The sequence below is a fragment of the Manis pentadactyla genome, chromosome 17 (assembly GCF_030020395.1).
Source record: "Manis pentadactyla isolate mManPen7 chromosome 17, mManPen7.hap1, whole genome shotgun sequence".
Lineage (NCBI taxonomy): Eukaryota > Metazoa > Chordata > Mammalia > Pholidota > Manidae > Manis > Manis pentadactyla.
Genome location: NC_080035.1, coordinates 42,262,003 through 42,334,091, shown reverse-complemented (window position 1 = coordinate 42,334,091; position 72,089 = coordinate 42,262,003).

Sequence of the window (72,089 nt, the reverse complement as noted above, 5' to 3'; positions counted from 1 at the left end):
TATTCTAAGAGAACCTAGTCCATAAACCTGAGACTTTAAATGATTTTGAAAAAAAGTCTTCAATATGCACCTAATTAAGAAAATAAGTTTACTATGTAGAGGAAAATCTCTACCTGTAAATACTGTTTTCCTAAAGAGTGACCTTTTTAATAAAATTATAATTTGTTTTTGTTTTTTCATATTCAGCAGACTTAGTACCTTTTAATTGAGATTTACCTTCAGTGAGTTGTCTCTGGTATTGAAGTTCTGACTTTTCACTCTCTCTCAGACATCCGGTCCACAGTCTCTTACGAGCAGGCCTCCAATATTTGGCCGCAATGGCTTCTTCCACTGCCTTTTTTGCTGTGAAATATTTTAGATGTAATAAATTTATCTCTTAAGGAAGCTTTAGCTTTCCTCCCAGTTTCATTATTCACTTATTTATTTAACAGAATAATCATCTTCAGGACATTTCTGAGCTGAGGCTTGCGCTAATATTTCTGCATCTTAGATTTCTAGATGTTAGAGAGCACTAAATTTCTGACATTGTTTCTTGCAGTGTTTGTTTTATACTCAAACACCAAATGTCCCAAACATGGATTAACAGTTATTTTGACTTCATTTATTCCTTTGTAGTAACATATGCCTTTTCACTTGCTGTTACTTACTCCTTTGGAGAACCTTAATTTATGATAGTTCAACCTACAGCTTAAACAGCTCTTTTTCATTTTGCATATCATAAGAGTCTACTACTATTTGCTAGACTTGAGTATATATATATTCCTTCCCTTCTCATTTGCTTGCTGGCCCATATATATGTTTATTCAATAATTCTCCTTTCTTTTTTGTTAAGTTTCTCTATTCCTCAGTCACTGTTTTAGGTAAAATATTTATTTCTAATATATTCTATAAGATGTTAAAAATCATTTTAAGATTTATATTTGTTTATTCTGGCCTTCATGAACCCACTTATCTTTTCATATCACTCTATTATATGATGATTAGTAGTCTCTTCCCTTTCTCTAAAGAAATCTCCCCTTTTGGGCAGTATGCCACACCTTCTATTTTGACAGAGAGACTACAGCATGATATTTCAAGCATCAATATTGGTGTTACTTTTCATTTTTTGTGTTGTTGTTTTGTTGTTGTTTTTGCTGTTGTTTGCTTAATGAATTTCCAGGATTAATTATTTTTTATTGAAGACTTTTCTTTTTAAGAGCAGTTTTAGGTTTACAATAAAACGAGAGGATGGTACAGAGGTTTCCTATAAACACCCTGCCACGCAACATGTATAGCCTTCCCCATGAGCCGCATTACATTACTCATTTTATCATTGTTACCAGGATGAACTTATATTGACACATAATCACACAATGTTTATGATTTATCTAGGGTTCACTCCAATTGGTATTGTGCATTCTATGGATTTGGACAAATATATATGACATATATTAATCATTGTAATATTATACAGATTAGTTTCACTTTCCTAAAAATCCTCTGTGCTCTGTCTATTCATCTTGTTACCAGTGGAACATGCTCTGTTTCCCCAATTCCTATCTTCTCGAAGGAAAGAATTCAATCAAGAGAGACACTCAGGACAGTTTTGAACAGCCGGAGTTTATTAAGCAAGGGATAAGTACACCCTCAAGAAGAGTGGAAAGCAGCCTGTCTGGAAACCAGAAGCAGCAATGCTATTAAGATTAGGTTTACTTTTATTTTTTCTTAAGATAGCAGGGAGTCCTGCCCTGCATCTTTTGTCATTTAATTGACAGTTTGATAGACAGCTCTAAGTTATATAAGCTTTCTTCAGTGCACAGCCACCTTACCCATAAATACCTAAGTAAAGCCCATAGGGGGCCAAACCACAGTGCTAATTAAATTTAAATGTTATTTTAATGAGGTGGGGTTACTTTCAGGCAACGTCTTTGCACCTTGAGCCTGCCCTGAAATCAGGGAAGCCCCTGTGGTCTTGGCCATCTTGACAACCTAGGCATCCTTGACTATCTGGGCCTCCTGATAAGCTTGGCATCCCTCGACTATGGAATTAGGAACTAAGGAGGGCTTAGGGGTTGGCCAGGGAGGAGTCTTCCTTGGTGATGGGCTGACTCTTTTCTCCTGCTTATGTCTAACTAACTGCCTGGTCTAACGATCTCTTGCCACCTCCCACCTCTGCCAACCATTCATCTTTTTTATTTATTGTTTCCATGTTTTTGCCTTTCAGGACTAATTCTTTAAAGTCAGTATTCATTGTCATGTATGGCCACTAGTGAGTCTGCTCAGTTAGCTTAGAGTTGCTAGTGATTAGTTTTTTCTTTTTTCTCTAATGTCTCGAACCATTAGCATTCTGCCCAGCACCAGAGGACCTGTGTCTATGTTTGGACTTGCCTTCAATGCTCACACAGTTTACAGCTCTGCCTTAGCCTGCTCATGCTCATGCAAGATCTCAAGGTCAGCCAGACGTGAGAGTTGGAGGCTATTTCCCATCATTTGGAGTTTGAATGCATCTTTGCACTTGCACAGTCTTTAGGTCTCCTATAATACTTCACAACTTTTAAAAGCCTCCTATAGACATGTCATTCCCTACACCTTATTTTAAAATTTTTGGCCAACCTCTTCTTTGCCCCAACATGTATCACAGCTTTAGGCAGTTGTGATGTTAATTTTTTTATAGTCATTATTTTCAACAAAGACTGTGGAGATACGGCTATTCCCTTGGTGTATCAAGTCAAATAATGATGTCAGTTTGCAACTGAGACTTACCTAAGGAACTGCCAGACAAGTCAAATAGTGAAACTTGTCCAGATATGGGACTTTTTTGAGTAACTACAAATCTGGTTTGCCCTTGTCTGTGGGGATACACAGCTGCTTATTTTCTTAGTTATTGTGGTTGTGGACCTGCTAGTTTTCAAGGCATCTACAGAGCTGGTGGTTTGGGAATCTACTATCACCACAAATCCTGAGGTTCTTACTGAATGAAGTTCAGTAGGTTTTCTCAAAGAAACATTACCCTGTTTGTTTTAATACTTTTCTTAATTTTCAGAGTTCTGAAAAGCTTGACTTTGACAATTTGTTGCCAAAGCTTTTGTTTGGAAGCTTTGCCATTTTGGAAGTTCCACCCTTCCTTTTCTTTCTTTTACTCTAGTGAGATTCTACATACATTTTTTTGACAAAGTAGAAAATTTTGTTTCCCTAATTGAGTCATTTCATTGCATCTTTCTGTGTGTAACTCATTCTCTAATTAGAACCCTGTATTAGATCTATCAAGAATTATAACAAATAAAAGGTAGGAAATAATTACAAGCCCAAGAATTTTATGTGTATTTTATACACATTATAAAACTAATCTTCATGAATATTCTTTTTGACAGGAATTTTCAACTCCATCTTCCAGAACATAAAATTTAAGACTCCAAGATGTAAAAATCTTCCAGAGTCAAAAACAGTAAGGTATCTGCTAATATTCAAACATTCTGGCAGATTCAAAAATAGATTTTGTAAACTCTGGATCATATACGCTCTTTTCATTATGTATTGACTTCAATATCCAAGTCCCCCAATAAAATGAACTCATCAGTAGTAGTGACACTATTGATTCATACTTATATCTCCAGTGTCTGACATATTGACTGATACCCAGTGCACACAAGGTTGAAAGAGGGAATACATGAAAGTCACAATTGTCTCCAATTCTTAAATCTCTAAAATAAAAGGTTTTAATTCAAGGAATCCAAGTGACCTGCATAGCAAAAAGAAGCTTAATTCCATCATTCTGCGATAGATGAGCTGTTATCTTGGGAAAATTATTTGTTGTCAATGGATTAAGGTGGAGATAGACTGAAGCTTAGAGGAGTGGCGAGAATTTGTGAGTTACAGGTGAGGATGCTTATGTATCAATATTCCTCTCCTAAAAGAAGAATTTGGCCCTTCTGAAACAGTGCTCCTTGTTTACCAAGTCAAAGAGTAAACTTCACAAACGCTCAAGGTAGGCAAGCAAGAAAGAGGTTTTTTATTGATAGAAGCAAAGATACAGAACTCTCAGGCATATACTGGGAGGGGCAAAGCTGCAGTTTATGGGCTCAGGTCTAGGGGTTTTATGCCTGTTGCATTGATGAGGGAGAGAAGCTGTTTGTTTTCTACAGGTTCCCATCAGAATACCAGTTATATTTTAGCCAATCATTCTAAAGGTCATTTCTATTTTTAACTGGTACGCCTTGGTCAAGCTGCATGAGTTGACTTATGGTCAGGAAAATGGTCCCTTATCATGGACGCTCACTGAGAACCTTCTTAAACATTGTTGCGTTGTTTCAGCTGAAAGTCTCCTGTTTTTCACATTCCCAAGGTCCTTAGTAAGCATCCCGTTTGTCCTTCCCAGGGCCCTCATCTTGCTCTAACTGGAAAGGGGGTGCCCTGTTCCTTCCCTGTCTCACTTCCTCAAAAATGAGATGGGAGCTAATATTTGTGGAATACTATTTGTCATTTCTGTGTGTCTATGTTTTAGCATTATTTTTAAAATCATTTTTTTAAAAACTAAGATTAGGAGGGGCGGAAGATGGCGGCGTGAGTAGAGCAGCGGAAATCTCCTCCCAAAACAACATATATCTATGAAAATATAACAAAGACAACCCTTCCTAGAATAAAGACCAGAGGACACAGGACAATATCCAGACCACATCCGCACCTGAGAGAACCCAGCGCCTCGCGAAGTGGGTGAGATACAAGCCCCGGCCCCGCGGGAGCCGAGCGCCCCTCCCCCCAGCTCCCGGCGGGAGAAGAGCAGGCAGAGCGGGAGGGAGACGGAGCCCAGGGCTGCCGAACACCCAGCCCCAGCCATCCGGGCCAGAGTGCAGGGCCCTCGATACTGGGAAAACAGGGCAGCAAGAACAGTGAGCAGGCACTGGAGGCTGGGCGACAGAGGACATAAGAAAAGCGCGCGACCATTTTTTTTTTTTTTGCTTTTTTGCTGCTTTGTTTTGGCGAGCGCTTATTGGAAGTCTTAAAGGGACAGGGACACCAATATTAGGGAAACAGGGCAGAAAGACCGGTGAGCAGAGGCCTGAGGCTGGCACCGGAGAATAAAGAAAAACGAACGAACACCTTTTTTTTTAATTAAAAAAATTTTTTTTCTTGTTTTTTTTTGTGGTCGTTGTTTTGTTTTGGCGGGTGCTTTTTGGAAGTCTTAAAGGGGCAGGGCGGGCCACTTAATCCAGAGGTAGGGAATCCGGGATCTCTGGGCACCCTAACCCCTGGGCTGCAGGGAGCAGGGAGGCCCCTTACGGAGATAAATAGCCTCCCAGCAGCTCCTGCTCCAACGCGACTCCACCATTTTGGAGTAGCTGCCCGAGCCAGGCCACGCCCACAGCAACAGCGGAGATTAACTCCATAGCAGCCGGGCAGGAAGCAGAAACCCTGTCTGCGCGCAGCTGCGCAGCACAAGCCACTAGAGGCCGCTGTTCTCCCAGGAGAGGAGGGCCACAAACCAACAAGAAAGGAAGTCCTTCCAGCCGTCACTCGTCCCAGTTCTGCAGACTATTCCTATCACCATGAAAAGGCAAAGCTACAGGCAGACAAAGATCACAGAGACAACACCAGAGAAGGAGACAGACCTAACCAGTCTTCCTGAAAAAGAATTCAAAATAAGAATCATAAACATGCTGACAGAGATGCAGAGAAACACGCAAGAAAAATGGGATGAAGTCCGGAAAGAGATCACAGATGCCAGAAAGGAGATCGCAGAAATGAAACAAACTCTGGAAGGGTTTATAAGCAGAATGGATAGAATGCAAGAGGCCATTGATGGAATTGAAATCAGAGAACAGGAACGCATAGAAGCTGACATAGAGAGAGACAAAAGGATCTCCAGGAATGAAACAATATTAAGAGAACTGTGTGACCAATCTAAAAGGAGCAATATCCGTATTATAGGGGTCCCAGAAGAAGAAGAGAGAGGCAAAGAGATGGAAAGTACCTTAGAAGAAATAATTGCTGAAAACTTCCCCACACTGGGGGAGGAAGTAATCAAACAGACCACGGAAATACACAGAACCCCCAACAGAAAGGATCCAAGAAGGGCAACACCAAGACACATAATAATTAAAATGGCAAAGATCAAGGACAAGGAAAGAGTGTTAAAGGCAGCTAGAGAGAAAAAGGTCACCTATAAAGGGAAACCCATCAGGCTAACGTCAGATTTCTCAACAGAAACCCTACAGGCCAGAAGAGAATGGCATGATATATTTAATACAATGAAACAGAAGGGCCTTGAACCAAGGATACTGTATCCAGCACGACTATCATTCAAATATGACGGTGGGATTAAACAATTCCCAGACAAACAAAAGCTGAGGGAATTTGCTTTCCACAAACCACCTCTACAGGACATCTTACAGGGACTGCTCTAGATGGGAGCACTCCTAGAAAGACCACAGCACAAAACACCCAACATAAGAAGAATCGAGGAGGAAGAACAAGAAGGGAGAGAAGAAAAGAATCTCCAGACAGTGTATATAACAGCTCAATAAGCGAGCTAAGTTAGGCAGTAAGATACTAAAGAGGCTAACCTTGAACCTTTGGTAACCACGAATTTAAAGCCTGCAATGGCAATAAGTACATATCTTTCAATAGTCACCCTAAATGTTAATGGGTTGAAGGCACCAATCAAAAGACACAGAGTAACAGAATGGATAAAAAAGCAAGACCCATCTATATGCTGCTTACAAGAAACTCACCTCAAACCCAAAGATATGTACAGACTAAAAGTCAAGGGATGGAAAAACATATTTCAAGCAAACAACAGTGAGAAGAAAGCAGGGGTTGCAGTACTAATATCAGACAAAATAGACCTCAAAAGAAAGAAGGTAACAAGAGATAAAGAAGGACACTACATAATGATAAAGGGCTCAGTCAAACAAGAGGATATAACCATTCTAAATATATATGCACCCAACACAGGAGCACCAGCATATGTGAAACAAATACTAACAGAACTAAAGGGGGATATAGACTGCAATGCATTCATTCTAGGAGACTTCAACACACCACTCACCCCAAAGGATAGATCCACTGGGCAGAAAATAAGTAAGGACACGGAAGCACTGAACAACACAGTAGAGCAGATGGACCTAATAGACATCTATAGAACTCTACATCCAAAAGCAGTGGGATATACATTCTTCTCAAGTGCACATGGAACATTCTCCAGAATAGACCACATACTAGGCCACAAAAAGAGCCTCAGAAAATTCCAAAATATTGAAATCCTACCAACCAACTTTTCAGACCACAAAGGCATAAAACTAGAAATAAACTGTACAAAGAAAGCAAAGAGGCTCACGAACACATGGAGGCTTAACAATACGCTCCTAAATAATCAATGGATCAATGACCAAATCAAAATGGAGATCCAGCAATATATGGAAACAAATGACAACAACAACACTAAGCCCCAACTTCTGTGGGACACAGCAAAAGCAGTCTTAAGAGGAAAGTATATAGCAATCCAAGCATATTTAAAAAAGGAAGAGCAATCCCAAATGAATGGTCTAATGTCACAATTATCGAAATTGGAAAAAGAAGAACAGATGAGGCCTAAGGTCAGCAGAAGGAGGGACATAATAAAGATCAGAGAAGAAATAAATAAAATTGAGAAGAATAAAACAATAGCAAAAATCAATGAAACCAAGAGCTGGTTCTTCGAGAAAATAAACAAAATAGATAAGCCTCTAGCCAGACTTATTAAGAAGAAAAGAGAGTCAACACAAATCAACAGTATCAGAAACGAGAAAGGAAAAATCACGACGGACCCCACGGAAATGCAAAGAATTATTGGAGAATACTATGAAAACCTATATGCTAACAAGCTGGGAAACCTAGGAGAAATGGACAACTTCCTAGAAAAATATAACCTTCCAAGATTGACCCAGGAAGAAACAGAAAATCTAAACAGACCAATTACCAGCAACGAAATTGAAGAGGTAATCAAAAAACTACCAAAGAACAAAACCCCCGGGCCAGATGGATTTACCTCGGAATTTTATCAGACATACAGGGAAGACATAATACCCATTCTCCTTAAAGTTTTCCAAAAAATAGAGGAGGAGGGGATACTCCCAAACTCATTCTATGAAGCTAACATCAACCTAATACCAAAACCAGGCAAAGACCCCACCAAAAAAGAAAACTACAGACCAATATCCCTGATGAACGTAGATGCAAAAATACTCAACAAAATATTAGCAAACCGAATTCAAAAATACATCAAAAGGATCATACACCATGACCAAGTGGGATTCATTCCAGGGATGCAAGGATGGTACAACATTCGAAAGTCCATCAACATCATCCACCACATCAACAAAAAGAAAGACAAAAACCACATGATCATCTCCATAGATGCTGAAAAAGCATTTGACAAAGTTCAACATTCATTCATGTTAAAAACTCTCAGCAAAATGGGAATAGAGGGCAAGTACCTCAACATAATAAAGGCCATCTATGATAAACCCACAGCCAACATTATATTGAACAGCGAGAAGCTGAAAGCATTTCCTCTGAGATCGGGAACTAGACAGGGATGCCCACTCTCTCCACTGTTATTTAACATAGTACTGGAGGTCCTAGCCACGGCAATCAGACAAAATAAAGAAATACAAGGAATCCAGATTGGTAAAGAAGAAGTTAAACTGTCACTATTTGCAGATGACATGATACTGTACATAAAAAACCCTAAAGACTCCACCCCAAAACTACTAGAACTGATATCGGAATACAGCAAAGTTGCAGGATACAAAATCAACACACAGAAATCTGTGGCTTTCCTATATACTAACAATGAACCAACAGAGAGAGAAATCAGGAAAACAACTCCATTCACAATTGCATCAAAAAAAATAAAATACCTAGGAGTAAACCTAACCAAAGAAGTGAAAGACTTATACTCTGAAAACTACAAGTCACTCTTAAGAGAAATTAAAGGGGACACTAACAAATGGAAACTCATCCCATGCTCGTGGCTAGGAAGAATTAATATCGTTAAAATGGCCATCCTGCCCAAAGCAATATACAGATTTGATGCAATCCCTATGAAACTACCAGCAACATTCTTCAATGAACTGGAACAAATAATTCAAAAATTCATATGGAAACACCAAAGACCCCGAATAGCCAAAGCAATCCTGAGAAAGAAGAATAAAGTAGGGGGGATCTCACTCCCCAACTTCAAGCTCTACTATAAAGCCATAATAATCAAGACAATTTGGTACTGGCACAAGAGCAGAGCCACAGACCAATGGAACAGACTAGAGAATCCAGACATTAACCCAGACATATATGGTCAATTAATATTTGATAAAGGAGCCATGGACATACAATGGCCAAATGACAGTCTCTTCAACAGGTGGTGCTGGCAAAACTGGACAGCTACATGTAGGAGAATGAAACTGGACCATTGTCTAACCCCATATACAAAAGTAAACTCAAAATGGATCAAAGACCTGAATGTAAGCCATGAAACCATTAAACTCTTGGAAGAAAACATAGGCGAAAACCTCTTAGACATAAACATGAGTGACCTCTTCTTGAACATATCTCCCCGGGCAAGGAAAACAACAGCAAAAATGAGTAAGTGGGACTATATTAAGCTGAAAAGCTTCTGTACAGCAAAAGACACCATCAATAGAACAAGAAGGATCCCTACAGTATGGAAGAATATATTTGAAAATGACACATCCGATAAAGGCTTGACGTCCAGAATATATAAGGAGCTCTCACGCCTCAACAAACAAAAAACAAATAACCCAATTAAAAAATGGGCAGAGGAACTGAACAGACAGTTCTCCAAAAAAGAAATACAGATGGCCAACAGACACATGAAAAGATGCTCCACATCGCTAATTATCAGAGAAATGCAAATTAAAACTACAATGAGGTATCACCTCACACCAGTAAGGATGGCTGCCATCCAAAAGACAAACAACAACAAATGTTGGCGAGGCTGTGGAGAAAGGGGAACCCTCCTACACTGCTGGTGGGAATGTAAGTTAGTTCAACCATTGTGGAAAGCAGTATGGAGGTACATCAAAATGCTCAAAACAGACTTACCATTTGACCCAGGAATTCCACTCCTAGGAATTTACCCTAAGAATGCAGCAATCAAGTTTGAGAAAGACAGATGCACCCCTATGTTTATTGCAGCACTATTTACAATAGCCAAGAATTGGAAGCAACCTAAATGTCCATCAATAGATGAATGGATAAAGAAGATGTGGTACATATACACAATGGAATACTACTCAGCTATAAGAAAAGGGCAAATCCAATCATTTGCAGCAACATGGATGGAGCTGGAGGGTATTATGCTCAGTGAAACAAGCCAAGCGGAGAAAGAGAAATACCAAATGATATCACTTATCTGTGGAATATAAGAACAAAGGAAAAACTGAAGGAACAAAACAGCACCAGAATCACAGAACCCAAGAATGGACTAACAGGTACCAAAGGGAAAGGGACTGGGGAGGATGGGTGGGTAGGGAGGGATAAGGGGGGGAGAAGTAGGGGGGTATTAAGATTAACATGCATGGGGGGGTAGGAGAAAAGGGAGGGCTGTACAACACAGAGAAGGCAAGTAGTGATTCTACAACATTTTGCTATGCTGATGGACAGTGACTGTAAAGGGGTTTATAGGGGAGACCTGGTATAGGGGAGAGCCTAGTAAACATAATATTCGTCATGTAAGTGTAGATTAGTGATAGCAAAAAAAAAAAAAAAAAAAAAAAAAGGGCAGTTCCTGTGTGGTAACCTCCAACGAGTTCTACACAAGTGTACAAAGGGCATATAAAAGTGTAGGCAAAGGGTCTGTTTGTGTTTATACAGAGGATCAAAGCCTAATTGGGCTACCCCGAAAATGAACTAAGATACGATTTGAAAAAGAACTTCCAACATCTGCACCCTCTGGAAGACTCATGCCAGAAGATGATCATCAAAAAACCCCAACAAAGATCCACGCACTGCTACAGCTGTAGATGCACTCATCCCACCAGTTCCTGGACCTGCCATGGGAATGAGGAAGGAGATATCGAAGCTGGCCTGTGCATACAGTAAAGCAACAAAATTGGACTGGATCTATACTGTTGGAACTCAACCAAGAATTTGGAGAAGTGCAAATTGTAGCTCTCCAAAGTCTTACAACTACAAACTATTTATTGTTAAAAGAACATATGGCATGTGAACAGTCCCCAGGAATGGGTTGTTTTAATTTGTCTGATTTCTCTCAGACTGTTCAAGTTCATTTGGACAATATCCACCATATCATAGATAAGTTTTCACAAATGCCTAAGGTGCCTAACTGGTTTTCTTGGTTTCACTGCAGATGGCTGGTAATTACAGATATGCTTTGGTCATGTAACTATACTCCTATTATGTTAATGTGTGTGTGCAATTTAAGTAGTAGCTTAAAACCTATACATGCTGAAGTTACTCTACAAGAAGATATATCAAAGAAATAATCAATCTTCCCATGTTTTCTTCCGCCTGCTACTTCTATAGCTTTTCTTCTTCCTTCCTAATTACAACCCTTAAATAGAATTCGTGCCTCATATCAAATTTACCGAGTATCATAATTCTTCCAAGTGGTAAAGATACCTCAAGACAAATGCTGGGCATAGAAGCCACAGGGCATAAATATGCAAAGAAGTAAAAAGCTAACTTTTTCAAACAATAAGGCTTCTCTCTCACTTACCAACTTCACATTTCCCTGTATGGCCCCGGAAGATGACTGGTTAGCCAGAGACGGGTAAGATTCCTCAAGGGAGGAACAACCTAAGACAGGCACAGTCGCAGGGGGGCCATCAGGTGAGAAATTGGGGATCAACAGAGGTGAGGCTTAGAACCTCACCCCCCCGTTCTGAGAGAAATCTTCTGCATACGTGGATGTTTTATTGCCCTGGTCTAGCTTGGATTAACACATAGTCTACAGGCACACACCTGATCATCTACATGTGCTCTCTTACAACACTAAACTATGTTTTCTACCTTTATGTTGTATCTACCTACCACTTCAGCATTTTATTAAAAATAATAATAATAAAGAGAGAAATGTGGTATCCACACATAAATCAAGTATAAAAACCAAATGAGTATTCATATTTGAACTGATTGTTTAGAGTTCATAATGCATGAGCAAAACTGAAAGTTTCTGTGATGACTGCCCTTGTACTGTTCACTATGTAACTTATTCATTATGTAAGAATTTGTTCTACATGTAAAAACTTGTTTGTTATGCCTCAGAAGATTGGAGACTGACAAAAATTAGGCTTGGGGTGGAATAATGATTGTGCATTGAGCATTGACTCCCCTATACAGAATTTTATTGTCGTTAACAACCATTTGATCAATAAATATGAGAGATGCCCTCACAAAAAAAAAAAAAAAAAAAAGGACAGACTTCCAATGGTAAAATAAATTAGTAACCGGGATGTAAGGTATAGCATAAGGAATATAGTCAAGATATTGTAACAGCCTGGTAGGGTGATAGCTGGAATCTAGAATTATGTATATAAATGTTCTACCACTGTGTTGTACACTTGAAACTCATGTAATGTAATACTGTGTGTCAACTACCCTTCAATAAAAAATAATAATTAAAAAAAAAAACTAAGATTAGGTAAAGGGATGCTTCATAAACTCCACATTCTGTTTTCCAGTATCATGTTGCTATTTTACAATATCAGACTAATTTATAAAAATGTCTCATAATCAAGAGGTGCAGTAATATATTGAGATTCAAATTAATATAGAATAAACAGTAACAATAATAATAATATATCCAACATTTGTTGAGTACTTCCTAGAGTGAGAAAATATTTTAAGCACATTAAACATAACATCTTTATGTAACTCCTGGGACAATAATAAAATAGGCATTTCCCCCATCCACTATCTACTTACAAATAACCTGTTTCACAGAGAGGATAAGAATTATTTTCTAAGACCAAGTAGCCATTAGCAGGTAGAGCCACAAGCATTTTAATTCCAAAGTATGATCTTAACCACACATGAAAGGGTATGCTGGGGGGAGCAGTATATTTAATTAAGTTTTTGAACTGTTCTTTGGGCTTAAATTCTAGGGAATCTCTTGTTCTAATTCAAAACAATGCTGAATATTGGTTCTGGATTTATGCAGGAATCAGTCTTGATTCTATCAATTGTACATTTTGAACAAATTGTGTAAGCTTCATGAGACCAAACTAACTTCAAAATGAAATGCAAATATATGAGTACTGACAGTCTAGAGTTTTAAGAGGATTGCATGCGAAAATTAATGTATACAACTTGATTTAGTGGTTGGCAAATGAGAAACACTTAGGAAAAAGATACTGTGTGGTGGTGGTGGTGGTGGTGGTGGTGGTGGTGGTGGTGGTGGTGGTGGTGTGTGTGTGTGTGTGTGTGTAGTGAGTACTATGAATTTAATATTTTATCCCTATGCTGTGTATGTGTTTAATACTTTAGCTCTCTTGTAATGGCTAGTGAGATTTCTGATGGGATGCACCCAGAGTAGATTTCTGCTCACATTAAATGCATTTGATGTAAACAACTGTAAGTTTCTTATCTATTCACTGATACAGCATAAATTCTTGTGCATCTCACACGTGGCCACATTTTACACTCCAGGGTACTTTCATAATCACAACACATAATAATACTGCTCAATGCCACTGTTTCTTTGATTTGGACCTTGGTCTGCTGCACTTCTTCTCTGTATTCCTACTTCCATCTATTCTTCAAAGCCCAGGTTGAGTTGCCTACATAATGCCTTTCTTGGGATTCCTCCACCAAATTAATTGATTTTTTTTTCTCCCACCAAGTTCCATTTACATAGTAATTCTTTAAGTTACATATTCTTATAACCAATGAAAAAGCTCATATCTTTTTTCAGTTGCATTAAAGGATCCTTATACAAGAAAAATGTCCTATTAATTTTCTACCACTACCAATCACAAATCTTTAATACCATGATGTTTAGCACTAAGTAAATGCTGGCTAAGTATCTGTCTAGTAAAATAAAGATTGAGACAAGATTGCAAAGAATTTATGCAACAAGTTGAAACATATAATTTTTATATCCAGTATCCCTTTGGGAAAATTAGTTTCTTCATTTTTGTATATCTTGCATGTAGGAAAATTATAGAATGCTGGAGGGGAAAATCATGTTGCACAAAGACTGCTTTAAGAATTTCTAATACCTAACTTATGGGCCTGCAGAATTGTGCATGTGCATATTTTGTGAGGAGATATGTTCATAAATCTTTATACTGACAGTAAAATAGAAAGCTCTAAATGCATTTTGGTGCATACTTGGCATTTTCTTTCTGAAACTCAATAAGAATATCAATGAAATTGTACAACCTGTGCGTAAATACAGTATATACATAGGCTTTGAATACCTATATTGAAGCCATAAAAAAAAGAAAGAAACCTAATAAATAAATTTATTTTTGGCTCTTAGATTATAAAAATATTTAACATTGCAAAATGTTATCTTTAATGTGGTTTACACTGACTGTGGCATCCCAAGACAAATGTGAAGTCATGGGAGAATGGAAGTGGTACTGAAAAAGAGAAGGATAATATCTTTATTCAAACATACTTATATTTCAATTATGACTGAAAATGGAACTCTGTTGAAAAGATTGAAAAAATTACAGTGGGAGTATAATACAAATTTTGTCATCTTCTTACTATAAAATGCCAAATTCCTAGTGTTACTTTTGTATGCAATGTTCACATATATTTATAGAAAGGAATATAGGAACAGAAAAATGGTATCAAAGTGAAAAACTTTTTTTCAATTCTGTACTCATTTAATTCTGGGCAATTTTAAATTTCAAAGTGGATTACATTTTTATGTTTTATCAGATATTCTAGAAAGAACTTCTATAAACCTGTATCTAATTCCTCAAAATCCACATAGAATTTAAATCTATTAAATTAAAGTAAATATTTTATTCAAATTTGAATTGTATTTCTTTTCAAAGTGGTGTGTCAGATAAATAGCTGATTATTATCAGGAAGAAACAACGATGGCCTTAAACTCTTGAAAACTTATAAAAATTGAGAAGGGCCTTGATACTATTTTCCTGTCATCCGACCTAGAAAATTATACTAACATTGTCACTCACTTGGAATAAATTATGCCTTTGTTAGCCTAATGTAATAAACAGGGAACAGATTAAAGACTCAGAGAACATGTGTTCTCACTAATCTCATAAATTTATCCACTTTTCTAAAATTTGATTTAAACCATGTCCAAATGTGGTTTCTTTCTGACTTTCCCTCACTTTGACAAACTGTCTCAAAATTCTTAGAAGACACTAAAAATGTTCCCTTCTTCATTTATATAATCAGATGATGTTTCATAATTGAAAGAAATTTCCAGTGTAATGAAAATCTGAATTATGTTTCATTAATTTTACTACATTGCAGTATCTTAAAATAATTACAATAAATAATTTTAAAGGTTATAAAGAAATGAAAAGGACATGAAATAGCCAATACAATACTGAAGAAAATAATGTTAGAAGATAAATATTATCTGATATAAAGACAATATAAAGCTATGATTATTAAGACTGCATAAGAGGGTGATATTGGCAATTCAGTCAGTAAACAAACTAATAGTTACATAGATCAAGGAACAGAATAAAGTACTCAAAAATAGAACCACATGAGTAAAATCAAATGGTCTTTGACACAGAAGCAAAAGTAATTCACTAAAAGTGGAATAGTCCTTTCCACAGGTGATGCTGGAACAACTGGTCACAAAAATTAAATGAAAATGGGTTATACACCTAATTGTATAACACAGAGTTATAAAACTCCCAGCATAAAGCACAGGAGCAAAATCAAGTGATCTTTTATTTGGTGGTGAGTTTTTAGATGCAACTCCAAATGTATGATCCATGAAAGAAAAAAAAAGATTGTACTTTACTCAAAGCTAAAAAATTTGGTCTACAAAAGACACTGTAATGAGTATCAAAAGACAAGCCACAGAATGGGAGAAAATATCTACAAAACATACATCTGATAAAGGATTTGTATCCAAAAGATAGAAGACTTAAAACTCAAAAATACAAAAACAAAAAGCCATATTAAGAAATGGCCAAAATATCTGAACAGACACATTACCAAAAACTCTGAGCAAATGCAAAAGAAGCATTTGAAAAATACTCAACATCATTTGCCATCAGGGAATTGTAAAGTAAAAAACAATTAGTTACCACTAGATACTTATTAGAATGGCTAAAATAAAAAAGATCTGACAATACCAAATACTGGCAAGGATGTGGAGCAAAAGTAACTCTAATTCAATACTAGTAGGAATGCAACATGATAAACTACTTTGGGAGACATTTTGGAATTTCTTACAAAGTTTGACATAGTTGTAGCATATAATACAAACTGAGTGAAAAATGTATGTCCACACATAAACCTGCATGTGATATCTTGTAGCAGTGTAATTCATAATCCCTAATAGCTGGAAGTCACTGTAGTGTTTTTCAGTAGTTAAATGGATGAACTATGGTACATTCATACAATGAAATATAATTTACTAATACAAAGAAATGAACTATCATGCCACAAAAAGATATGTATTAAAAACATATTGCTAACTAAAGTAGGTGATTTAAGAAGATATTCTAAAAGGACTGCATATGGCATGTCCAGTTATATGACATTCCAGAAAAGGCAACATTACAGAAGTTTATAAAGATCAGCATGCATCAGAGGCTTGGGAAAAGAAATAAGTGAATAGTTAAAAAATAGAAGATATTTTAGGGTGATGAAAGTATTTGTATGATACTAAAGTTTTGGATATGTAAATAGGTATTTATCAAAATTGACAAGTGCAGAGAGTAGATCTTAATGTGTGCAAATAAAATTATTCAAGTGGATTTGGGATTCCAGGATATAATATAGATCCCAAGAAAGCAATCTAACTTCTTTAAAAATACTTGACACTATTTCATTGAAGTTCCTGGGGGAAAAGATACTGAGATAACTTTGAAAATGTGTGGTGTTTGTAAGAGTAAAGGCAAAATGAACTATATATATACTGTGTTATAGTTTATAAAGTTTCTTATATGTTAACAATTTTGGTACCACTATACATCAATACTGGAATCAAACAGTTAAAGTAAATGTATGGCAGGAGGTAGAAACTAAGTTCCCTACTGTTGGATTAAGAGTTTGCAGATAAGCAAGGTGAGGAAGCTAGAATGCTCCATTTGTTAATGAAATAGAGTTGGAAACATTGTTAAGAACTCATGGTTGCCTTAGTATGTATATAGTGTTGAATATAACTATGTATTTTTATAGGAGTTATTTTACACATACTTATGTGCTTGCTCTTAAATTTGAGAAACCTTAGAAGCAAAAGCACTGCAGTAGAAATGAGCACATCTAGAACCTTTATCTTAGTTTCTAATACCATTCTCCAATGAAAGTGTTACTGGGCTGAGTTTGTTCTCCGCGGTTCTTGTCCCTGCTGTAACAAAGAAATGAAAGACAGAGAAACAATAGAATAGCAGAACAAAAGTTTTATTTGAATACACTCCAAGGAAGGTAGGTCAGAGTCAAGGTAGACAAAGGCACCAAACTTTTAGGGGAGGATCTATTTATCATGTCCTAGCTGGGAATCACCTCTCTGATTGACAGCTCTTATTAGACACCCATTCCTCCTGTTATATATGTCTTTTCCCAAAAGGTATACAGAAAAGCTCACCGGGGGATGGAGGGCAAAATCACAATTTTATTTTAGTGAGATTATACTAAAGTGTGGTTTGTGCAGTTCTTAGTTTTGTTCCATTGTGAACTGGTTGGGACCACTTTGGCTTGGTCCCTATAGGCAAGGAAGTAATCTTCCTGCAAAGCCTATGTTGTCTTCAACTAGGACCCCTTAACTGGGAGTGTTTTCCTTGAACCTTATTTTCCCATTCTCTGGTGCTCGTGTCTATCTTTCTACCTAACAAATAGAATTGGGACTTGTTGGAGATATGATTTTTTCATAACACTGGGGTCCTATTAAAAATGGACAAAATATCTGAACATATTACCAAAAATTATGTACAGATGGATAATAAGCAGTTGAAAAGTACAAGATGAATCTGGATAATCATTTTGTGCCTGAAAGTAAGAAAGTCTTCCAAAAATCTATGGTGCCATACGGCTTGCCATGGATAAACAGCCACCTGTATACAGCAGACAGTAGCATACAAACTGGAGTTAGCCTGCCTGGACTATGATCACAGACTCTTTCTCCATGCTGTAAAGTTTACTCAGATTCTCTGTGTTTCATTTTATTTACAAGATTAAAATAATAATTTTACCTCAAAGATTAATTTAAGGGTTAATGTTAATAATTTTTTTCTTAGTGTAATGCCTTTCTCAAAATAATATCTTAATTCATTAGCCTGAATATTATTATAATATCTGTTTTATAATTTTGGTTTCTAGTATATAGTGTTCCATAATCTGATTTTCAATTAAATATTATGTAATAGACTAGATTATTTGTAATGTATTAAATATTAAGGAAGTGTACAAAAATATTTATGCATTCCTTTCAGTAATTTTTATCCTTTTAACTACATCCAATATATAAAATGAAACTATTTTTTCCAAATATTTTTCAACTAACAAATCCTCTACTGAAAGATGTAAGGGCAGGAGAATAAAATCTCACTTCATGTCAGTCCTAATAGGTACATTTAGTAAATGTAAAATATTAAGTTTATTATTTTCAAGGATCTTGGTCCAAAGCCTATTTAATATCTGTTTGAAGAATTAAGTTACTATTGTTGTGCTGAGACTAACAGAATAGCCTGGAGGAAACTGCCAGGAGGTTAATTACCAAGCTCTCTTGAAATTCAATAAATTTTTTCAGCAGCCTTTTCCACTAAGGAAGCCCTTAGGGTATTTGCCTAAAAAACACTACTATTAGCAAGTTTTTTTTTGCTTTCTCTGAAAAGCTCCATATTCCAAATGAAATTTACTTCTTACAGAAAGTCAAACACACTTGTAAATCACAGTGAAGCAGTTCTAAACAACCCTTTCAGTTCAGATACACTTATATCCTAAATATATTATGAATTTAAAACTAAATAATCATTTCAAAGGAATATGCCACATTGCATGTTTTCAATATAATCCATATACTTTCATCTTGATATAATAATCAATTCTGAAATACAGTATTTAGATCAATTAAAAGAATCAACAATGAAGTTCAATTAGTTTTGCAGTAACTGCTAGCTGCTCTTCAGGTCTGTGTTCAGGTTTATTGTTTAAATGGAAACATATTTAATGAACAGTAGTATTACAAATAACTTGGGTTCCTATGATGAATCAGCACTTTGAATATTTTTAGGTCTAATAAAGTAGGTTACTTACTATAATTATAGACTTTGAATTACATCTACAGATCATTTAAATGTGTTGTAACTCACCGCTTTTTCCTTTCCCAAAAACGTTATTGGTTATTGTTCATAGCACTCTTACTGTGAACATCATAACTTGGCTGCTCCCCAGTGCTCCCCAATGTTCCTCTAGGCAACCACTCTCCATGAATCATGCTTAGGAGTCAAGATTAACTCTATTTTTCACTCTGTATTTCATCTAATTCTCTTTGTCACATGTACCTCTGAGGATATCATCCAGATTCTGCTTGGACATTTCCAGGGATGAAGAACTTACTACATGGTAAAGACAATACCACTCATTTTGGGAAAGTTGCAAATATTGAAATATTATTAGTTAGCTTAAATAAAAAGGTACTGGAAGGTTATTACCAGCCATTGACCTAAATTCACTTTCCTAAGACCATTAAAATGAAAGTGGCTAGAGGAATCTTGAAACAAGTCCACTGCAAAGGAAGTTTGAAAGTTTTGCATAAGTGTATACATAGAAATTAAATGGAAATAGTTCCATGAGCTTGCCAATCTTGGCAAATTCTGGCTTTCTCTTGACAGGCAATGGTGAACACAGAAAACTAATTTATCCCACAGACTTATACAACATACAATATTGAAATACGAGTAGGATAACTGAAATAAAAATGCCATTCAGAAAGGGAATTAACAGGAAGATGGTGAGAATCATTGGTTCATGGTAATTCTGAAATTCAGGCAAGCAATTGTTGCCAGGTCTTACTGGGAGAAAAATATTCCTTGATAAGGACCTATTTGTTCCTAGAGAGGGCCCCCAGGCCCATCATTATATTCTGTATTTACCTAAATTTTCTTTGATCCAGTTTCTTTCCACTGAGATATAATTCCTTTTTCATAAGAAATTGCCCATATTTTATTTTCAGCCTTTCTTAACAGTGGAAAACTGAAAGCCCAAAGCACTTTTTTTTCTGCTTTTCTTATGTTTAATTTTTAATAATCTCCTTTTGCTCCAAGCTGATAGTGCTTTTGCTATTACAGCTTTATTAAAGGTTTATGGGTTTCTTATGCATCTGATGTGCGTCTACTCCCTGTGCACAAAACCACATCTGTAATATACCTCTCTGCTTTGGTCTCCAAGTCAAATTGCTGAGAGGCAACCCCTTTAAATTTCTTAGAAGCCCTTTCTATCAGGTTGAGAATGACTACTAGGTACTTGTTTTAAACCTTAAGAGGTCTTAAAAAGGGTTCTTAAAACTAAATCTTGATTTGATTTTTTGATACCAGATCTCATTTAATTCTGTGAATTTTTGTCAGCAGGGGAGACCGAAGATGAGACTGAGGCAAAACCTGTATCTTCTCTATTTCCTTTAAATACTGCCTGCAAACTATACAGTTTATTCATTATGTCATCTCTCCCTTTGCTTGTGTTATCCCAGACTGCTAGGACCAACCAACATTTCCAGTATCTTGCCTAATTGCATTAATCAAATTCTCCAGTATTTTAAATATATTTTCTATCTCCCATGTTACTGTAGATGACCATTTTGTTAATCGTTCTACTATTACCAATAGTTTCATGTAATCCAACCAGGTTAAAAAAATGTTTTCACTGGTTTTCCAAAACTATTGAAATTTGAGTATCATTTTCCCATCCTTTGCTGTTGCCTTACCACATTTTCAGCCTCAACATGGTTCCAGCTAATGCCATGTGATTTAAATTTGTGTTAAGGCAGAACTTCTATCTTTGCATGAAACTGTGCTCACTCTTACTGCATGGTAAATCATCTCAAAATACACTGGCTTAAAACAATAATTATGCATTGATTCTCACAGTACTGTGCTTTGGCAGGGCAGATTTTCTGATGTGTACAGGTTCAGCTGAGTCTGAACTGTCTCAGGTGGTCTCATTTACCTTTGTAGGGGACACAGTCTTGGTATGGGGGAAAAACTTTATTCACGCATCTGGTGATAACTCTGCGTTAACTGGAGCAGTGTCTATGCGTGTCTCATGATCCAGCAAGCTACCTCAGACTTTCTTACCACTTAGAAGAAATGCTTCTAGCAGCACATGATGAGTGTATTGGAAGGCAATTCTCCTTAGGTGTCCTTAATAACACAAGACTACTTTCCTCTTCAACTGTTAACTGCTATGTGAATGGTGTATGTTCTTTTGTGTGTGTTTGTGCACATTAACATCGACATTTGATTTATCACATTTATTAAGTTACTGTAAATGTTGTAATACCCAAATATAAAATGTCAGGGAATTTTACAGAATGGAGTTTATCTCCCTCAAATTATATTCTTGGTGGGGCACATGAGAAGTGAGGTAAGGATCTTTTCTCCAAGCTGTATTTCAGTAAGAAGGAGTTTTAGCTTTATTACCATCATAACATATAGTTAATGAAAAGAATATAAAAATTTGCTTTCAGGAACTCGTAAGGATTGTTGATGAAACTAAATGTTTTCCTTAATTGTATATGAAAATGTTGTTGTACTATCCTGAATTAACATATTCACTTCAAATGGATATCCCTATCTGAGAAGAGATGAGAAGTTCAGTACTGCCATCAAATCCCTCATGCTCTATAGAGCTTTGAAACTAATGACTATGCTGTTTTAAAAGGCACAGTTATCATGTATCGGAAGATAGAGTTTGTTTGTTCAAGTTCAAATGCTGCAGGTGCTCTGAGAGAGTTGAATTTCTACAAATGTTAAAATAAAGGAATATTGAGCTCAGGGGTTCTATGCCTGCAAGTACTGGGAATTATACAATTTTATAAAAAAATACTTCTCAATCAATGAGAAAATTACTGGGACATATTATTTTATAAATATTAAAGTTCTAGAAATTCAGAAATGTGACCTGGTAAATCATTTTGGGTCATCGATATTCTGCGAGCAAATGTCTAGCTTTCAGTTTGCTTGAACTTAATCTAAAATGCATTTATTTGAGAAAACATTGATTCTGCTCTTGTATTAAACTTGTTGCTAGATTTTGGGGAATACTTAACATATAAAAACAATGTAGTTATTATTGAGCTTTAAAAGAGAACCCTCATGGATTGAGAAAGTTTACCTAAAAAGCAAAAATTAAATGTTCTAGCTTTTAATATGTAGCTAAATGTGGTAATATACAATTGTGCATAGAAATAGGAATAGGGGCTGATCCTAGTGGTTTGAAACTGTCTCACTTGTATCAATAAACAGACACATGTTCCACTAAATTATACCCCGCCCATTGTTTATTTCTTACTCACTAATAACATCACAGGAAAAGAACAGAGCTATTAAAAGATGAACAGTGAATGTGATATAAGGAACTGTAAAACTTTAGTGTAACACATATTCATTAGTCATTCATATGATTTTCTACATTCAAATAGCATATATTTGTGTATCTCCACTCTTCTAAATTTTTATTTTTGAAAGTGCATCCATGCTGAGTATGTCCCACTGAAAAAAATCACAAGATACATAAAAGATCTCATTTTAAAATTAATGTGACAAGCATTTTTATATCACTTCAAGTTTAGTAATAAAGAAGGTAATAAACATAAATATCAAAAGATTTAATTTACACATCTATCTTTAATATTTATGACTGATAATAGCACAAAATCTGGTAATACTTTAACAATGTTTAAATATACATGTTTTTCCCCAAGAGTTAAGATAAAATTATAAATAATGTGGTTTTATGAATTGAACCATTGTAACAATCTGATGTTAGGAATCACACACACCCACACACACACACACACACAATGACAAACTGACCACTTTTTAGTCTGGCTTTTAAGAGAAGAAAATGTGTGGTTACTCAGTTTCTGATTCACATGAGGTTTTTCTAGTTTTATTCTTACCAGATGTTAGCTTGCTTATGGTAAATTTTTTATCTGGTACTACTGAAATGAGTCCATGTCTTACCAATCAACTATTTCCAAATGTCCTGCCCTCTTGTTCCAAAATGTTGATTCAGACATCTAATTGCAAATGTGGATGCAATTCATCTGAGTCAGTAGATGATTAATTTTATAAAATAGCAGATAGGTACAATATACATGATGGTGTAGAAAAGATCTTCGTTCATTTTATAATTACCATCTGTTTGTGCTGATGTGGTAGAATCTGCTACTGTCATATAAATCACAACTAAGAGATGCTTACGGTGAGCAGTACTGTAAGAAGAAGATAGTGAGACGCACACATGCAGGGTTACTTAAATCTTGGAAATTTCAATTGTGAACATTATAACTATTCCAGTTGGAAATTATTCTTAATATTAATCACTCAAAGTATTTTTTTCTATTTAAAGCATCTACTTTTGTTCTTTTATGGATTCCATTTATAAAAAAGCAAATGCACTTGCAGTACCAACATATCATGTCTTAAAAATTATGTCATTCATTCAATGAATATTTGTGGATTAAGCAGCATCTGTCTCCATGTTACATATGGAAGATATAAAATGACAATATTAAGTACTCACTGTCAAGGAGCTGGTATCTTTGTAGAATGCAGATGATAAGGACATAAAGTTAGTTATAACACAGCGATGAGGTATAATACAGCTATGAGGTATAATACAGCTATAAGGTACAAAATACAGGGGACTTTGCTCTCCATCAGGTTCTAGTCAGATATATCTTAAAGAAGTTGGTAGGTGAAATGAATCTTGATTCTCATCATGGTTAATTTTATATGTCATTGTGGCTAGACTGTGGTGCTTAGTTATTTGATCAAATGCTGGTCTAGATGTTGCTCTGAAGGTATTTTGTAGTTGTGATTAGTGTTTATGATCACTAATATTTACAATCAGAGAGAGAGAGAGATTTATTTTCAGGAATTGGCTCACATGATTGTTTGAAATTTCTAGGGAAAGGCAGCGGGCTGGAAAGTTGGGTAGAATTCTTAAGTTAGTCTTGGAAATAAAAAAAGAGTTTTTACTCTTAAGGCCTGCAACTGATTGGCTAAGTCCCTCCGATATTATTGATGGTCATCTGCTATTCTTAAAACATATGTATATGTGTGTATATATGGAGAAAGAACAGAGATAAACCAGTTGGAGACAACCTTTGGCAGGGTAATTCCAGATTCTGAATTGCCATCATCACTAAGCATAGAGGCAGTTGATAAAGAGTGATTATGAAGAGTGAACTATTTTGGCTGTTAGAAGAGGGACATCTGGTTTAGCATCTGAGGAGAGAACAGGAGAGAGGAATAATTCAGTGTAGTAGTGCTAATTATATGGGTATAATTACTGAGCTATAGAAGAGAGTTTTTAGGTGCTGTTTTAGTTTTAATATATTATGTACAGTAGCCATGAAAAATGGCATATTTCATATAATTTGATCTGAAGATTTAAGTCCATTTCTAGTTGGACTTTTAAAAGTTCACTGCTGTTATTGTACTCATGACAATACAGATAACTTGCAACTTCTTCCCAAGCCAGAAAATCTATGAGAAACAATTTTTAGGTTCATAAAAGGTGTTTCTCTTTTGAAACTTGTAATGAATTCAACTACTATGACCTTTCTTAATATTTTATGTCTTTAGCTCTTTAGATTCTATCTTACTCTATTTACTTCTCTCTACCAAGGCTTAAAATTAAGTTGTATTGCCACTGAGGAATACTGTGCTGACCATGTTTTCTAAATAGTGAGTTAAGCTTTCAGTTTATACCCAAAAACTTCTAGTAAGTTGCCATACAATTAAAAAGGATTTAAACATTCATTTCATACTTCAGATAAAGATTTTAGTGTGGAAAAAATGAAGAGAGATAAAAACACCAAGATTCTGCCTTTTTAATCTGTAAGTAAGTAGCCCTGGTCCAGTTCATCTCTCAGACCAGGGTGTCTGTCAGCAAACTTCTCATGTAAGGACAGGATAGTAAACATTTCAGTCTGCGCAGGCCGCGTTGGCTCAGGTTTTAGTTTTCTGACATCTGATTCAGAGGTTCAAATTTCTCAAGTGTGAATTGAAGTTGATGTTATAAAGATTAAATTCATTTGAACACATTTATTCAGTACCTGTAAGATGATTGGTACTATATTACGACATTTAGCAGATACTCAGTTACAAATTGTTGCATAACAAACTTCCCCAAAATTTACTGTCCTGAAACAACAAATATTTGATTATATCTTACAATTTTGTGGATCAGTAAACAGGTCAAGGCTGGATTCCAAGCAAGCTCAGCTGGGCAATTCTTCAGCTTCAGATGGTATTGACATGTAAATTGGTGATATTCAGCTAAAAGATGGGCTGGCTTGGAATGTCCACCACGGCTTTGCTTACATGCATGGAACTTTGCCAGAATAGCTGGAAGGCTGGAAATGCCTGAATGCTTTTCCCTCTCCCTGTAGTCCCAGAGTTTCCCAATGTGTGCTCTCCAGGTGGGTAGTTGGGGTTCTTACGTAGCAACTGAGTGCGTCAAAAAAGACTAATGCGGAAGTTGGGATTTTTCCTAAAGGCTAGGCCAGAAACTCTCATAATATCACTTCTCCCATAGTCAACAGTAAAATAAGTCACAGGCCACCGCAGATGAAAGTGGAGGGGAATTAGGTAACACATCTCAATGGGAGGAAAGTGGAAAAGTTTGTGCTTTTTTTAAATCTGACATAGCCTGCTATCAGGTCACAAGTTCTTTACATGTTTCACCCCCTTCCCATGATCTACAAAGTCTCCTCTTAGTATATTTTATCTTTTTCTATTTAAGGAAATCACATATCAGTTAAGTCCAAATGTGGATGGGGCTCCATCAGTGTAGTTCCACACTCACGGTTTCTCTCAACCTAGAAAACTGTGCACCAAAGAACCAGTTATCTGTCTTTCACACACCACACGTACAATGGTGAATTAGTCCTGGGATAACTGTAATGGACACTTGCATTAACAAGGCATCGCTACTGGGCAGGGTTAGGCAAATAGCAGCCATTGGTGGATTACAGTGCTGAAATCCAGCTGACATGTGTTGTCAATTTCTTACTTAGGGCTTACTCTTTCTCCCAGAAAAAATATTCTCTGCAGATCTTGGATCCACACTCTGTTTTCTTTCTGCCTAATGAGTCATCCATTATTTTTCCATAGGAAATAGCCTTAATTAACAGGTGAGTGTATTTGTGTCTGCTTCTTGTAGTACATAGTAGGTCCAAGGGTTCCTTTTCATGTTGTTGCTATATCTTTTAGTTCAAGATATTATAATACCTTTAAAAATGTCATGAGCCTCCTGTATTAAACTATCCTTTATTTCAGCAGTCAAAGCCACACCTGCAGTTCTTTCTAAGATAATCATTCTCTTCATTGAGCTGACAGGATATTCTGTGAAAATACCATTAATATCTTAAGAACATTTTTTGACTTTGTGTGATAATGTTGGACCTCCTTTTGTACAGAAGATAAGTTCTAAGAGTCACACTCTTAAGGCAGGAGTCAAGATAATGTCTCTGTGTCCCAACTCTTGGGGACACAAGAAAAGAAATATTTTATTTGGTTTGGGGAGAGTAGGAGGTTCCCTATGGAGAATGGAGAACATTGATGCAGCACTTTCAAATCTGCAGTTTTCCTTAAAAACTTCTTTCATGTAAATGTCTAGGCTATTTATATAAAATTGGAAATGAGCAATGGGTATTTATAGTCAAACAGCTCTGTGACCAATCCTGTACTAAAGAATCTAAGTAAGGGTGCTACTTGCATCAATACTGAGACTAGAGGGTACTTCTAAACGTAGTGCCATTGGCTTTGAGCCTTTATCTTACTTGACTCTCTAAGATCACTGAAAATATATCCTTCTATGACTTTTATATATCCATTTATTTCATCAAATATTACATTATCATAAATGGAGTTATTCTAGTAGCAAAATATAGATTATGATACTCTTAATAATCTTCCAATTGCAAAGAGAAGCTATCATTTGTTGAACAAATATATCATGAAACAAAAATGAGTCATGAATTGTTCTAGGGTCATGCATACACACAATCATAAAATCAAACTTTCAAAAATCTTCTTAGATATGTACTTGTATTTCTATTTTAAGAAAACTGAGTACTTGGAGTTGTTAAATAATTACTCAAGGTCACATAACTCCTGATTATCAGAGCTAAGTTGATTCCTATTACTACATTAGCTCTTTCAATTTTAAATGAGAAAAGATAGGTCTAAAGTCACATATTTTTCATGTGATGAAATGAGACTTGGAAACTTAGGACTTCTATTTCCAAAGCAAAAATCCTCTACATTACACCATATGCTCTTGTACTTTTTGCATTTTCAGATGTGTGAACAGCTATGCAACTGTAAATTAGTTTCAGGGTATAGCAATGTTAGAGATAGTAGCCAACTGTGCAAGAAATGAGAGATAATAGCACAAAAGTGATGACAAATTGCAGGATACTGGTTAGATATGGGTATTCTCCTGTTGCTGGATATGAGTTCAATCCTAGGGACATACATAAAGAAAGAACTAATGTTTACTAAGAATTCACCAAGGCACAGACACTGTACTAAGTGTTCCATGTGCACTGAAGGAAGGAATTTCTTCATGTGTCAGAATATGTTTTTTTAAAACATGAAGGTTACATATTTCTAAAACATGACTCAGATAAAATATTTCTACGAATTTTCCATGTGCTAGTTCTCTTGAAAGGTCATATTAAGAAACATTTTGATGACTTCATATTCAAATTAGAAAACATATATCAGATTTAAAATTATGTTTCATTGAGCACTGTAATAAGAGTCCAATAGAAGATACAGAAATCAACAGATTCATATTTGTGCATTTCATGATATATTTCATAGCAATATTTCTGATAAGATATATTTTGTATGTCACTAGACCTGTGGGGAGCATAGAAAATACTGTTAATTACAGTTAATTAGAAAAGTATAAATCTAGATACAGGTGAAATAAAAAACTATGTTTAGTGAAAACAGGTCAGCTAACACAAAGAAAAACAATGAAAACCTAAATAAATTACATTAAGTCCAAAAAAGAAAAAATATTATTGAAAGCTCACAAAAAGAGTTGAAAAGCTCAGGGTCAACTTAATCAGTCTGCCATTACATGTGGCTCCACATACTGCGTATGGCAGGTAAATATCTGTCCACAGACACTCTGGCTGCTGGGCAGTTGAATTCTACACTTGTAGATAACTGCAGAACCCATCTAGAGGGTGCTCCTAAGAAGCAATTTAAGCAAATTATCCTATTCAAAAGATGAACACAATGTCCAACAATGTCTTACAAATGAGAGTAAAGCTAGGTCTCTTCTCGTTAATGCTGTGGATGACTGACTAAATATTTAAACTTGCAGTCCCTAAAACATTGACAGAAATAAGCTCAATTTCCATAGGATTGAGAAGATGCACTGTCAGGATATAAAGAATATTTTGCAAAAAGGTTACCATTTAAGCAATGGGAAAATGCCTGTTCAGTTTAAAAACGGTAATGATGGTAGGAAATTCAGGTGTTAGTAGACAGCAATATTAGACTTTGCCAGTGGACAAATATTCTTAGTAAATGATGAAGAAATATCTATCTAATATGGTAGTGAAGAAGGGAGGACATATTTAAGGATTTTGATTGTGATATTTCAGAAATAGATTGAACGTAGGAATTATAAACTGTAAAAAAAATGATCAACATTTGCAATTATTTCTTTAAAACTGATTTAAGAGCATGTAGAGAGTTATAGATCCTTAATGATCATGTATTAGAGCAGCAATACTTTTTGGTTAAAAGAAAGCATATGTTGGAAAATCTAAGATTATATTCTGGCAGGTAAGTAACTTGGGGAAGTACTCTACATTTATCCTTACATTTATTCCAAAATAATTTATGAATTGCCTGCTCTATCACTACACACTGTCTTAGGCAATTGTGAAGGATAATAATCATGCTGCCGAGTGTAGGTAAAAAAGCCATTTGTAGCACTTTTCATTTAAGGAGTCTCTTGAAAAACATTTTTGTTATATTTTTATTTCATTTGAAAATTAATCAAATATTCATCTTTTTAGGTGATATAAGAAACCCAAAGAAAAAAGTTATTTTAATTGAATGACTGTGCACTAAATATGTAGGAAAAGTATCTCAAAGATAACGATTTGTATGTGTTAGTCTCAAGAAAATTTTACTCAAATGGTTAGCACAAAGGTATTTCATGTATTTAACAGATAATGTCTTAACTATTTTGAGTCTCTTATAAATGCCAATGGCCATTGAATAAGATCTCAAGAAAAGCTAATTAAGTGTTAGCATATTAAGCAATTTATGTGAATTGTATCATCTCAAACAGTGACTTTTAGGTACATTTATTTTTATGGAAACAGAGTAAAATGCAAATGAGATGTAACCAACAATTTCAACTACTTTAATTTCTTTTGAAAATACATAAAGTTGCAGCAAGAACTTTGCATCCAAAGAATTTTTTCTTTGACCTTCTATCTGTTAATTATTATAGAAGCTATTGCCTAAATTCAAATTAGATTTCCTCATTAGTCTCACAGTAATATATACATACTGAAAATAAATGTGGCTATTTCTTTAAATCTTTAAATTAGTGTTTTCCCGTGGTTCCTTATTAAACCAAAACTGGCTAATAATTATGTATCTTCTGTCAACAGAAAGAGATTAAAATATTTTGTTTTAACCTATACTATAAACCATTTTTTTTATTATTAGGGATATTATACAAGATTGTATGAATTGGATTTTTGTATATGTGTGCTATGGGAACTCTTATTTTAAAAGTTTAGTTTAATCCCATAATAAATATTTTCTCTTTTTCTTCTTTCTCTTTTTCATCCTCCTCTTCTCCTTCTTTCCTTTATCCCCATCTCTCTTACTCTCTCTCCCTCCATCACTCTCTCTCTCTCACTCAGTCTCTTAGACATAGTCTCATAGACCCAAGACGTCCATGTCTTAATGTTCATGAACCTGTGACTGTGTCACCTCACAAACATAAGGTAAAAAGTTCTTTGCACATATGATTGTCTTGAGTTGGGGAATTCCCCTTTATCCAAAGAAATTCAGTCAATCACATGAGACATTAAAACTGAAGTCAAAGAGAGACTTGACAAAGATGGAAGGGTCAGAAAGATCTGACATTGTTGACTTTGAAAGAGGAGGAAAAGGGCTGAGAGCCAGGGAACGGGTGTCACATCTAGAAGCTCCTTCTGAGCCTCCAGAAAGGAATCTAGCATTACCTTGGTTTTATCCCATTGAAAAACGTGTCAGACTTGCTGACCTCCAGAACTATAAGGTAATAAATTTGTGTTATTTAAGCCATTAAATTTGAGGTAATTTGTTACAAGAACAACAGAAAGCTAATGCATTCTCTCTTTCTCTTCATTTCATTAAAAAGTAGTGAGGCACATTATTTATTTAGCAGTATAACTGTAGATATAATATTTAAAATTGGTATGAAATTTTTTTTAATGGTTTATTTTTTGAGAATTTTAGTATTTGGTTCATAGCACACAGGATTTACAATAAACCAAAGGTTTAAGATTGTCTGACTTTCTAGTTAGACCAGAATTAAAGTAACTTGCTCACATCTAGTACTGTCTATCTGACCTAGAACACGCCTAAGTATTCTATTCAGAAATGTTTATACTGCTTATAACAAATTGTTTCTCATTTTACAGAGGATATGGTGCCAGAAACGACTTCATCAAAATACTATCTCAATGAAGTAAGAGTTAATATTATAAATAAATTCCATGGAGCAGAAAGGGGCATTGGGAAATGAATTAATCAATTATCTTAAAACAAGGCAAAGCCATAACTTAGTATTAGATAATTAGTTACAATTGTGGGACTCACTAGATATCACAGAGAAATGCATGCAATTAAATGGAATTTTTGGCATATCCTGATTCCCAATTTAATTTCCCTATTCTTTCTTTTCTCATGAATTATTTACATTTTCTTTAAAATGCATGTGACATTTTATTATTGCAATAATCTATCCTTTTAAAAGTTTGTATAATGACTGTTTTGAAATCTGTAGTGGTTTATTAATTCAAAATATCCAATACAACATTTAGATGCAGTAATTTTGGGTTTTTTTGAGAATGCACACACACACACACATATGTGTATATATATACACATATGTGTGTGTGTGTATATATATTTTATATTTATATATGTGTGTATGTATATGTGTGTATATATATTTATATTATATATATATATATATATAAAAGACCTATAAGAATTTATAAAACAGGTCCTTCAAAGGTCTTTTATATGTCAACCCAGTTAATTTTGCAAAAATATATCTCATAAATTTTAACTGAAATAGAAACAAAGATTTATAATTTTAGATTATCACTTCCAACTATTCCCAGCATTTTGAATAAATTAGAAGTCTCTTTCATGGGAATTATCAATTCCCTCATGTTACTATCTTGTGATCAGGGTTAATCATTTATGCTTTGTGCGTTTTTTTTCCCACCCTGACACTAAACACATGGTTGTATCATTTCCAATACCAGTTCTTTAATTATCTGACACCAATCTGGTGTCCAATAATTCAGTTCAGTCCTAACACTAATTACCTGGAGTTTGCGCTGTCCACACAGGTTAAGGCCTCAGTCCCAAAAGACAGATATCAGTCCCACTTCAGATATCAGTTACAGTGGCATGCCTTGGCTACACAGTCCGGGATTCCCACAACCCCATCTTTAGGTTTGATAACTGATTAAAAAGATTCTCAGAACTCAGGAAAGTGCTGTACCTACTGTTACCAGTTTATTATAAAGGATGCAACCTAGGAACAGCCATGTGGAATAGATCCATAGGAAAAGGTATCGAGGGAGAGGCACAGAGCTTCCATGTCCTCTTTGGGCACAACACCCTCCCACCATTTCATGTGTTCAACAACCCCGAAGCTCTCCAGATCTTATTGTTTAGCAGTTCTATTGAAGTTTCTTACATACGCATGATTGATTAAATCATTTGTCATTGGTAATTGAACTTTATCGCCAGCCTTTTCCTCTCACGGGAAGACAGTGGGTGGGACTGAAAGTACCTACTCTTTAATCATGACGGTCTTTCTAGTGACCAGCACCCATACCTACACTATCAAGGAGCTCAGAGCCACCAGTCACATACCCAATTAGCACACAAAAGATACTCAGCACTTAAGAGATTTTAAGGGTTTTAGGAGTTCTGTGCCAGGAACTTGGGAAAAAGACCAAATATATGTACAACGCATCCATTGTGATTTTCCAACCCTTTTACAATTATACATATGGACCTGATACCAGGGTTCTTGCTCAGGAAGTCAAAGAATGAACTTTGCAAACACTCAAGGTAGGCAAACAGGGGAAAAAATGCTTTTTATTTAGAGAAAGTGATAGTACAGAACTCCCCGTGTACCCTGGGAGGGGACAAGAGGCCCGTGTGTGTCTGGGCTGTGTCTAGGGGTATATATCTCAGACTTAGCTGAGTTGTCCAATTTCTATTGGTTCCTCCTGGAATGCTGTTCCTTGTTTTGACCAATCTTATTGAAAGTTGTCTATATTTCCAAATTTGTCATGCTTGTGGGACACTTACTGCTAGAGAAAAATAAAAACAAGGGCATTCCTGCCTCAGGCATCCTGCTCTTGTATATTCCGGAGGCCCTTCAATAAGTTCCCTGCTTTTGATCTTTCCTGAGGCCCCATATCCTGTTCTAACTAGACAGGAGCTGTGTCTGTCTTTTCCCTGTCTCAGACCCAAGTATCATTTTTGTTCTCAGAACAGGAAGAAGTTTATCATCCTTCAATTCATGGCAGTGGAAGTTTATTTCTTACCATAAGTCTTTGAGTACATTTCTGCTTGAAGAATTAGCTAAGAAATAGACTCTGCTCTGCTTTGCTCTGTAGGTGGAAATGAAGGGCTCCGTGATGAATTATGTGTGCGCGTGCATGCACGTGTGTGTGCAGGAACAGAGAGAACACGTGTCTGTTCAACTAAAATGGTTTACACATATTCCATTTATGAGTTTATGTGGTACTATGAAATTTAAGAAATGATGCAGGCACACCAAACATTGAAATGTGCTCTCTGATCTTAAAGCATCTATAGTTTCTAAAATAGTTATTCTGCTTAATGAAAAGTGAAATCTTCTATTTCAAAGAAAGCTGTCAAAGTTTCTTCTGAAAATTTACTCTGGCACCATGAAGTCAGGAAGGTTGATTTCTTTCTCTATCATTATCTGCTCCATCAACCCTCTGACAAGTTGCAACACCTCCCCTTTATCTTTTTGATGTTTGTTTTGCCCAGGGTACTAAGTCATACATGTTCCAACCATGTTCTTTGTGTTTTATTGTTATGTCTTTTGAATAGTCAACAATGTAAGAGCAGCAATTAAATTAATCTTTTTTATGTATTTCACCATTTCTTTCACTAACCAAAATCCTCTTAATGGACTCCACATGCTAAACCTTCAAATATAAAATTGTGCCAGACTAGAAATAAAAAGTTAGAGTTTTTCAGTTGCCCAAAACTTAGAGTCAACTTCGGGTACAATCTAGAAAATCTAATGAATGTGGACCCAGTAAAACCCTTTATTAATGAAAGCAAAGAAGCTTGCAAAGAACACAGTACATATGACTGGTGATTGATTGTAAATACAAATGTAGGTGCAGCTTAAATAAATGGAATCCTTATTCAATAATTGCTTTCCTTACTCGTCTTTCAAAAAAATAGATTCAGAACTCTGGCTTATAGTCTACTATCAGAAAGACAAGAGAAAATATTATAGGTGATTATTGACAAAATATTGTTGAAGAGAAACCTTTCCACTGACTAGTAAATATTCAGAAATAGGTAACTGAAAATAATACTGGTTACATAATAGTGGGCAGTTAGGTTATAGAATGTCAGTTTGTGTTTTTTGGGAAATACTGAGGTTCAAACTTTCCTATGTCAAATTAGTCATTCATTAAATTTTAGTAGATTATGATTTTTTGCTTCACTATAAAAATAGGACTACATTAAATAGCAAATAGTAAATATCTAATCTTAAAACTCATTATAGTTAGACTAAATTTGCTTTTAAAATTAAGAATGTCTTCCAGTATGAAGGTTTGTTCATATTGAATTTTTCATTGTGAAGGGATCGAAGTTTGAGCATGAAGATTATTTTAAACTGAAGACACCTGAGATTCAATAAATATAGAAAAAAGGCTATTTTGAGCTCTCCTTACCTGATTAAAGGCAGACCTTTCTGAGAGAAATGACATCATCTCTTTTTTTTGGGTAGTTTTATTCCCAAGAAGGAAACAGAATGAAATTGTCATAAGTCCCCTTTCTCGGGGAAATTCACAGCCAGAAAGAAGAGAGATTTGATGAGAAATTTTGTAAACATCATTACAAACATTCCTACCTTACTTGTTTTCCTAAAAGTTTGTTTGCTTCCCCTATTTGTTCTTCCCGTGGGAGTCTTTTTTCCCCTCTCCCTTTTTTCTATTATGTGGTGTATAAACCTTTATCTCCAGCTACTCAGAGAGCCACTTTGTTTTATTCATATGAATACACTTTGTCTTTTCTCCTGCTAATCTGTCTTGTTATGTAGGCCCCAATCATTCGACCTAAAATGGTAGAAACAAAGTTTTCTTTCTACCATTGATTAAACTAATCTCTTAAATTATTTTCTAAACAATTTCTTCAATTGAAAAAATATTGCCTTAGTGTGATTGGATGTCAGTACACAATTTTCATATACATAATTTCTTTTCAATCAAAAATGAAAGTTGGAAATTTAGCACAAATCTGTATAGGAAAGTTAACTGTTTAAATAGATATCAAAGCACTCATGGAATATCATATAGCCCTGGTGAAGTGGTCCTTCCTCAAGGTGTGGTCCCCAGATCAGAAGCATCACCATAAACTAGGAACTCATTCGAAACGCCTCCCTTCAGACCTATTGAATCAGATAAGTTGAGTCCAGCAATTTGTGTTTTAATAGGCTTTCCAGGCGATTCCATGCATGGCTTCTCTCTCGAGATCTCTTCTCTGTCTCATTAGTTTACAAATCAGGATATATTAACACTGTTCCACTTCCTTTAGCTTAGTCAGAAATAGGCTAATATCTTTATTTTCTTGTTGTTTTAAATAGAATTATTTTCCATAAATAACATAAATAAAACAAAAAAACCTTGCTGTAAATTGTGTTTCTGGTCACACATCCAAATTTCTAAGAGAGAAAAGCAGCTGTCCAGATAGCAATATCTTTGAAATTTTTTTTTTAATTGTGTATGTTTTAATCAGACAAATAAGTTTTAAAACCTAGATGCTAACAAAATAAGTGACAGAATTTAGGTAATTTCTAATGTTAGTAACATTACTAAAATATAAGTACATGGTGGAATTACTAGCAGGTCAATCATGTCTCATGCTTTCCAATATTGATTTTATAAAATTTGAGGTCTAAAAGTTTAAAGCTAAATTATATTAAAATAAATCAATTTGTACAAGTTAATTTTCAGTCTAAATTCCAGAAATTAATTATGAAAGCAGGTATTTTTTTACAGGTAAAATAATTTGCCAATTAAATATTGTTCAATTGTGAGCTTAACAGTAGAAAGCTATAATTTGTAGTCCTTTATAACATTTTAGCAAGTAAAATTATAGAAAAAAACTCAAATTTGTTCAAAATATTTCTGATGCTATGGGGGGGAAATGTTAACTTTTTTCCTCATATAACAATTTTTTCCATAGAAAATTTTTTAAGGATAAAAGGAGAAATAACAAATATTCTTATTTGCCTGTCTAGATCACTGAATGATAGTTTTCAAGAAATTTATGAATAATGACAAATTTATGAATATCATAAAAATTTATGATAATATTTCTGTTACCTTTAGCCTTCTAGTAGCTTATAAACCATTAAAGTTTATAGTGTATCTCTTGTCCCTGTTTTACTCACTGTCTTTTCGGCATAATGTCTTATTTACCATATAAGAACAAAACACAACATTAGAAGAGAAACTGTATTTATATTTAATTCAAAAATATTACCTAGGCATCTTCACTTAGGAGTTGCAGATGGCCAATATTTTTTATTTGAATGTTTGTTTAATTTTCATTCATACCCATGGCAATATTCAAATTAAACATAATTATCTCCTGTCCTCTGCACCTACTATGGGCTTTTATTATGACACTGAGGCGGTGGCCATTCAGGGATCTAACCATGAATTGTCACTGCTGAACTCAATTTTGCTACAGACAATGTAATTCGTAACAAGTGATAAACATGTTTATGACCAACAGATGCAGCTTTCTGATGCAGCTCTCACTTAGACCTGAGAGAGATGAGCAATGTTTGCCATCAGAGCAAAATAAAGATGTAGGATTATTCCCTTTGTAAAGACCACACGAAGCTTGTGGAGTTTTGACATTTATGAGAAATAAAACTAGGAACTTTTGAAGGTTTTTAAATCATTCTTACGAGGTTGCTTGCTGTTTCAAACCCTTCAGAATTCTAAATGATCAGATCATGCAGGAAATTGATGCTGTAAATCAATAAAAGAAAACAGAACTTACAAACCCAGAAGACAGAAAATACTTCTGCCTAATACCCCCACACAATTCCTCATTTCCAAAGTAGTTCATTATGCTGTATTTTATTAAGAATACCATGACCTGGCATAATAAAACTGGGAGACTAAGCACAGTGGCACGTAAGTTTTAAGAAAAGTAAGAAAATATTCCAAGTGGGCGTTCAACATATTATCTCTGCTTCTAATATTCCTTGCCTTCCTTAATCTGTATTTTTCATTGTCTATATCTACATTTTCTTGTGTATTTATAGCTTTGTATTATGAATGTATCAAAGGAGAAACCTGTACATTCTTCTTCTCAGAAACTACAACAGAATGTATAAAAGAGCTAGGTCTAATATTTTCTCTCTGTTGTGAGTAAACCATGTAGTAGCAAATAAAACACATATGACACTACCAAATAAATTTTAGAAATGTGGAAAATATAATCTTTTATCAATTAGGTCACTCATACTGATTATCTTGAAAGCTAGAAGTCTATTTTTATTATAATATTTATTCAGTATTCAAAGTTTAATTTCAAAATGAAGTTCCAGTCTAGAAATAATATAACCAAAACATACAGAATATAAAATTACACAAAATTGGATGAAGTTACTTACTTAATGCATCCAGACATTATTTTATCATGGTTGCATAGCTCACTATAGAGCAAAATTGATAAAATAAATTTAATCATGCCACGTATTTCTCTAATAATAATACAAATCAGGCTTTTCCTATTTTCATAATGTAACTTTAAAAAATCTTTATTATTCAAAGAACAATGCTTCTCCTACTACATAAATTTTTCATTATTTTAATGTCTCTACTATGCAACCAATTTGACTTAAAGTATCTCAGTAAAATAGATGTACCATAAAATAAAAATATCCCAAATCTGTAAACTATATTAAGATTTATTTTTTCACCTGTTTTATAAATTATATTTTTCCTAAAAAAAAACCCTAAATAATTAAATTAATTAAGATTAAACAGATGACTGATATGGAAAGATAATCCATTCATTTTCCTTTCTGTAAAAGCATATTGCAAAAGAATATGCTAAGTGTGATCACATTTCTATATAATTATTACAAAAATATATACATATTATATATATAATGTATACATAAATGTACACATATATTTTATAGAATAAACTATTGCCACCATTATTATCTGATTTATTTTTATATGGAAAGTAGCTGGTGGAATGGACACACAACTAATAGAGGTCATTATCACTTTAGGATTGGAGTATGTTGATAGTGTAAAAGAATTATATTTTCTAAGGCAATTATCATTTTATTTGTAGAAAACTACAGTAAATTTACAATCAAGAAAATAGAAAAAAACACAAAAAGATAAATTTTCCTTTGTATATAATCAATCTGATTAATACCTAATTAATCTGTAATTAATGGATCTGATTAACCTCTAAAGGAGGTTCTCTTTTATCTTTTTGCAAATACTGGATTTCCACATGCATTACCAGAGCAAATTCTGCTTCTATAAAATGGGTGCAAATTACTTCAGATAATGTTTAGATAAAATTTTTGTTGCATATTCTGCTCTATCTTGGAAACTCTTCCAAATATGATGTGACTATTATTTTTCATATTTTACATGCTTTTGATTTAAATATGTGCATATGTACATGAGCATTCTTGTAATGTTTTACTTTTCATTATTCTTTCTTTTATTCCGTGATCCACATAACTGCAGCAGGACCCAGAATTGCAATGAAAAGAGAGTCAAATAAATAAGTTATCCAAGTGTATTGATATTTTGTATCACGTATAGCAGTGAAGAGTTTAGACAATTTTATTCTCTCTCTCTTCACTCTCTCATATCCATGGTTTATTGTTCTGCCTATCTCTGAAACTTTCCTGTAAATCCCTGCCTGTAGCAGTGAATCTCCTCTACCTGACTGCCATTGCACTGTCTGCAATGTCACAAACAATACATAGCTTTTATTATAAAGTTTTTAACCTTAGAAACCTGGCTGTGTATAGAAGGAGTCCAGTGAATGTCTAGTAAAGAAATATTTTGTTAATTAAATTGAAGAGTAAGAGAACTCTAAAACTCTAAGCTAAGTGTTTTTTCAAAGATAAAATAGAGGTCTGAAAAATGAGTGTAATGTAAAGATGAACACAAATTATTATAAATCTTTAAATATGAGTAGAGTTATGGATGTCAGAGTCATTCAGTAACTTGCAAATATTATATTTTTACATTTTTTTCATTTTATCAGAAACATTGAAAGGTAAATGTTGTATAACTTCAGTTAGCAGTTCTGCACCTAGGAAAAATGTAATAACATAAAATTAACACTATCCACTGAGCAAAAATTACCTACATTTCAGACTTTTTTTAAAGGCATAGATTATTAGAGGTTAAAAGAAACCTGAGAAAAGGAAGTTTTGTCATCCGATTTGCAGGGTTGGATAGTGCATTTATTTTTAATTTGTTGAAACAGTCTTGTGAGTACAGAGTGTGTCCTTACGTAAAATAAGAAACTGACAAAAGTTAAGTAACTTGCCTCAGGATGTAGCAAAATGGAATCAGGATATTTTTTAAAAAGGTGAAGTTGTAGTTATACCCCTTTCATTTTCTAAGACAATGGACATAAGCATCAGCGCAATGTTATCTTGTCTTATACCTGGCAGCTTTATGGATTTAAATCTCAGAAGCTTTCATACGAAAGAGAAATCTTTCAAGTAATCCTAGAAATTAAACCACAAACTAAGTTTTGCTAAAATTATTCATAACAGACTTCCACTTCCTGATATATTGGTGAATAGATGGACTGAAGTCCTAATTTTAAACTCTACAAAACCACATTTAAAGGAATTCTTTTTTTTTTTTTGTCTGTACTGTTTGGCTCACAAGAAGTACCTATCCTGTCTACACTCCCCTACAATCAAAACTAGATAAACTGAAATTGGGCAGAGTCTCAAACATTCATTTACATTTATGATATCTTAGGGATAAATGCCACAACTCTCCTGCAGCAATTGGGGAATTTAGCCTTGCCAAAGAATAAAGCATAGTTGCTGACCTGAAGCCTCCTTCCCGAAGGTACTACAGTAGTCCTGGACTCCAGAGGAAACATCCTCTATGTTGGCTGTCAGAGAGGACTGTCTGCCTCTTCTTTGCTTCCCTTTTTAATCCCACTGCTTTCTATAGCTTTCAACTTTATCTGGCTATAGACATAGTTCAGTCTAATTTCAGCACTTAGGACAAATCATATGATTTTAATTAAAGCTAAAATAATTTGAAAAATTATTTTGCCTCTACCTGACTGTCAAGCATAAAGAATCAAGAAAAGAAGACTAAAGGCAAATCAGAGTTCTCAAGGTTCAAGGAGTTACTTATTATCTCCACTTCTTAATGTTAAGCCTCCTGGATTTACCATGAAGATATAAAGGTACAATAGAACACACCATATACAGGTAGAGTAAAACCAATTTATTTCAATTTTTTCAAAATCATATCTTCATTCTGTTTCCTAAAATTTCATGTGATTATGCAATGTGGAGTTTTTCTTTTATGTGTATTTACATAAAAACACTTAACATGAGATTCCTACATAAAAACACTTAACATGAGATTCACCCTCTTAAAAAATTTTAAGTGAATGACACACAATTTTTAACTATAGGCACAACTTACCTATGATCCTGTATTATTTGTACAGAAGATCTCTAGATCTTATTCACCCTGCACAACTGAAACTTTATACCTATTAAACAGTGTTTCCTTGATTCCTCCTCCTCCCAATGCCTGGCAATCACCATTGTACTGTCATGTTTCTATTACTACGACTATTTTAGATACCTCATATAAATAGAATCATACTAAATTTTGCTTCTGTGACTAGACTTTTCAGACAGCATAATGTCCCACAAGTTTATCTGTGTTGTTGCATATGACAGGTTTTCCTTTTTTTAGGCTAAATAATGCTCCACTGTATCTATATACAGCATTTTCTTTATCTATGCATCCATCCATAGATGTTTAGGCTGTTTCTGTATGTTGGTATTTTGAATAATGCTATAACAAACATAGGAGTACATTGAAATCACTCTGATTTCAATTCTTTTTCATATATATCCAAAAACAAGAATTGCTGGATCATATGTTAATTCTGTTTTTAATTTTTTGAGAAAATTTCTATAGTTTTCCATAGCAAATGCAACATTTTACATTCCCACCAGCAGTGCACAGGATTCTCATTTCTCCACATCCTCATCAACATGTTTTCTGATAATAGGCATCCTAACAAGTGTGAGGTGATATCTCATTGTGGTTTTATTTTCATTCTCCTGATGAATAGCATTGTTGAATATTGTTTCAGAAAACTGTTGGCTACCTGTATGTCTTTGGAAAAGTATCTGTTCAGGTACTTTGCCCATTTTTTTACTGGGTTATTTCTTTTTTGCTATTGAGTTGGAATTCCTTATTCATATTTTAGATATTGACCTCTTATTGGATATATGGTTTATAAATATTTTCTCCCATTCCTGAGGTTGTCTTTCCAGTCTGTTCATCTCCTTCGCTGTACAGGACTTTTTAGTTTGGTGTAGGACCACTGTCTCATTTTTGTGATTGCTGCCTTTGATTTTGGTGTCATATCCTAGGACTCATTACTACACCCAGTGTAACAGAGCTTTGTACCTGTGTTTTCTTCTACTGGTCTTTACAGCTTCAGGTCCTATGTTTAAATCTTTAATACATTTGGAGTTGATATTATGTATGGTACAAATCAGGGTCCAATTCCATTCTTTTGCATACAGATATTCAGCTTTATCAGCACCATTTGTTGAAGAAAATATTCTTTCCCATTGTATGTTCTTGGCATCCTTGGTGAAGACCAGTTGACCATATATGAATGGGATTATATCTGGGCTCTATGCTGTTCCATTCATCTCTATGTCTGTCATTAGACTAGTATCATACTATTTTAATAACTGTACATTTGTAATACAATTTGAAATCAGGAAGTATGATGACTCCCAGCTTTGTTCTTTCTCACTATTGCTTTGACTATTAAATGTCTTTGTGTAGTTTCATCTGAATTTTAAGATATTTTTTTCTATTTCTGTAAAAATTACTAAGGGATCTTGATAAGTATTTGATAAGATTTGATAAGATAATTTTAGGTAGCATGGACATTTTAATAGTATTAAATCTTCTATCCCATGAACATGGTATGTTTTTCTACTTATTAATTTATTTCATTTGTGAGTGTGGTTTTTAGTGTATAAGTCTTTCACCAACTTGGTTTATTTTATTCCTAAGAATTTTATTCTTCATGCTACTGTAAGTAGGTTTATTTTCATAATTTCCTTTTTGAATAGTTTGTTTTTTGTGTAAAGAAACACCACAGACTTTCACATGCTGATTATATATCCTGTAACTTTACTGGATTAATGTACTAATTCTAATAGTGTTTTTTATGTGAAATCTTTAGGATTTTCTACAATTACAAGAATTTTTATGTTTCAAGGCATTTAACTCAATATCAGATATCATTTGAAATAGGTGGCCATTATTTCATATATATTTCTTCTTCGAGTATTGTACAATCATGATCATGTCATTTTCACATCTTAATATATATTTTCATAGCATTGATTTGTTATAATGTGTTATTTAGGGAAAATAGTATTCTTTTGTCTATCTTGCATTGAAATATTTTTCCCTAGTGTTTAGTTGCCTCATAATTTGTTTTATGGTGTTATTATTAAAATACTAGTTCTCTTAAAACTAATTAATTTTTTATTATGGTTTCATTCTTTGCACACATTCTTATAAAATTGTTTCCATGCTCATGTGATAGCCTCCAAATATGGTTTCCAGTAGTTGATTTCATCTATATATGCATGACACTAGTCACATCAGAAGGTAATGTATTTCTCCTCTTGAACCTTGGTTGGCCTTGTGACTTCTTTTGACCAATAGAGTGTAGAAGTGATATTCTGAACTTCTCAAGCCTAGACCTATCATGTACTATTAGTTTTGCTACCTTCGCTGGTGGCCAGAACTACAAGAGACTTTCAGTCAAAACCTAGAAGAGCAAAGAGGAAATTGTTTTGGAGGCTGGATAAAGGCAAAGCTCTGTTATGAGTTGTTGGAACATTACTGAAACTATCATAGAGACAGAGGCTACTGAATGTATCTGACCATGTTATGGTCTGGAGAAAGATGATTTCTGATCAGAAATTATAAAGTGCAAATTAAATTTTTACCTACTTATAATAAGGGATCACAAAATATAATTGAACTAAATAAGGAAATGTTTAATATCCAAGCAGAATTTAGTGAAAATATTTCCATTTTAGGACTTGCTCAGTTGGAAAACAAAATTTTCATTCCTAGTTTTATCTGCCATCTAAAACCTTAGGGAAAAAATTAAGTTTAGTATACTGCTAGTGAAACATGTCCTCAGGTTGAGAATCAAATCTAATACACTGTTGTTCAAAGAACTTCTAACAATTCCTTTAAAAAACTGAATATGGTACCTTTGGACTCTTTTAGCTAGGCAAAAGAACTTGAAAGAATCTTAAGATTTTATTGGTTATCAACTTGATTTACAGTATAAAGTACAAAGAGACCTTTTTCAAAATGATTTGTGAGTGTTACTATCACAAAATATGGTATATTATAATTTTATAATAAGAAACACACAACATTTTAAAGTAGCTATATCTGCTTGGACCAAAAAGGCCAGATGTAATTCAATACAAAAGGAGATCTCTGGGCCTCTGATGTTTAATGGGGAAGAAACAGTCTGACATCTATTGAAGTGACAACACAGATGATTTATCAAGGACAAGGCAGAATGACTCAGAGGTGAGAGCAAGGAGCACAGAGACAAGAGCTATGGAAAACCCATTCCCAGGGTTGCAGTCAATAAATATTTCTTGCTTTTAGAGTAAATATCCTGTAGAAATGTGCATGTATGGATTATATAAATATAACTCTATTTACACTGCAAATAGAAGTGGCTGTTGTAGGCTTTCTATCATTGATGAACGATTTTACTTCTAGTAAGTCATTTAGTTTTGGAAGCAGATGACATCTGGCATAGTTTGGACTGGACGTGGGGCTTGCATTGATTAACAGATTGTGTGGCAGTGGTGCTATTCAATATTCTGCAACTTCCAATTCCACATCTTCGGAGAAGTGGTAGTTTCCGTTTTCTGTCCCTGAGTGATTAGGGGACATTCCTGTGGACAGGCTCTTAAGGACTGGAAGTCATCTTGGATTTCCCAGTCCCAGCCGAGCTTCCTGCTGATTCATCCACATGAGGAACCTCAGCTACACCAGCTGTGACCAGTCAGCTCACAGAATCATGGGAAATGATAGTAGTGGTATTCTTTATTTTTCTTCTCATATTACTAGTAATGAATGTCAACATATTAAGTCATAATTCCCTCTCTGTAATCAGATCAAATAGAAAGCTTTTGAACAGGAACATCAGACATTTGTGGCAAGGTTTATTTATTCCATTAGAATATATACTCGTACATGGAGCCCAGAACAGTGGTTTTTGCTGTATTGAAATAGTTTCAACCATCTGCTCTTTTGCTTTCTACATATAACATTTCTAAAAGTAATTAAGGTATCATTGATATACAATCTTATGAAGGTTTCACATGAGAAACATCGTGGTCAACATTCACCCGTATTACCAAGTCTCCCCACTGAGCACCCCACTGCAGTCACTGTCCATCAGTGTAGTGAGATGCTATGGAGACATTCCTTGTCTTCACTGTGCTGTACTAGCAGCATTATTCTTTTACACCTCTGAATTGGGATGCTCTGTTACATAAATATTGATAACTAAAATAAAATGAAACCACACAAAAAATATGTCTGTCTTTTAGGTGTAGTATTATCTCTATTCTTTCACTTCATTTTTCCTTTCCATTCTTTCTTTCCTTTCTCACAATTTTCTTCTTCCTCTCACTATGATTCTTTCCTTCATTTTCCTCTTTCATTTTTCTTTTTCGCATTCTTTCTCTCTTCTTTCCATTTTACTCTGTAATTTTTTTTCATCCTCAAAAGCCATTATGCCTGGACTGATGTGGTCTTTAGCAAGAGGATTTAAACACACACACACACACACACACACACACACACACACATACTTAATTGACAATTACTCTCTCATCAATCAAATTTTAAGCAGGTTCATGGGAACCCTCTTTTCACTAGGCTTCAATCTTGATCTGATGCCCTTGGTCTGCAGAGCCCAGTTTTAGCAAAGAATCCTGCTTTGCTAAAAAAAAAAAAAAGCCATTTTATCAAGAATTCTCCCCTATCTTTGATATCTGATAAAGTTCCTCATCTCTTATCCTTGGTAGCTAAATACTTTGACTCCTTCAGTAAGAATCCTGTTAAGCTAGTTTAACAGAGCCCCATCCCCACCCTACAATATCTAATCAAATTCCTCTTAGTAATTTTCCATCCACTGGGAAAAAAAGAGCACCTTACTGTGCTATTTATCTATAAAGCTTGAATGCTTTTGCTATATTCAGAATTGAGTTCTCACTCTTGCCCCTATAGCAATAGTTCTGAATAGTCTTCCTTGCCATTTGTTAACAAGAATTTAGAACAATTATATATATATTACTGGAGATTTTCTATTATTTTTAAAAAATTTTTATTTTGTTATCATTAATCTACAATTACATGAAGAACATTATGTTTACTAGGCTCTCCCCTACCCCAAGTCACTCCCACAAACCCCATTACAGTCACTGTCCATCAGCATAGTAAGATGTTGTAGAATCACTACTTGTCTTCTCTGTGTTGCAAAGCCCTCCCCTTATCCCCACACCCCACATTATACATGCTAATCATTATACCCCCTTTCTTCTTCCCCACCCTTATCCCTCCCTACCCTCCCATTTTCCCCAGTCTCTTTCCCTTTGGTAACTGTTAGTCCATTCTTGGGTTCTGTGATTCTACTGCTGTTTTGTTCCTTCAGTTTTTCTTTTGTTCTTATACTCCACAAATGAGTGAAATCATTTGGTATTTGTCTTTCTCCGCTTGGCTTATTTCACTGAGCATAATACCCTCTAGCTCCATCCATGTTGCTGCAAATGGTAGAATTTGTTTTCTTCTTATGGCTGAATAATATTCCACTGTGTATATGTACCACATCTTCTTTATCCATTCATCTACTGATGGACACTTAAGTTGCTTCCATTTCCTGGCTATTGTAAACAGTGCTGCAATAAACAGAGGGATGCATCTGTGTTTTTCAAACTGGAGTGCTGCATCCTTAGGGTAAATTCTGAGAAGTGGAATTCCTGGGTCAAATGGTAAGTCTATTCTGAGCATTTTGAGGAACCTCCATATTGCTTTCCACAATGGTTGAACTAATTTACATTCCAACCAGCAGTGTAGGTGGGTTCCCCTTTCTCCACAACCTCGCCAACATTTGTTGTTGTTTGTCTTTTGGATGGTAGGCATCCTTACTGGTGTGAGGTGATATCTCATTGTGGTTTTAATTTGCATTTCTCTGATAACAAGGGATGTGGAGCATCTTTTCACGTGTCTGTTGGCCATCTGAATTTCTTCTCTGGAGAACAGTCTGTTCAGCTCCTCTGCCCGTTTTTTAATTGGATTATTTGTTTTTTGTTTGTTGAGCTCTTTATATATTTTGGATGTCAAGCCTTTATCGGATCTGTCATTTACAAATATATTCTCCCATACTGTAGGGTAGCTTTTCGTTCTATTGATGGTGACCTTTGCTGTACAGAAGCTTTTCAGCTTGATATAGTCTCACTTGTTCATTTTTGCTTTTGTTGTCCTTGCACGGGGAGGTATATATTCATGAAGAAGTCACTAATGTTTATGTCCAAGAGATTTTTGCCTAAGTTTATTTCTAAGAGTTTTATGGTTTCATGACTTACATTCAGGTCTTTGATCCATTTTGAATTTACTTTTGTGTATGGGGTTAGACAGTGATCCAGTTTCATTCTCTTACATGTAGCTGTACAGTTTTGCCAGCACCACCTTTTGAAGAGACTGTCATTTCCCCACTGTATGTCCATGGCTCCTTTATCAAATATTAATTGACCATATATGTTTGGGTTAATGTCTGGAGTCTCTGATCTGTTTCACTGGTCTGTGGCTCTGTTCTTCTGCCAGTACCAAATTGTCTTGATTACTATGGCTTTGTAGTAGAGCTTGAAGTTGGGGAGTGAGATCCCCGCCACTTTTTTCTTCTTTCTCAGGATTGCTTTGGCTATTCGGGGTCGTTGGTGTTTCCATATGAATTTTTGAACTGTTTGCTCCAGTTCATTGAAGAATGTTGTTGGTAATTTGATAGGGATTGCACCGAATCTGTATATTGCTTTGGGCAGTATGGCTATTTTGACAATATTAATTCTTCCTAGCACAGAGCATGGGATGAGTTTCCATCTGTTGATGTCCTCTTTAATTTCTCTTAAGAGTATCTTACAGTTTTCAGGATATAGATCTTTCACTTCTTTGGTTAGATTTATTCCTAGGTATTTTATTCTTTTTGATGCAATTGTGAATGGAATTGTTTTCCTGATTTCTTTTTCTATTAGTTTATTGTTAGTGTATAGGAAAGCCACAGATTTCTGTGTGTTAATTTTGTATCCTGCAACTTTGCTGTATTCCGATATCAGTTCTAGTAGTTTTGGATGGAGTCTTTAGGGTTTTTTATGTTCAATATCATGTTGTCTGCAAATAGTGACAGTTTAACTTCTTCTTTACCAATCTGGATTCCTTGTATTTCTTTGTTTTGCCTAATTTCCATGGCTAGGAACTCCAGTACTATGTTAAATAACAGTGGGCAGAGTCAGCATCCCTGCCTTGTTCCCGATTTTAGAGGAAAAGCTTTCATCCTCTCGCTGTTCAGTATGATATTGGCGGTGGGTTTATCATATATGGCCTTTATTATGTTGAGGTACTTGCCCTCTATACCCATTTTGCTGAGAGTTTTTATCATGAATCGACGTTGAATTTTGTTGAATGCTTTTTCAGGATCTATGGAGATCTGGTTTTTGTCTATCTTTTTGTTGATGTGGTGGATGATGTTGATGGATTTTCGAATGTTGTACCATCCTTGCATCCTTGGGATGAATCCCACTTGGTCAATGTGTATGATCCTTTTGATATATTTTTGAATTTGGTTTGCTAATATTTTATTAAGTATTTTTGCATCAACGTTCATCAGGGATATTGGTCTGTAATTTTTGGTGGGGTCTTTGCCTGGTTTTGGTATTAGGGTGATGTTGGCTTCATAGAATGAGTTTGGGAGCATTCCCTCCTCTTCTATTTTTTGGAAAACTTTAAGGACAATGGGTATTATGTCTTCCCTGTGTGTTTGATAAGATTCCAAGGTAAATCCATCTGGCCCAGGTGTTTTGTTCTTGGGTAGTTTTTTGATTACCATTTCAATTTCTTTGCTCGTAATTGGTTTGTTTAACTTTTGTGTTTCTTCCTTGGTCAGTCTTGGAAGGTTGTATTTTTCTAGGAAGTTGTCCATTTCTTCTAGGTTTTCCAGCTTCTTAGCATATAGGTTTTCATAGTAGTCTCTAATAATTCTTTGTATTTCTGTTGGGTCTGTCATGATGTTTCCTTTCTCATTTCTGATTCTGTTGATGTATGTTGACTCTTTTTTCTCTTGATAAGACTGGCTAGAGGCTTATCTATTTTGTTTATTTTCTCAAAGAACCAGCTCTTGGTTTCATTGATTTTTTCTATTGTTTTATTCTTCTCAATTTTGTTTATTTCTTCTCTGATCTTTATTATGTCCCTCCTTCTGCTGACTTTAGGCCTCATTTGTTCTTCTTTTTCCAATTTTGATAATTGTGACGTTAGATTAATCATTTGGGTTTGTTCTTCCTTCTTTAAATATGCCTGGATTGCTATATACTTTCCTCTTAAGACTGCTTTTGCTGCATCCCACAGAAGTTGGGGCTTTGTGTTGTTGTCATTTATTTCCATATATTGTTGGATCTCCATTTTAATTTGGTTGTTGATCCATTGACTGTTAAGCCTTCATGTGTTTCTCAGCCTTTTTTCTTTCTTTGTATAATTTATTTCTAGTTTTATATATTTGTGGTCTGAAAAGTTGGTTGGTAGGATTTCAGTCTTTTTGAATTTACTGAGACTCTGTCTGTGGCCTAGTATGTGGTCTATTCTGGAGAATGTTCCATGTGCACTTGAGAAGAATGTGTATCCTGTTGCTTTTGGGTGTAGAGTTCTATAGATGTCTATTTGGTCCATCTGTTCTAGTGTGTTGTTCAGTGCCTCTGTGTCCTTACTTATTTTCTCTCTGGTGGAACTGTCCTTTGGAGAGAATGGTGTGTTGAAGTCTCCTAAAATGAATGCATTGCAGTCTATTTCCTCCTTTAGTTTTGTTAGTATTTGTTTCACATATGCTGGTGCTCCTGTGTTGGGTGCATATATATTTAGAATGGTTATATCCTCTTGTTGGACTGAGCCATTTATCATTATGTAATGTCCTTCTTTATCTCTTGTTACTTTCTGTGTTTTGAAGTCTATTTTGTCTGATACTAGTACTGCAACACCTGCTTTTTTCTCCCTATTGTTTGCATGAAATATCTTTTTCCATCCCTTGACTTTTAGTCTGTGCAGGTCTTTGGGTTTGAGGTGAGTCTCTTGTAAGCAGCATATAGAAGGGTCTTGTTTTTTTTTATCCATCCAGTGACTCTATGTCTTTTGATTGGTGCATTCAGTCCATTGACATTTAGGGTGATTATCGATAGGTATGCACTTATTGCCATTTCAGGCTTTAGATTTGTGATTACCAAAGGTTCCAGGTTACTTTCCTTACTATCTAAGAGTCTAATTTAACTCACTTAGTATGCTGTTACAAACACAATCTAAAGGTTCTTTTCTATTTCTCCTTATTTTTCTTCCTCCTTCATTCTTTATATATTAGGTATCAAATTCTGTACTTTTTCTCTATCCCTTGATTGACATTGGGGATAGTCAATTTAAATTTGCATTTGCATTGCAATCAGCTGCTCCACCCTCCCTACTGTTGTTTTACTACCTCTGGTGATAGCTATCCAACCCTAGGAACACTTCCATCTATAGCAGTCCCTCCAAAATAGACTGCAGAGATGGTTTGTGGGAGGTAAACTCTCTCAACTTTTGCTTATCTGGAAATTGTTTAATCCCTCCTTCAAATTTAAATGATAATTTTGCTGGATAAAGTAATCTTGGTTCCAGGCCCTTCTGCTTCGTGGCATTAAATACATCATGCCACTCCCTTCTGGCCTGTAAGGTTTCTGCTGAGAAGTCTGTTGTTAATCTGATGGGCTTTCCTTTATATGTGATCTTATTTCTGCCTCTGGCTGCTTTTAACAGTCTGTCCCTGTCCTTGATCTTTCCCATTTTAATTACTATGTGTATTGATGTTGTCTTCCTTGGGTCCCTTGTGTAGAGGGATCTGTGGATCTCCATGGCCTGAGAAACTATCTCCTTCCCCAGATTGGGGAAGTTTTCAGCAACTACCTCCTCAAAGACACTTTCTATCCCTTTCTCTTCTTCTTCTTCTGGTATCCCTATAATGGTCACACAGTTCTCTCAATATTCTTTCATTTTTAGAGATCCTTTTCTCTCTCTGTGCCTCAGCTTCTTTGTATTCCTCTTCTCTAGTTTCTATTTCATTTATTGTCTCCTCCACCATATACAACCTGCTTTTAATACCCTCCATCGTGTTCATTAACAATTGGATCTCTGACCTGAATTCATTCCTGAGTTCTTGGATGTCTTTCCGTACCTCCATTAGGATGTTGATGATTTTTATTTTGAACTCCCTTTCAGGAAGAGTCACTAGGTCCATATCATTTAAATCTTTCTCTGGAGTTGTATTAACAATTTTACTCTGGACAAGGTTCCTTTGGCATTTCATGTTTGTATATGGCGCCCTCTCGTGTCCAGAAGCTCTATTCTGGAGCTGCTGAGCCCCTGAAGCAATGTCGGGGGTTGCAGTGGAGCGGTACTGGGCATAGGAAAGAGCTGTTCCCCGCCTCCTGGCTCCTGTGCCTGTCTCCACTGCCTGAGCCAGTGGGCTAGGCACACAGGTATAAGTTTTTGTCCCAGAGCAGCCGGATATGGATCCCTGCTTTCCACAAGCAGCCGGAATCCAAGTCTCCCCCGGAACTCTGCCTGTATTAACTTTCCAACCCAGTAGTCATGCGAGTCTCATGAAAGCACCATGAAATGTAGATTTGTGCTCCCAGAGCAGATCTCCGGAGCTAGGTAGTCAGCAGTCTCAAGCCTTCCACTCCCTCCCTGCTCTGTTTCTCTTCCTCCCGCCGGTGAGCTGGGGTGTGGGAGGGGCTCGGGTCCCGTGGAGCCACAGCTCTCATACGTTACCCCATTTGGTGAGGTCTGCTCTTTTCTCCAGCTGTGTGCAGTCTGACGCCATCCTCTTTACTGTTGCTCTCTCAGGATTAGTTGCGCCAATTAAATTTTCTAATTGTATCCAGTTTTAGGAGGAAGCCTCTGTCTCTCCTCTCACGCCGCCATCTTTAATCCTCTGTCAATTTTCTATTATTTTTATGTACAGAAATCACAACAGTGTTCATTTAACTCGTTTTGGTAGCTAGTTGTTTAGCCTTTGCCTTCTCCAGTTTGGCAATATATATAATATGTATAAGGTAATATATATAAAATATACAAATAAAATCTAATGCATAGCTTATTTGGAAATTTTAAAAATAATTCTGAATTAAGTTCCCAGTTTATATATATAAATGTCATTTATACCTTTATTTTTTGTCATTTACACCTATATTTTGGTTTTATTGATCTTATTTTTCCAAATGGCTTTAAAATCAAATATTAAAAGTAAAATTCTATGTGTTTATTTCTTTTCAAGTTCTTTGTAGCAAATTTTCCAAAGTTTATATATTATAAATTTGTTGTCAAATTCAACATTACAACTGTCTCTTTGTCCCTCTCCAGACATGCACTGTGTCTGTGTATTTTAAACTAATAAATAATGACATTTAAATTTTCTATTTAAATATTATTCTTAAGATTATTTATAGCCAGATGCCTGCTGTTATATCGAACCAGTCTTGTATAAATAATTTTTTAATGTTAAATTCTTGTTATGACTTGAAGGTAGATTGTTCATATTTATACATGCTTAGTAAAATGAAAAATATAACTTAATGCAACATTTATTAAATTAATAATCTTTTGTCAATTCCTGCATATTTTCTACACAGGACTGCAAGTTTTCAATCAGGAAAAGTTTTTAATGTATTTGAACTTTACCCTCTGGGTAATGGTCAATATTTTACAGTGTCAATTTCAAACCAAATTGGTATATCCATGGTTCATAGATAATTTATATGACCTTTTATTAGGTACCAAGGGTGAAAAAAGAATATTTTCTTGAAGTGGAAGTGTTAACAGAAAAACCTGAAAACCTGGACTGAATCTCTGACAGAAGATCCAAGCGGCACTGGGAGGTCTTGGAGGGTTGAGTTTTATTTCACACTGGCAGGCTCAGAGGGGAGTAATCTCCCAAGGTCCTTTGAGCACAAGCAAAGGGAGCAATGTAAATCATTTTGATCTGTGGCATTTCGGAGTGCGCAGAGCAAAAGGGGAGCCCGAAAAAGGAGGGGAGGTGGGAGCTGGGAGTGCTCTGCTGATTTGTCCAACTGGAGTCAGGAGAAAAGTGGTTTGCTGACCTTGACAGCTATGTTGAATATTTTCCTTATCAAAAGAGAATAACTACTGGTGATACCTGTTATACAGTATAGATACAGAATTTTAAATAATTATGTTAAACAATGCTATTGTATTAAAATATAGATTTACTGTGTATTTGGGAGAATATTAATGACTCAAACTTGATGTGTAATTTATAAACCAGTGTGGTAGGAAGCCAAGGAAGCCAAGAAGACAAAGTTTCTGTTGAGGCTTCAGGAATGTAGGGGAATCACAAAATGCTTGGGTGCTTGAGATTGAAACAATGTAGCAGTGCATTTCCCCCACCCCACCCCCACTGGGACTCTGTGGTATGGAACAGCTTGTTGATCATAATCATGGAAGCCCTTTAGTTCATAAAATTTCCAAGTGGGTAGTATTTGTGAATACTAGCAAAAACCCAAACAAAGAATCATAAACCTGCTTTGCAGACAACACTGTAATGTGTCATGGGATTCCTACAAATGAAAATCAAGTTATTTATCACTATATAACAGTCACATTAATAAAAAAGTAACCACAACAGGCAGTAGGGAAGTAGACATTTAAAGGGACTTCATTTTTAGTAGATCCCGAAACTTAAAAGCCTGACAGTCCAATTAAAAATAATGTGCAAAACATAAATGTTGAAAATTGCTTTTATAAACAGAAACATATTAAATAAGACAAAAATAAATTAGGAAATGTCCCATGTAAATGGAAATAAAATACCAGTATTGTATATATTTGAATAATTCCCATTTCTCGTTATTCAAATAATTTCAGTTAAATCTGAGATAAACTGCTCCGTAGAAGACAAATCAAAGTCCAGATGAAACATAATACATTGTGTAAAGCTCAAAAACAAGCAATGTTAGTCAATAATAATATAATAACACAAGATAAAAATTTTTTAAAATAATGACAATAAGAACTCCTGAAACCCAATAGCAAAAATATAAATCCAATTATAAATGGCAAGAGGATCTGAACAGACATTTCTACAAAGAAAACATACAGCAAATCAAAACCACAATGAGTAGTCACCTCATACTTGTTAGAATGGTTGTTATCAAAAAGACAAGAGGTGTGGAGGGGCTGAAGATGGCGGCGTGAGTAGAGCAGCGGAAATCTCCTCGCAAAACCACATATATCTATGAAAATATAACAAAGACAACCCTTCCTAGAATAAAGACCAGAGGACACAGGACAATATCCAGACCACATCCGCACCTGAGAGAACCCAGCGCCTCGCGAAGGGGGTAAGATACAAGCCCCGGCCCAGGGGGAGCCAAGCGCTCATCCCCCCAGCTCCCGGCGGGAGAAGAGCAGGCAGAGCGGGAGGGAGACGGAGCACAGGGCTGCCGAACACCCAGCCCCAGCCATCCAGGCCAGAGTGCAGACACAGTACGTGCCCAGGGGGCCCTGGATGCTAGGGAAACAGAGCAGCAAGAACAGTGAGCGGGCACTGGTGGGCTGGTGCCGGAGGACAACAGAAAAAACGTGCGACCATTTTTTTTTTTTGCTGTTTTGTTCTGGCGAGCGCTTTTTGGAAGTCTTAAAGGGATAGGGCCCCCAATACTAGGAAAACAGGGCAGCAAGACCAGTGAGCAGATGCCTGAGGCTGGTGCTGGAGAATAAAGAAAAACGACAGGCCACTTTTTTTTTTTTAATTAAAAAAAAATTCTTTTTTTTGTTTTCAATATAAATTTTTTTGTGTGTGTGGTCGTTGTTTTGTTTTGGTGGATGCTTTTTGGACGTCTTAAAGGGGCAGAGCAGGACACTTAATCCAGAGGTAGGGAATCCGGGGATCTCTTGGCACCCTAACCCCTGGGCTGCAGGGAGCAGGAAGGCCCCTTACAGAGATAAATAGCCTCCAGGCCGCTCCCCCTCCAACGCGATTCCACCACTTTGGAGCAGAGGCCCGAACCAGGCCACACCCACAGCAACAGCGGATATAAACTCCATAGCAGCCGGGCAGGAAGCAGAAACCCTGTCTGAATGCAGCTGCCCAGCAAAAGCCACTAGAGGTCGCTGTTCTCCCAGAAGAGGAGGGCCACAAACCAACAAGAAGGGAAGTTCTTCCAGCCGTCACTCGTTCCAGCTCTGCAGACTATTCCTATCACCATGAAAAGGCAAAGCTACAGACAGACAAAGATCACAGAGACAACACCAGAGAAGGAGACAGACCTAAACAGCCTTCCTGACAAATAATTCAAAATAAGAATCATAAACATGCTGACAGAGATGCAGAGAAATACGCAAGAGAAATGGGATGAAGTCCGGAGGTAGATCACAGATGCCAGAAAGGAGATTGCAGAAATGAAACAAACTCTGGAAGAGTTTATGAGGAGAATGGATAGGATGCAAGAGGCCATTGATGGAATTGAAACCAGAGAACAGGAACGCATAGAAGCTGACATAGAGAGAGATAAAAGGATCTCCAGGAATGAAACAAAGTTAAGAGAACTGTGTGACCAATCCAAAAGGAACAATATCCGTATTACAGGGTTCCAAAAGAAGACGAGAGAGGAAAAGAGATGGAAAGTATCTTAGAAGAAATAATTGCTGAAAAGTTCCCCAAAATGGGGGAGGAAATAATCGAACAGACCACGGAAATACACAGAACCCCCAACAGAAAGGATCCGAGGAGGACAACACCAAGAAACATAATAATTAAAATGGCAAAGATCAAGGACAAAGAAAGAGTTTTAAAGGCAGCTAGAGAGAAAAAGGTCACCTATAAAGGAAAACCCATCAGGCTAACATCAGACTTCTCGACAGAAACCCTACAGGCCAGAAGAGAATGGCATGATATATTTAATACAATGAAACAGAAGGGCCTTGAACCAAGGATACTGTATCCAGCACGACTATCATTCAAATATGACGGTGGGATTAAACAATTCCCAGACAAGCAAAAGCTGAGGGACTTTGCTTCCCACAAACCACCTCTACAGGGCATTTTACAGGGACTGCTCTAGATGGGAGCACTCCTAGAAAGAGCACAGAACAAAACACCCAACATATGAAGAATGGAGGAAGAAGAATAAGAAGGGAGAGAAGAAAAGAATCTCCAGACAGTGTATATAACAGCTCAATAAGCGAGCTAAGTTAGGCAGTAAGATACTAAAGAGGCTAACCTTGAACCTTTGGTAACCACGAATTTAAAGCCTGCAATGGCAATAAGTACATATCTTTCAATAGTCACCCTAAATGTAAATGGACTGAATGCACCAATCAAAAGACACAGACTAATAGAATGGATAAAAAAGCAAGACCCATCTATATACTGCTTACAAGAAACTCACCTCAAACCCAAAGACATGTACAGACTAAAAGTCAAGGGATGTAAAAACATATTTCAGGCAAACAACAGCGAGAAGAAAGTAGGGGTTGCAGTACTAATATCAGAAAAAATAGACTTCAAAACAAAGAAAGTAACAAGAGATAAAGAAGGACACTACATAATGATAAAGGGCTCAGTCCAACAACAGGATATAACCATTCTAAATATATATGCACCCAACACAGGAGCACCAGCATATGTGAAACAAATACTACCAGAACTAAAGGGGGAAATAGACTGCAATGCATTCATTCTAGGAGACTTCAACACACCACTCACCCCAAAGGATAGATCCACTGGGCAGAAAATAAGTGAGGACATGGAAGCACTGAACAACACAGTAGAGCAGATGGACCTAATAGACATCTACAGAACTCTACATCCAAAAGCAACAGGATATACATTCTTCTCAAGTGCACATGGAACATTCTCCAGAATAGACCACATACTAGGCCACAAAAAGAGCCTCAGAAAATTCCAAAAGATTGAAATCCTACCAACCAACTTTTCAGACCACAAACACATAAAATTGGAAATAAACTGTACAAAGAAAGCAAAGAGGCTCACAACACATGGAGGTTAACAACACGCTCCTAAATAATCAATGGATCAATGACCAAATCAAAATGGAGATCCAGCAATATATAGAAAAAAATGACAACAACAACACTAAGCCCCAACTTCTGTGGGACACAGCAAAAGCAGTCTTAAGAGGAAAGTATATAGCAATCCAAGCATATTTAAAAAAAGGAGAACAATCCCAAATGAATGATCTAATGTCACAATTATCGAAATTGGAAAAAGAAGAACAGATGAGGCCTAAGGTCAGCAGAAGGAGGGACATAATAAAGATCAGAGAAAAAATAAACAAAATTGAGAAGAATAAAACAATAGCAAAAATCAATAAACCAAGAGCTGGTTCTTCGAGAAAATAAACAAAATAGATAAGCCTCTACCCAGACTTATTAAGAGGAAAAGAGAGTCAACACAAATCAACAGTATCAGAAACGATACAGAAAAATCACGAAGGACCACACAGAAATACAAAGAATTTTTAGAGAATACTATGAAAACCTATATGCTAACAAGCTGGGAAACCTAGGAGAAATGGACAACTTCCTAGAAAAATACAACCTTCCACGATTGACCCAGAAAGAAACAGAAAATCTAAACAGACCAATTACCAGGAACGAAATTGAAGCGGTAATCAAAAAACTACCAAAGAACAAAAACCCCGGGCCAGATGGATTTACCTCGGAATTTTATCAGACATACAGAGAAGACATAATACCCATTCTCCTTAAAGTTTTCCAAAAAATAGAGAGGAGGGGATACTCCCAAACTCATTATATGAAGCTAACATCACCCTAATACCAAAACCAGGCAAAGACCCCACCAAAAAAGAAAACTACAGACCAATATCCCTGATGAACGCAGATGCAAAAATACTCAACAAAATATTAGCAAACCGAATTCAAAAATACATCAAAAGGATCATACACCATGACCAAGTGGGATTCATCCCAGAGATGCGAGATGCAAGGATGGTACAACATTCGAAAGTCCATCAACATCATCCACCACATCAACAAATGAAAGACAAAAACCACATGATCATCTCCATAGATGCTGAAAAAGCATTTGACAAATTTCAACATCCATTCATGATAAAAACTCTCAGCAAAATGGGAATAGAGGGCAAGTACATCAACATAATAAAGGCCATCTATGATAAACCCACAGCCAACATTACATTGAACAGTGAGAAGCTGAAAGCACTTCCTCTGAGATCAGGAACTAGACAGGGATGCCCACTCTCTCCAATGTTATTTAACATAGTACTGGAGGTCCTAGCCACGGCAATCAGACAAAACAAAGAAATACAAGGAATCCAGATTACTAAAGAAGAGGTTAAACTGTCACTATTTGCAGATGACATGATACTGTACATAAAATACCCTAAAGACTCCACCCCAAAACTACTAGAACTGATATCGGAATACAGAAAAGTTGCAGGATACAAAATCAACACACAGAAATCTGTAGCTTTCCTATACACTCACAATAAACCAACAGAAAGAGAAATCAGGAAAACAACTCCATTCACAATTGCATCAAAAAAAATAAAATACCTAGGAAGAAACCTAACCAAGGAAGTGAAAGACTTATACTCTGAAAACTACAAGTCACTCTTAAGAGAAATTAAAGGGGACACTAACAGATGGTAACTCATCCCATGCTTGTGGCTAGGAAGAATTAATATCGTCAAAATGGCCATCCTGCCCAAAGCAATATACAGATTTGATGCAATCCCTATGAAACTACCAGCAACATTCTTCAATGAGCTGGAACAAATAATTCAAAAATTCATATGGAAACACCAAAGACCCGAATAGCCAAAGCAATCCTGAGAAAGAAGAATAAAGTAGGGGGGATCTCACTCCCCAACTTCAAGCTCTACTACAAAGCCATAGTAATCAAGACAATTTGGTACTGGCACAAGAACAGAGCCACAGACCAATGGAACAGACTAGACAATCCAGACATTAACCCAGACATATATGGTCAATTAATATTTGATAAAGGAGCCATGGACATACAATGGCAAAATGACAGTCTCTTCAACAGATGGTGCTGGTAAAACCGGACAGCTACATGTAGGAGAATGAAACTGGACCATTGTCTAACCCCATATACAAAAGTAAACTCAAAATGGATGAAAGACCTGAATGTAAGTCATGAAACCATTAAACTCTTGGAAGAAAACATAGGCAAAAAAACCTCTTAGACATAAACATGAATGACCTCTTCTTGAACATATCTCCCCGGGCAAGGAAAACAATAGCAAAAATGAATAAGTGGGACTATATTAAGCTGAAAAGCTTCTGTACAGCAAAATACACCATCAATAGAACAAAAAGGAACCCTACAGTATGGGAGAATACATTTGAAAAAGACACATCCGATAAAGGCTTGACGTCCAGAATACATAAAGAGCTCACATGCCTCAACAAACAAAAAACAAATAACCCAATTAAAAAATTGGCAGAGAAACTGAACAGACGCTTCTCCAAAAAAGAAATACAGATGGCCAAGAGACACATGAAAAGATGCTCCATATCGCTAATTATCAGAGAAATGCAAATTAAAACTACAATGAGGTATCACCTCACACCAGTAAGGATGGCTGCCATCCAAAAGACAAACAACAATAAGTGTTGGCAAGGCTGTGGAGAAAGAGGAATCCTCCTACACTGCTGGTGGGAATGTAAGTTAGTTCAACCATTGTGGAAAGCAGTATGGAGGTACATCAAAATGCTCAAAACAGACCTACCATTTGACCCAGGAATTGCACTCTTAGGAATTTACCCTAAGAATGCAGCAATCAATTATGAGAAAGATCAGTGCACCCCTATGTTTATCGCAGCACTATTTACAATAGCCAAGAATTGAAAGCAACCTAAATGTCCATCGATAGATGAACGGATAAAGAAGACGTGGTACATATACACAATGGAATACTACTCAGCCATAAGAAAAGGGCAAATCCAACCATTTGCAGCAACATGGATGGAGCTGGAGGGTATTATGCTCAGTGAAACAAGCCAAGCGGAGAAAGAGAAATACCAAATGATTTCACTTATCTGTGGAATATAAGAACAAAGGAAAAACTGAAGGAACAAAACAGCAGCAGAATCACAGAACTCAAGAATGGACTAACAGGTACCAAAGGGAAAGTGACTGGGGAGGATGGGTGGGTAGGGAGGGATAAGGGGGGGAGAAGTAGGGGGGTATTAAGATTAACATGCATGGGGGGGTAGGAGAAAAGGGAGGGCTGTACAACACAGAGAAGGCAAGTAGTGACTCTACAACATTTTGCTATGCTGATGGACAGTGACTGTAAAGGGGTTTATAGGGGGGACCTGGTATAGGGGAGAGCCTAGTAAACATAATATTCGTCATGTAAGTGTAGATTAGTGATACCAAAAAAAAAAAAGCGCAGTTCCTGTGTGGTAACCTCCAATGAGTTCTACACAAGAGTATAAAGGGCATATAAAAGTGTAGGCAAAGGGTCTGTTTGTGTTTATACAGAGGATCAAAGCCTAATTGGGCTACCCTGAAAATGAACTAAGATACGATATGAAAAAGAACTTCCAACATCAGCACTCTCTGGAAGACTCATGCCAGAAGATGATCATCAAAAAACCCCAACAAAGATCCACGCACTGCTACAGCTGTAGATGCACTCATCCCACCAGTTCCTGGACTTGCCATGGGAATGAGGAAGGAGATATCTAAGCTGCATACAGTAAAACAACAAATTTGACTGGATCTATATTGTTGGAACTCAATCAAGAATTAGGAGAAGTGCAAATTGTAGCACTCCAAAATCTTACAACTACAGACTATTTACTGTTAAAAGAACATAAGGGATGTGAACATTCACCAGGAATGTGTTGTTTTAATTTGTCTGATTTCTCTCAGACTGTTCAAGTTCAGTTGGACAATATCCACCATATCATAGATAAGTTTTCACAAATGCCTAAGGTGCCTAACTGGTTTTCTTGGTTTCACTGGAGATGGCCGGTAATTACAGGTATGCTTTGGTTATGTAACTATATTCCTATTATGTTAATGTGTGTGCGCAATTTAAGTAGTAGCTTAAAACCTATACATGCTGAAGTTATTCTACAAGAAGATATGTCAAAGAAATAATCAATCTTCCCATGTTTTCTTCCGCCTGCTACTTCTATAGCTTTTCTTCTTCCTTCCTAATTACAACCCTTAAATAGAATTCGCGCCTCATATCAAATTTACTGAGTATCATAATTCTTCCAAGTGGTAAAGATACCTCAAGACAAATGCTGAGCATAGAAGCTACAGGGCATAAATATGCAAAGAAATAAAAAGCTAACCATTTCAAACAATAAGGCTTCTCTCTCACTTACCAACTTTACATTTCCCTTGGCCCCGGAAGATGACTGGTTAGCCAGAGACGGGTAAGAGTCCTCAAGGGAGGAACAACCTAAGACAGGCACAGTCACAGGGGGGTCATCAGGTGAGAAATTGGGGATCAACAGAGGTGAAGCTTAGAACCTCACCCCCCCGTTCTGAGAGAAATCTTCTGCATACGTGGATGTTTTATTGCCCTTGTCTAGCTTGGATTAACACATAGTCTACAGGCACACACCCGATCATCTACATTTGCTCTCTTACAACACTAAACTATGTTTTCTACCTTTATGTTGTATCTACCTACCACTTCAGCATTTTATTAAAAATAATAATAATAAAGAGAGAAATGTGGTATCCACATATAAATCAAGTATAAAAATCAAATGAGTATTCATATTTGAACTGACTGTTTATAGTTCATAATGCATGAGCAAAACCGAAGGTTTCTGTGATGACTGCCCTTATACTGTTCACCATGTAAGAACTTATTCACTATGTAAGAATTTGTTCTCCATGTAAGAACTTGTTTGTTATGCCTCAGAAGATTGGAGACTGACGAAAATTAGGCTTGGGGTGGATTAATGATTGTGCATTGAGCATTGACTCCCCTATACAAAATTTTATTGTTGTTAACAACCATTTGATCAATAAATATGAGAGATGCCCTCACAAAAAAAAAAAAAAAAGTATACACTTCCAATGGTAAAATAATAAGTAACCGGGATGTAATGAATATAGTCAAGATATTATAACAGCTTGGTATGGTGATAGCTGGTACCCAGAATTGTCATGTATATAAATGTTGAATCACTATGTTGTACACCTGAAACTAATGTAATGTAATACAGTGTGTCAACTACCCTTCAATAAAAAAATAATTATCTACAAAAAAAAAAAAAAAAAAAAGACAAAGGTAGTGGTTGGTGAGGATATGAAGAAAAAGGAACATGGTGTCCTGTTAGTGGAAATGCAATGTGTACAGCCACTGTGGAAAATGGTATGGAGAGTCCTAAAACCATACCAGTACAGGGGAATTATATAATGATTCAGAAATCATTCTTAATCTCCAGATTGCTAAAATGGGGAAAAAATTCTTTTAATCAAATGGCTTTCTTTACCTCTTAGAGAACTGCACTGAAAGGAAAAATGGCTTGACAGCCATTCCGTGTTTTATGTCTCAAAACTCTTCAACCTTGGTGTGACATGGGTACCACTTGACTGGAAAAACAGAAGGAATAGTTACACTGGGGAAGACATCTGACTGATGCGTAAATATTGAAAAGGAGAAAGAAAATTAGCATACAAAGTTTCATTATTTTTCAGGCAAGATTATCTTTACAGAGAAGGGCTTGAAAGGAATGCTGTCCTAACCTCTCTTTTGATATGTAGCCAAATCAAATGTTTACACAATACAAGCTGTAACTTTTCTTTCCCTAATAATCCAAAGATCTGGTTTGTTTTTTTTTTTGTAGATAATTATTTTTTAATGAAGGGTAGTTGACACACAGTATTACATTAGTTTCAGGTGTACAACACAGTGATTCAACATTTATATACATGATAATTCTAGCTACCAGCTATCACCATACAAAGTTACGATATTTTGACTATATTCCTTATGCTATACATTACATCCCTGTTACTTATTTATTTTACAATTGGAAGTGTGTACTTTTTTTTTTAAGAGGGCATCTCTCATATTTATTGATCAAATAGTTGTTAACGACAATAAAATTCTGTATAGGGGAGTCAATGCTCAATGCACAATCATTAATCCACCCCAAGCCTAATTTTTGTCAGTCTCCAATCTTCTGAGGCATAACAAACAAGTTCTATCATGGAGAACAAATTCTTACATAGTGAATAAGTTACATGGTGAACAGTACAAGGGCAGTCATCACAGAAACTTTCGGTTTTGCTCATGCATTATGAACTATAAACAATCAGTTCAAATATGAATATTCATTTGATTTTTATACTTGATTTATATGTGGATACCACATTTCTCCCTTTATTATTATTATTTTTAATAAAATGCTGAAGTGGTAGGTAGATACAACATAAAGGTAGAAAACATAGTTTAGTGTTGTAAGAGAGCAAATGTAGATGATCGGGTGTGTGCCTGTAGACTATGTGTTAATCCAAGCTAGACAAGGGCAATAAAACATCCACGGATGCAGAAGATTTCTCTCAGAACAGGGGGGGTGAGGTTCTAAGACTCACTTCTGCTGATCCCCAATTTCTCACCTGATGGCCCCCCTGCGACTGTGCCTGTCTTAGGTTGTTCCTCCCTTGAGGAATCTTACCCGTCTCTGGCTTACCAGTCATCTTCCATAGTTCGGTTTTTAATATTCCTGTGACACATGGTATGGAGATACCTAATCAATACAAGTTAATATGGAGGTAAAGGATCACAAATAATCAATTAAATGACTCTTGCAACCGCCCTTAAAGCTACATCACCACAAAAATACCCTTTCCCAATGTTGCATGGGGAAATACACTAACTACATTACACTAGGTGGAAGTAATGAAACAGTGCAGTAAGTTGAAGTAACTCATAGTTTTTGAAGGTTACTGCAGCTAGATGGCAAATGCAGAATCCTCCAATTTGCTACTGACCCTGGGCAATTTTTTAACACAGTCTAAAAATTAATACCTTTATGTATATGAAATGAGGATAATTCATCATGGTGAGTGGTTATCATCCTAGGAGTAAATGAATGAGAATGCACTGTATACCATGAAATAGAATGACCAAGAAAAACCATTATTGCTATCATTAGTTCTGCTTCTGCTACTAATGAATGGTGGGAAGTTAAGAATTAAGTTTAAGTTTCAGAAATTAATTTCCATATAGGAGAAATGATGGTATTGGACTTAATACTGCTAATAATCTCTACCAACTATTGATAGATAGATAATTTTAATGAATGATGTCCTTCTGATCATGGAAAATAACTTACCAACTTTCAGTTTTTTGCTTTAAAGTTATACTAAAAGTTTCCTCTATAAAGAAATAAAAAATGTTAAATGTCTAAATTTCAAAGGCATTGATTTACAAAATGCTCTCTTTGATTTTAACTATTATGTTTTTATACCATTTCATGGTTATGATTAAATCCTAAATCAACAATATTTGTGTATTTTTTGTAGACACTACAAAGTCCTTTAATTCTTGTGGACATGGAAGAAGGGAATATGTAGCTAGGTGGAACTTGCCTCCATGGATTATTTCCTATATAATCAAGCATTTGGTAACTATAATAAAATATGAATCGAGTTAAATGCTTATATATGTTTTGGGATAAATGTCTTTCTATACCCACTGGAGGGACAATTTCTCCTATCTTGCAGTACCAAAATAAATTAAATACACTATTTCTAAAACACAGGTGATTTGTGTGTGGATGTGACTCAATTATTTTTACATTAAAAAAATTTTTGAACAGTCTGAAAGTTCAAAATGTGGGAAGTACATTGCAAATAACATTTTTTCCTGAATCATCTAAGAGTAAGTTGCTGATATCATGCCCAATCACTCAAAAAATTTTTTTGTATATTTCTTATAACAGTGATGTTCTAGAAAACCACAGCGTAAACATAGTCATCAGGGATTGATTTAGTCTATACTACTACCTACTCCAGAGACTATTCAGATTTCTTACTTATTCTAGTAATGTCCATGAAAGAAAAGGGTACAGCCCAAAATTACACTTATGCATTAATTTATGTCACTTTAGTTTCATGCAGTCTGGAATAGATTCTGGTTTTTCCTTGACTTTCATGATCTTAACATATGGAATATTAAAAATCGGTCATTTTATATATTGCCCTTCAAGTTGGAATTCTCAGATATTTCATCATAATTAGCTTCAAATTTAGCATGTTTGGCAAGTATAACAAAGAAGTGATGCTTTGCCCTTCCTGCCCAGTCCTGTAAGGGCACACCATTTCTATTTGTCTCATTACTTGTTTATTGATTTTCATTTGAGCACTTAAGATGACACATGCCAGTATTATCCATTCTAAAGTTACTTGTTTTTATTTCTTTCTTTTTGCATGTATAAGTACTTGGGATGGAGAGTCTGAGACTTCATCAAACTATCTGCTAATTTGTATTAGTACAGACTCATGAGTTCTTATTTTATTTAATAGTGTATAATCCATTGGTACCATTAATTTGACACTCACAATTTCACAGTGAGGCTCTTTATAAATTCACTTCAGATCCTTTGACATGTACTCATCATTCTTTGAGCTTTTCTTTATTTTCTGGTCTAGAAAATATCCCAGTCCCATTTTGTACTTTCCTTGCTCCACTCCTAGAGTGAGCCATTTATCCAAGGAATCCTGGATTATTTTAATGAGAAATGGTGTCTAGGAAAGACTTTGGTGCTAGATGTGCTCATTGCTCTTAGTATATCGCTACTCACAGAACATTGCAATAGATAGAGTGAGGAAAACACACATGCATAAGCACATGTACATATTCATATATATTTCTGTATCTATCTTGATATGTCGAAATTTCTAAATTTACAATGATATATCTAATTTAAATCCAACAACGGTGTTCATTTTAGTTTTCCTCATTTCTACCCACTCCCCTCTTGAATGCCTTTCTCATACTTTTTGTGCTCTAAAGCCCAGTAGTGTCGGACTGTTCTCCCTACTTTGATGTTCTCTTCACCTCTGCTTGGCACTGGTTTTCTACTCTGAGCTGCTAGCTGGCCATGGACATCCACCTACTCCTTTGGGTATTATATTCTAAGCCAGGCTGCAGCCTCCCCAGGTGGATACATACATACATATACATTGTCAATATAGATTAAGGAGTCACAAATATTTCATGACCATATCACAAAATTAATGATTATATTTCTAGGACTTATATTCTCTTCCACTGATCTGTATGTCTATTTCAGACCTAGTCTCTATGGTGTTGAACTGAAGAGACATATTTTTCATGAGAAGGAAACTTGCCTACCTGGGTAATGAATATAAAATTACAAAAAAAAAAAAGAAACTCACATAAATTTTGTCTCCGGTCCTAAATTAGGATCCATTAAACATATCTGGAGCCTCAGTTATTTTAATAAGAAAGCCCTAACTTTCTATGTCTTATTGTAAAATCATATCCAGGTGGGAAAGGGATCAAAATTATGAACTTCAAATTATGAATAAAATGGTACATAATATTTTATGTTCATTAATTAATAGAAATAAAATCTGACAAAGCTAAGTGCTAAAATGTGACTCCAGATGGCACATTAGTGGTGGGACTGTAAGTGGGTTCTAGATTCTAAGGTTGAAAATATCACATACCTTATAATCCAGAAATTCCATTTGCCAGTCTATATCAAGGGGAAACTTGGCCATATGTACTCTGGGATACATTTCCAAGAATATTAGTAACAGCACTTTTAATAACAAATTTCAGAAAACAAACTACTTCATTAGCAGGAAAATGGACATATGAGCAAAATGGATTATTACATGAATGTAAACTGATTGAATTATGGTAAATACAATATAGATGAATCATAGAAATGAAACAATAACTGAAGGAACAAATTAAATCCCAGGATTTTGTATAGAGAGTGTTACCCATTTTCCCAGTTTAAAATGAAATAATATGTGGGCATGGGTGTATGTTTGCATGTGTGTGTGCAATATATTATTTTTCAGAACATATATGGATGCATCAAGACTATATAACAATGATTACAAGGATCAGGATGGTTCCACAGGTGAAATTCTAGGGGATAGTATTGTACATAGAGCAGACAAGTCAAATTTCCCAGCTGTTTACTGGTATTTATTAACTGTTGAAAACTGTTGAAACATATATACATATATATATATATACATATATATATATATGAATATATATAAGAAGACCATGCAAGATATAAATGAGATTATGGCATGAACAAAGATTGCAACAATACTAATTTTATATAATTAAGGTGCATGTACAAAAAAAAGTACACCCATATGTATTAACATTTGTAAATAATGCAGTCTCATAGCACTAATCAGTTTTTTTAATAGTAGTTTTACTGTTTTTATTTCAAGTGTTTAAACATTGAAATTGTTTAAGAAAATTGAAGTATTTCAGATGTGTTCAACTAAGTCATCAGTCAATTTTAAATTTTGGAGGAAATGTAATTTCTGAAACTAATTCACATGGTTTAATAATATTTTAAGCAGTATGGATGTCAGACTGTAGTGGAGATAGTAGGAAATGGATATAGGAATGTGTGGCAGTGATGGTGTGTAAAGGATGAGGGAGGTGAAAAGTGAATCTGTGCAGGGGTCCAGACTGGCACGGGGGCTGGTGCTGGATCGGTGATTTCAGATGAGAGCTGAGGCATGCAACTCAGGAGTGGGCATCAGTGTCCAGCTCATTTGAGGAGGAAGCGTTCCATTCATTTTTCCAAGCTGGAATTTTTTAGTAGAAAATTGGCATGATGGAAGTTGTGACTCACTGTGGAGTGTCAGGTGTATAGATAGATGGAGTGGCAGAATCACAAGAATTGCGAGAACTCAAACAAATTGAGAAGGATGGTGTCCACACCTAGTGCCAATACTGGCTACATAGTGCAAAACAGATCACATGAGTAAAAATATTGAGAAAAATGGGATACTAGTTTATCCCTGTTGGAAAAGGGAGTTAGTTACAAATATGAAATTAGAGAAATCAGTGAGCTCAATGATTTTGATAGATGATAGAGGAAAGATAGATGATAGATAGATAGATAGATAGATAGATAGATAGATAGATAGATAGATGATAGATGATGATAGAAAACTGTGTGTGCGTGTGTGCGTGTTTAACTTACTCTGTCCACCTTAAACATATGGGTGCCCTAAGTTAAATTAATGATGAACACACCTTGGTTTAGATCTTCATTCTCTATAACTGTACAGAAACCAGAATTCCTTGAACAAATTACAGATTCCAGTGCTAGGGGAGGGAAAGTACAAGATGAGACTGGAATATGTTTTGTACTAGAAAATAAAAACTCAAAGAATGATTGGGCCATGACAAAAGTCACAGAAGCCAGCTTACAGAGTTTCCATGGGCCCAATATAGGACATTTTCAGCATCAAAATAAGAATGCTAATGCACTATAACTTATTAAATATGATAGGAATCCATGAGTCCATTGTGATATGAATAACTAAACAAACTCTGTTTCAGTAATAGGACTGACTGCCTGAATACCTAGAGTGCAAAACATCATATAGGGTTTGTTAGCTGCTTCATAAGACCCGAAAATATAATATTGGATCTCAGAACAACAGAGAAAAAATGACTGCATGACAGATATGAATTCAACAAGAGGTATTAGTTTTGATAATGTTTCAATGGAGCCAGAACTGGGAGTTGTCTACAATCTTTACAGTACCAGTAAGTTTCATTACACACCAAAAATATCTTGAAGGGAAAGAAATGTTACTATTTGTAGCTGTCATCTTTCAAAGGGAAGTCAGCTTCCATGAAAAGTGTTATATTATGTGGTTGACTCTCAATTTTTCGACCACGAAACATCCCTCCCAGTGTTTATACTCTGGTGTGGTACCTTTTCAAACTGATTTTGGTCTAGGGCTGTGATTGCATTAAACATTAGCATAAAGTATACAGAAGTATTTGCAGATTATGAGTTGTACTATCTGCAAATTTCTATTACATGACTCAGAACAAAAACGTGTGTGTTTGGGGAAGGAGCTATAGATCAGCAAATGAGCAAAATGTTAATATTGGTAAAGATAAACAAGAAATTTTTGTCCTGTTTTGCAACTTATCTGTAATTATGGAAATATAGTAAGATTAAAATAATAAAATTTATATTTAGTTTAATAATTTTTTGCTGGGTGGCAGGTTTCTCGGAGACAATTTATACAAATTGAAGCCATTAAGTAATGGATAGGATATACAATCAAGTTCTCCTCTTGATAGAATCACTTCCAGATTATAGCGTGTCTAAAAATAGACCTCTGCCTGAGCATTTCCTAAATTATAGGGTTGAAAGATTCTTCTTAGCTCTGGGAGCTTAGTGTTTACTCAGGCAATCTAAGTTATGTGTACTGAAAAAATAGTTTTTATATCACCCTTCCCTTGCGCACCCAGTCATTGAAAGCAGAATCCTGAGTGTGACAGGTGTTCAAACAAATGCTAAATAGCCCTCACATAATCACCTGCCTAACTTTAAAAAAAAAACATACATATTTGCTATCATATAAAGAAAAACGTGTGAAAACTGAGCCCGAGCCCTCAATATTATTAATAATGTACTCTATCCATCTGAACGAGTATGTAGATAACCACTCATTGCCATACATTCCTTTTTTCCTCAATATTGAGTCTTCTATTGTTTGTTGAACTTTTTACCTTCACTACTTACTTAAGAATTTCCTTAATATTAGTTCATATCATTTTATTTTTATTCCTACATTAAAAGAAATGGAAAAATAAAGCATTATATTAAGCAGTAACGAAAAAATATATTTAATTGCCTCTGGTTCTTTCCCAGCCTCAACAAGACCATTTTCAAATAAAGAAATATTGTTTATCATTTTTAATGCTGACTTGAGGTTTGAAAATGTAATAGGATTTATGTATTTACTATCTTTGTAGTGGAAAAAATGAGAACAGTATACATTTATGCATATAGGCAAGTGGGAAATACAATAATAAAAGCTTGTGCATAGTTTTAGAATCAGAAGTCAAACTTTGAAGTTTTAAAGAGTCACTGCCTAAAAAGTAATAAACAATTTCTTTTGATAATAGCACTGTGAAACTTTCTGTTACACTATACCTTATTTGTGTACTTAGGACAGTTTCAGTGAAATATGTCAAATGTTACTTTTAGTCAGCAATGATCAGAATAGTTGTTCTGTTTAATAACAGTACTGGTGAGAAAATACTTCCAGATTTTATTTAAATGCAGCCATCATAAATTTAGCCAGCATCTCAGGATTTAGATAGTTTAAAATATCAAGAGTTATACAAGGAATACCAAACTTTGACATGAAAAAATCTTGCAGAGATAAATTTTTACTTGGAGATTGCATACTAGACAAATCCGTTTATAAATATAGCATCTATCCATGTTAAGGATTTGTTTCTTTTGTATTTTCTTTTATATTACTTTTTTGAATATTAAGAAATAACTTGATACCAAATTTTTTAATTATGTATTTTATAAAGTACATTTAGGGATGTATCTCATCCTCAATTCTTTCAACCCTCTATCTACTTACCTCTGTAGGTAGCAAATTTAATAAGTTTCTAGTTTATACTTCCTGTGTTTTTTTTTTTGCAAAAACATGCAGATAAATAAATATTTTCTCATATCCCTCTTTCAACACAAAATACAGCATGCTGTCTATGCTCTTATTTGGTGCTCTTTTACAGACAATGTTGCAATGGATATACTTGGGCAGAGTTATTTTCTATTGGTGGAGATGATTGGATTGAATGGTAAAGCATGTATAATTTTGTTAGATGTGGTCAAATTCATATTCATAAGATTAAAACAATTTGTATTTCTAAAGCAGTGTATGAGAGTGCCTGATTCACAACTCAACATATTGTCATGCTTTTATTTTTGGTCCTTAAGATTGATGGGAAATGGATTCTCAGGATTCTTTAAATTTTTATTTCATTTACAGCACATGAATTTAAAAATCTTTCCTATGTTTACAGGCAATTTTCATACTTTTTTTGTTATTTATTTATGTCTTTCCATTTTGTCTATAGTTTGTCTTTTTTCTCTATTATTCTCTTTTTTCACACTGTTATTAATATTGGTTATTTATACATGGTTAATGTTGCAAGTTTATCACTGTCATTTGTCTTTTGACTTCGTATTGCATTTTTCCATGCCAAAAATTCTTTAATTTAATTTCAAAATATTAATCTTTTAAGCCTTATAGATTTTATATTATTAAAAACCTCTCCATACTTTCAGATTAGCATGCCAAATTCACTTTTTTTCTTCTATAATGAAGATGAAGGAAATGAATGAAAACTGAGTAAAGTGTGAAATTTTTAATAATAATGTATCAACATGGTTCATTATAACATAACTAACAACGTTTAATTAATTAAACCATACTATGATAAAATATTTATAAAAGGAGAAACTGGCTGTGAAAGTATATGGGAACTCTCTATAAAATCTTCCAAATATTTCTAAAACCTAAAGCTGTTCTCATAAATAATGTTCATTTTTTAAGTGGGCTATTCAGTAATATTTGGTATTTGGTTGAATTCTTAAACATGGTGCCTTAGTTTTCTAGTAGATACACACCAAAATAAAATACATACCACATGAATGTAGCAACCTTTTTCATGTATCTTCCAATTTTGTCTTGGTCCTGAAGTATGTTTCTACTTTTCAATGTACAGTATCATGATGTTCACATAAAATAATCATATCTGGAGTATCTGTGAAAAATGAATTAAACAAAACATGAATAAGTGTGTGTGTGTTGTAAGTGGGGATATGGACAAAGGTTAGAGATCCATGACATAGAGACTTTATGGGGTACTTTCTCAAAAGAGGGTGTGGATGGGACATATGTAGTTAAGTTTCAAATCCTTCAATGGGAAACAACAAATGGACCAAGGTGAGAAGAGTAGTGCTATCTGGCGAATTACTTCAAAATAAAGACTTCAGAAAGCTGTTAACAGGAAAGATAATCATGAGAATAACCTGAAAGTACTGCAATGGTCATATGATTTTACAATTTCTATGTGTGGAGAATTGAAATGCAAGGAACAACTGGAACAATAGGAGAAATATGAACATTAAATGATTCTGAATCTGTCTTCACACTGTGAGACCCTCATCATCTATGTGTTCCTGGATGGAAATGCTTTCTAGACATTGATAGCTGTAAATTCATTAGTCATCTTGAGCCATCTTATGTTTGCATAGATGCAGTGGTCTACAGACCATGGGGTCAGAGCGTCTGTGGAATTGTCCTATAAAATGTGGAGTAAAATCTAAAGTACTGAAGGATTCCCAGAAAGAATATAGCTGGAACTTGCAATGTTACTTTTCTGCA